This window comes from Pan paniscus, chromosome 4, assembly GCF_029289425.2.
Source record: "Pan paniscus chromosome 4, NHGRI_mPanPan1-v2.0_pri, whole genome shotgun sequence".
Lineage (NCBI taxonomy): Eukaryota > Metazoa > Chordata > Mammalia > Primates > Hominidae > Pan > Pan paniscus.
Window position 1 is genome coordinate 112,012,182 of NC_073253.2, and position 72,089 is coordinate 112,084,270.

Below are 72,089 nucleotides of genomic sequence, written 5' to 3' on the forward strand. Positions count from 1 at the left end.
TGTTCTTTTTATTTTTTTTACTATTAGAATGTTTTGGGTACTGGGCAGACATGTGTGAACTCAGATCATCTACTTGGCTATGCTAATGTTTATTTTTCTCTTCCAAATTGTCCCTCCAGCTAAAACTGTACTGGGTCCTAGACAGGGGAAAATGGCTGCTCCTGAGACCTCTCTGGAGAGCTGAATTTGCAGATGGAATCTATTAGTTGCATTTCTAAGCTTGAAAGATCATCTTCCTTTTACCTTGAAGGTAAAACTTTCCTCTCTAATAACCCAGAGTGATTTTCTTATCTGCAATTTAGATTACTGAGGCCATCTGGGGACATTTGCAAAGACTGCTGTGTTATTTTGGAAATAGGTGTCTGGCTGTACATCTGAATACTCCTTCCCCAACTTTATGGACCATATTTTCCAAGTCCAATTTTAAAACATGGAGTGGGTTAACCCCAGCATAAAGCAGAGACAGACAATCGCTAAAAAGATGCTTTCATTTAGCCACTGATTTTAGTGTGGAATTTAAAATGGAAGGTCTTTAGAAGTATTTTAGGTTGAAGAATAAAAACAGACACACCAGAGGGAGATTTTCCAACCATATACATACATAGGCGTTAAGCCCCCTATACATAAACCAAATATAAATGGAAAGACAATGAGTAAACTGCACATATAAACAGACAAAGCCCCAGGGGATGAGTCATAAAGATCTGACAGCAAGGACCATACGTCTTTAAAACTCTCAGCTTTTCTACTCAAGTAATGTGTTATTTGTCCCAGGTTTGCAGTTCACTCATTCCACTCAACATCTTCCTTGGCACTGTTCAGTTGTCTGCTGTCTACACGTTTGGGCTCTTGGCAAATGTAGATGCTCTCAATGAGAACAGCTTCTGAGTGTTATTCAGACCCCTGATGGGCCTCAGATTGTATAAAACAAGGATTTGTAGCTCTTTAGGGATGTAACTCTGTTTGAAGCAAAATATCTTCTCACTTCTTTCCAGTACTTACATGTGGGGAGCTAATCCCAGAGCAGGAAGAGAAGGTAAGCAGTTTTTTTCTTATAACACCAGCATACAAGTTTTTCCCAGAGGTTTGGGAAGTAGGTGAGCAAACATTAGAAAGCTGATGGATGGCCTCTGATCATCTACTTGAACAAATCCTGAGCTGTGTTTTTCCAATATAAAACAGTGTCAAACAAATACAAGTTAGGGCTGTTACAAACCATTTTTTTAGTGTCAAATAAAATGACATATGTGAAACTATTGTAAAACCATAAATCATTGTGCAAAATTATTATAGCTAGGGTGGAGGGAGAAACTATCCAAATTGACTTGAGAAGCCACTATTTCAGGGTGATTGAAAGTTAGAAACCACTTAGGTTCTTAGAAGATGTGTTTCCATAACACTGAGCAAATCTTCAGTCTTCACTTAACAATCTGGTCACATAATGCCTGGATTTATTCAATTTGCGTAAATATATGTTAAAATATCATTCCACCACTGTAATCTGTGGAATTGTTACCCTTTCCACCTGGTCTTGGAAGGCAGTACTACTTTGAATAGTGCTTATACCTTGAGCTCCTACTCCAGTTTCTCAGACTTTTTTGGTGTGCAAGGGTTACACTGTGACAAGTGTATTGTTGGTTTGCATGGAAGGGCTGAGAGTTTAGCAAGGGTCTGTGAACAGTAAGGCCAGTGAATGTTAGGGCAACTCCCAGTAGAGCTGGCCATTCGGTGGCCTTGCTGTGAGTGATCACCGGACAAGCCTTCTAAAGTGGTAGCTATTTACAAGAAGAAGGTGAAATATTCTGCCGTAGCAAGGACAAGCAACAGCACAATACTTTACAAAAAGGTCGGAAGGCAGGGCACTTTACCTTGCATGGAATTATTCAGGAGGCTCAATAGCTTTGCATAGCAACGGAAGGCTTATTGACAGGAGTTAAAGGCTTCCGGAAGAGGGGACTAATTCTCTGGGACAGCCACACACACAAAGTCATTTACCCCCTGCGGGAAAGTGTGAAATTATCCTGTATTGGAGGCTGGGTTAACTTGTGTGGCCCTATTGTGGCCATTTCCCCTCCTTGTACAGTAGAGAATCTATCTCCTTCTTCTTTCCATATAATTAGTGAGTTTGGTGCCCCAAATCACCAAAGCAGTTGAGGTCCCAGCATTTTCTTCATTACCATGTGGGCCTCTTACCCCCTCCGTGCATAGTTGCATAGTTAGTGGCTGTGAGAACCAGTCTCCATTCTCTGCTAGTGTGGAAGGAAATGTGGGTTCTTTTTATCCCCTCCACTCTTCCTCACCCAGGGTGGAGGAGAAGAAGTCACATTTCTCCATTGTTCCAAAAGAGAAACTCTCCTATTTAATTGGGTCAATTTTAATTTAATACAGAAAAATGACAGGAGTGTTTCCCAAATAACTTGTTTGTAACTGCTTAGGTCATTCTCACAGTATAACTTTGGACAAATTCCTGTGAACACAATAGAGGAAAAAAAAAAGAATTCCTAGCTGAGAGGTGTTGATGGAATGACCAAAAAACTCTACTGTCTGATTAGCAGATCAAGTGCTTTGGGTTGTCTGGGTAAATATTTAGAATAAAGGAAAAAATCGAGGATTTAAGACATACAGATGTGAATTTACTTGGTAGCCCTGGTGCCTTCTTAGCAGAGAAATATCAAGCAATTAATTTGCTTATCCTTGTTGAGCTCTGGTTTCCCTACTTGTAAAATGAGATGAATAATGCTAACCTAATAGAAAAAAACTAGAAACAGCCCTCATACTACGAATAGGGGAGTGGTTAAATAAATTAGAGTACATCTGCAGTATGGCGTATTACACAAACTTTTAAGATAGGTAGAGGCATATGTGCTGATGTGGAGAAACATATAAAAATATTAAGTGGATAAAAGCAAGATGTAGAACAATATGTATATCAGATTTCCTTTGGTGTAATAAGTAAAAGAATTTTACATCAGGAGATATGCATCCCCATATGTGCTTAATAACGAGGGGGATAGGAATTATAAAAAACAGTTAGAAGTTAACTTGAGGGAGAGGAATGGAAAGTTGGGCAGGAGGAGGGAAGTTAACATTTTTAATTTATATTTTTCTCTGTTATTTAGGTCTCCTAGCCAGGTCTGTATGTTACTTTTATTTTTAAAATGTCCACATAGTTTATTTGCCTAGTAAGATTATGAACCTTTTTTCTTTTTTATATTTTTATAGATTAAAAAGTAAAAACCTTTGAAATTAGTATGGGAATTAAATTAAGGAATATGTGTGAAGTGCCTAGAATAGAATGGGCATAGTCAACATTAATGCAAATAAAATGAAGAAAAATACCTAAATAGTTTTTAACCTCCAACTTCTTTTTTTGAAACTATATTTTATGCATGAATGATTATCTTTATTATCCCATTTATTATTTTTATTGCTAATTTTTAGAAACTGTTTACTACCTATCTGTTTCTCTGTCATTTTTGGCTTATGGTTATGACTGTCCCGGATGTGGTGAAAGATCACTAGATTGGTAGTAGAACCGGATTTGCCAATAATTATTGTAATTTGTGGCAAGCAGGTCATTTGATCTTTCTGAGCTTTTGTTCCCTCAACTATTTAGCAAGTCATCTGGACGATCTCTAAGGTCTCTCTAAACTCTAAATTTACATATCCATTTGCCACTGAATTTGGTGTAGCTGAAAGCAAGAGTTTGAATTAGTAGGCCGTCAGAGAGTTTGTAGCAGGACAAGCAGGACAAGCCGCAGACAAAACTCCTCAGACACCGAGTTAAAGAAGGAAGGGGTTTATTCAGCCGGGGGCATCGGCAAGACTCCTGTCTAAAGAGCCGAGCCCCCCAAATGAGCAATTCCTGTCCCTTTTAAGGGCTCACAACTCTAAGGGGGTACGCGTGAGAGGGTCGTGATCGATTGAGCAAGCAGGGGTTACGTGACTAGGGGCTGCATGTACTGGTAATTAGATCGGAACAAAAAAGGATAGGGATTTTCACAGTGCTTTTCTATACAATGTCTGTAATCTATAGATAACATAACCGATTAGGTCAGGGGTGGATCTTTAACTACCAGGCCCAGGGTGTGGCGCCAGGCTGTCTGCTTGTGGATTTCATTTCTGCCTTTTAGTTTTTACTTTTTCTTCCTTTGGAGGCAGAAATTGGGCATAAGACAATGTGAGGTGTGGTCTCCTCCCTTAAGTTCAAAGATAAAAGAGAAAAGGAATATCATAAAGAAAAGTTTGAAGTTAGGAAATAGTTATCTAAAACCAACCCAATCTGTTACAATAGACACAGACACTAAATCACTCACTGCACTTCTCAATCAGTAATTTAAAGCTATTTCTGCCCATGGATACTCTACCATTACATAAAAGACTGCTAAGATAAGCTTTACATTTTTCCTCCAAGTTGGGTTTTGTTGATAAATTATTTTCTTTTTGATGATTTGTTTTCAATCTACGAGCAAGGTAAATGCTTTGGAGTCCACAGTTATTTACTTACACAGGGGTGGAAAGGTGTTACCGTGTCTTCACCCATCTTAAGGATCATAGCCTACACTCCAATAACAAAACAAAAGACAGGTCAACAAGAGAATAGCTTAAACAATCTATTTAATCAAAGTTGTACGTGACAGGGGTGACTTCAGAAATGAAGAGCCAAAGACCCAGGGAAAACTGCCGATTTTTATGCTCAGGTTGAATGAGGAATGAACAGCTCTGTAGAAACGTGATTGGACAAATGGGTATGATCTAATTAATGGTAATAGACTGAGAGGGGAAACCCAACAATGGCCTATTTAGATTCTTCTTGGCATCTCTGTGTTGCATTCGTTTCCTTCTGGACATAAGACAGGACACCTGTCACATGAGGCTCTTCGAAGGAGAAGGGAGAAAGTCAAATAATGTCCTTTCTAGGCTTTATGGCTTGCTTTGGGGGAAGAGGAGTTCTAGTTTCTGTGACCTGCCTTGGCGAAGAGGAATTCTGGTTTCTACAAATTATTTCGAGGGGAGATAGAGGGGTGAAAGACAGGAGGATGAGAGAAGGTCAGAAAGACTTTGCTTCTGAGGCCCTTCCATTCTCCTCCAGTTCAAAATATTCAGCACACAGGGTACTGTATTTTCAAGTATTGTGTTCTGGAGCCTAACACTTTATTTCCTGTTTGTTGGAGTTGCAGGGAAAAGATTTCTTTACTCACCTATTTTTAGGTTCATAGTTGAGGTGCCTATAACTAAAGGTAGATTAACAAGAGAAAAGCATAACAAATGTATGTAATGTAAGTTTTATGTGAGGCCAGGCACGATGGATCATGCTTGTAATCTGAGCTCTTTGTGAAGCCAAGGCAGGTGGATCACTTGAGGTCAGGAGTTCGAAACCAGCCTGGCCAACATGGTGAAACCCCATCTCTATTGAAAATCCAAAAAGTTAGCGGGGAATGGTGGAGGCACCTGTAATCTCAGCTACTCGGGAGGCTGAGGCAGGAGAATTGCTTGAACCTCGGAGGGGGGCATTGTGACAGAGTGAGAATCCATTTGAAAAAAAAAAAAGGAAGTCACATCCAATCAGGCTCATGATCAGGGGGCTTCAGGTAGAACTTCTCCTTAGCCTTCCAAACTCTTCCCCCAAAGTTATTCTAGGGGTTCTATTTGAGAGAATATGATGATGATTTATTTTAAATCAAGAGTCTTGAGAAGTACACAGAAACCAGAAAATGCACCCAGAAATTAGAGATTATCAAATTATCCTGAATGTAGGGAATTCCAGTGACACTGATTCTCATTCTTCATTCCATTTTGAATGGTTCAAGATGAAGGGGAGCTACTGACTACTGAATAGAGACGAGGAAATCTCCATTTCCATGCTTGCTTCCGGGCTCTGTGACTTGCTGTTGCAGCTGACTGGCTGTAACAGTGTGAGGTCTCAGGCGCTTGGAGGGAGACGTACATCTGGGTAGAAGCTGTGCCATAAGGACAGAACTCCCACAGCCAGCCGGGTCACTCCTTCCTACCCTCTGGGAGCGTTCCCACCAACTCTTGTGATCTCAGAGGCACTGCCTGCCAGAGTAAGGACCCTCCTCAGAGACCCACAGGCATCGCAGTGCAGTCTGTGAGGCACTTGTTAGCTATGCACAGTGGGCTGTCTGTCACTGCTTGGAGCCTACCTGCTGCTGGGAGAGACGGCTCTCTAAGCACAAAGTAGCCTGTGTGAAACCTCGGGCATGGTTGATAGAATCTATTGCCAATGGTGGGTCTATACATCACAAGGGGTGAAGAAAGCCTTAGAATCCTAGGCATAGAGCAAAGAAAACCCCTTTGAGACCAACCCCACCTAATAAAATGGGGCACACCATGTGGCTGGTAAACATGCCTTCATCAGATAGCAAAGGGAAGCAAAGATTGTTGAAAACGTTGACAAAATGTTCAAGTTCAATGGCCCTGGGTCACGTCCAAGTAGAGCAAATGGTAATAGTAAGAGATTCTAATTAAGAATTCCCGTTTTTATTTGAGTCAGCTTGGTGAAAAGCGGGAGAGGTTTCTTGACATTTCTTGATTTGATTGTTCTCAGCTTATAAAACAAATTCTATTTTCCCCTACAATTGTGTTAAATTACTGTCTCCAAAGAAACATTTTGCATAAGGATGCCCTCTGGTCTCCCTTCCCCTGATGTGTCTTTTATGCAGCCTGGGAGGGTCATTTGCAGTACAGCAAGGGTTGCTTGGCCCAGGCACACAGACAGCTGGAGGGTTTAAAGAGTATAATCTGACTGTATCCTGTAAGTAGCTACTTTGATCTCTTATACCAATAATTATGCTTGTCAGAAAATAGAGGGTGGGGGGAGGAATCACTGCAAGCCAAAACGTTTGCTGAAAGATAAGATGTTATGATTTTCTGCTAATTATCTTACTGCAATTAAGAAGTTGAGACTGATGGCTCAAAGCTTCCAATACATAAAAATCAGCAGCCATTTTAGTTGAAATGCAACATCCTGCAACCTGTTTTTAATTGACTTCCCTCCTCATCACTCTTCCAAGTATGGCTTTGCCAAAGCCATCACATTCTGACTTTGAAGCGCTGTTGGAAAAGAGTAAAAACAAAGGCCAGAAGTCAAGGGCTTTCAACTACATATGTTTTAGGCCAAATTTACAAATGTCTTTTTTTTTTTTTTTTAGTTTCTCAAAAGTTTACTTTTAGTGAGCTTTTTGATCTGAAAAAACAGAAACCAAGACACCCCATATTGATCATGTTTAAAAAGAAAATGTTATTTAACAATTGGTCTAGTCACAAATGTCTGCTTTCCTAATTTTTTTCTGAAGATTGAAGTTTCACATTTCTGATAGGTACAAAATTGCAGATCAAGTTTTTCCCTTTGAAATGTGTCATATAATGCAACTGTCACATAAGGGCCAATGGCTGGTTTAGGCTGCAGAAGACATCATGGAACAAGAACTTGGTGAATCCTATGGACAAGATCTGTGGCTCAGTTATAGGGCCCATGGTCTGTGCTCAGGGAACGCATCCTTATTTATAACCATCTTAAATTATAACATTTGCATTATGAAAATAGAAGTTCAATAATTTGGTATTTAAATGAATTATTTGCCAAGTTCAGACACACATCAAGAATGTTTGCAAATTTATGAAGGAAAACAAAGTATCCCAGCCAATTTCACAAAGATTAGTTTTATAACAGATTCAGATAAATGCGAAAACCTTAAAGAAAAAGTGCTCCTTGAAAGTGCCAACAAGACATGCAAAGTGTTAGTTTTTACAGGGCTAGAATACAATACAGCCCATTTAGTGTGGTGCCCATTCATGACTCTTCAAGTCAAGGCTGTTGTGTGTTTCTATCTTGGCATGACCTTCTCATTCCGACAATGTAGAGTGTCTAAGGATCTGTATAGAACAACGGCTCACATTTGGATTGTAAAGGAGGAAAAATTTTCTTTTTCTTTTTTTCTTTTTTTTGAGATGGAATCTCTCTCTGACGCCCAGGCTGGAGTGCAGTGGCACCATCTCGGCTCACTGCCACCTCTGCCTCCCAGGTTCAAGAAATTCTCCTGCCTCAGGCTCCTGAGTAGCTAGGATTACAAGCGTGCACCACCACACCCAGCCAAATTTTTTTTGTATTTTTAGTAGAGATGGGGTTTCACTATGTTGGCCAGGCTGGTCTCGAACTCCTGACCTCAAGTGATCCACCCACCTCAGCCTCACAAAATGTTGGGATTACAGGCATGAGCCACCACGCCCAGCTTCTTCTTTTTTTTTTTTTAATTTGAGATAGAGTCTCACGCTGTTGCCCTGGCTGGAGGGCAGTGGTATGATCTTTGCTCACTGCAACCTCCGCCTCCTGGATTCAAGCCATTCTCATGCTTCAGCCACCTGAGTAGCTGAGATTACAAGTGTGTGCCATCATGCCCAGCTAGTTTTTGTATTTTTAGTAGAGACAGGGTTTCACCATGTTGCCCAGGCTGGTCCCAAACTCATGGTCTCAACTGATCTGCCCACCTCAACCTCCCAAAGTGCTGGGATTATGAGCATGAGCCACTGTGCCTGGCATATATATATACATATACATATACATATACATATACATATACATATACATATACATATATATATCTATATATATCTCATCATAGGCTGGGATTCTGTAAACTAGACTGATAAAAGAAAATTAACAGGAGAAACTGCCTGGGCATGGTGGCTCACTCTTATAATCCCAGCACTTTGGGAGGCCGAGGCAGGCAGATCACGAGGTCAGGAGTTCGAGACCAGCCTGACCAACATGGTGAAACCATGTCTTTACTAAAAATACAAAAATTAGCTGGGCATGGTGGCGCACCCCTGTAATCCCAGCTACTCAGGAGGCTGAGGCAGGAGAATTGCTTGAACCTGCCAGTTGGAGGTGAACCTGGGAGCTGGAGGTTGCAGTGAGCCGAGATCACACCATTGCACTCCAGCCTGGGTGACAGAGCTAGACTCCGTCTCAAAAAAAAATTAACAAGAGAACCTGAAGTTTATTAACAAACACATGCATCACATTTGTATATGGGAGAACTCAGTGATGATTAAGTAAAAATGTGACTAGAGGCCAGGCACAGTAGTTCATGCCTGTAATCCCAGCAATTTGGGAAGCCACGGTGGGAGAACTGCTTGAAGCTAGGAGCTCAAAACCAGGTTTGACAACAAAGAGAGACTCTGTCTCTACCAAAAAAAAAAGTGGTTAGAATTTGCACTTATATAGCATCTTTACAAAAGAAAATTATATTTGACAGCAATAACAAGACAAAGGAAAAAGATTTTGAGCTTCTAGGGAGGCAAATTGTGGGAAGGCAGCCAGGTGCGGTGGCTCATGCCTGTATTCCCAGCACTTTGGGAGGCCGAGGTGGGAGGATCACCTGAGGTCAGGGGTTCGAGCCCAGCCTGGCCAACGTAGTGAAACCCCATCTCTACTAAAAATATAAGAATTACCGGGGCATGGTGGTGGGCATCTGTAACCCCAGCTGCTCGGGAGGCTGAGGCAGGAGAATCACTTGAACCTGGGAGGCAGAGGTTGCAGTGAGCTGAGATTGCACCACTGCACTCCAGCCTAGGCAACAGAGCAAGACTCCATCTCAAAAAAAAAAAAAAAAAAAAAAAAAAAAAAAAATTGTGGGAAGGCAAATATGTGGGAAAACTAGTAGTAGATAAGAGCTTTTTAGTAAGGTTTGTCATGTAGATTTCATTGGTTCCATCTGTTTATTTATTTTTTATTTTTTTTGAGACGGAGTCTCGCTCTGTCACCCAGGCTGGAGTGCAGTGGCGCAGTCTTGGCTCACTGCAAGCTCCATCTCCGGGTTCATGCCATTCTCCTGCCTCAGCCTCCCGAGTAGCTGAGACTACAGGCGCCCGCCACCTCGCCCAGCTAATTTTTTGTATTTTTAGTAGAGACCGGGCTTCACCATATTAGCCAGGATGGTCTTGATCTCCTGACCTCATGATCCGCCTGCCTCGGCCTCCCTAAAATCTGGGATTACAGGCGTGAGCCACCGTGCCTGGCCGGTTCCATCTGTTTAGAGTTGTCACCAGTGATTAACTGATTAACTTCTATCCCTCTTAGTAGAGAGGGGAGGAAGGACACCTTTACAAATTTATAACCTACTTTTAGGCACACCAGGGTACACAGAGAGCTTTTCTTGTATCTCCTTCTTCTCAATTGCCTATGATTCAAAATAATCCTTATGCAAAAGTGGCATATTTTGAAGCAGCATATTCTGCTGTATTAGTCTGTTCTCATGCTGCTAATAAAGACCTACCCAAGACTGGGTCATTTATAAAGGAAAGAGGTTTAATTGGCTCACAGTTCCACATGGTTGGGGAGGCCTCACAATCATGGTGGAAGGTGAACGAGGAACAAAGTTACATCTTACATGGTGGCAGTCAAGAAAAGCTTGTGCAGGGGAACTCCCTTTTATAAAACCATCAGATCCCGTGAGACTTATTCACTATCATGAGAACAGCATGGGAAAGACCTGCCCCCATGATTCAATTACTTCCCATCGGGTACCTCCCATGACACGTGGGAATTATGGAAGCTACAATTCAAGATGAGATTTGGGTGGGGACAAATCTATATATAGCCAAACCATATAGAGCTTCTAGGTCGGCAAATTGTGGGAAGGCAGCTGGGTGTGGTGGCTCATGCCTGTAATACCAGCACTTTGGGAGGCCAAGATGGGAGGATCACCTGAGGTCATATATTTATGGTTACATATTTAACCAAATATATAGCCAAACCATATAATCTGCTATCCTTGATGCCCTTGCATTAAGAAACCTCCTTACCCCACTTTTTCTTTTTTGAGGCAGAGTTTTGCTCTTGTTGTCCAGGCTGGAGTGCACTGGCATAATTTCAGCTCACTGCAACCTCCGCCTCCTGGGTTTAAGTGATTCTCCTGCCTCATCCTCCCAAGTAGCTGGGATTACAGGCACCTGCCTCCATGCCCAGCTAATTTTTGTGTTTTTAGTAGGTACAAGGTTTCACCATGTTGGCCAGGCTTGTCTCGAACTCCTGACCTCAGGTGACCCACCCACCTTGGCCTCCAAAAGTGCTGGGATTACAAGTGTGAGCCACCATGCCTGGCCCTCCTCACCCCACTTTTAAGCTATTCCATTCCTGTGAGGTAAGCACTATTGCTTTCTTTTTTTCATATATATATATATATATATATATATATATATATATATATATATATGAAAAATGCTGGCGTGCTGCACCCATTAACTCGTAATTTACATTAGGTGTATCTCCTAATGCTATCCCTCTCCCCTCCCCTGACCCCAAAATAGGCCCCGGTGTGTGATGTTCCCCTTCCTGTGGCCAAGTGTTCTCATTATTCAATTCCCACCTATGAGTGAGAACATGCGGTGTTTGGTTTTTTGTCCTTGTGATAGTTTGCTGAGAATGATGGTTTCCAGTTTCATCCATGTCCCTACAAAGGATATGAACTCATCAATTTTTATGGCTGCATAGTATTCCATGGTGTATATGTGCCACATTTTCTTAATCCAGTCTATCATTGTTGGACATTTGGGTTGGTTCCAAGTCTTTGCTATTGTGAATAGTGCCGCAATAAACATAGTGTGCATGTGTCTTTATAGAAGCATGATTCATAATCCTTTGGGTATATACCCAGTAATGGGATGGGGTAAGCACTATTGCTTTCTCTATTTTATGGATGTGCATGCTGAGTTTCACAGGGATTTTGTTACGTTTAGTTAGTAGGTGAGCCAAGATGAGACTTGCACTCTTTATTCCAGGAATAACTATCATTTCTGATAGTTATAAGGGTTCTATAGAAAGTGGAGCAAGGGATTTTGTGGGGAGTGGTGGTGTGGTGGTTGGAAGGAGGATGGCTAGAAGGTGGAGATTTAGGTGGTGTGGGAGGTAGTATTTTTAGTAGAGGGCCACTGTTAAAACATTGTCTAAAAACATTCAAATTCATGTGTTTTCTTTCTTTCCTTCCTTCTTTCCCTCTCTTTCTTTCTTTCTTTTTCTTTCTTTCTTTTCTTTATTTCTTTTTCTTTCTTCCTTTCCTTTCCTTTCCTTTCCTTTCCTTTCCTTTCCTTTCCTTTCCTTCTTTCTTTCTTTTCTTTTTCTTTTTTTTGGAGTTGGAGTCTCACTCTGTTGCCCAGGCTAGAGTGCAATGGTGTGATCTCTGCTCACTGCAAGCTCCACCTCCCGGGTTCATGCCATTCTCCTGCCTCAGCCTCCGGAGTAGCTGGGACTACAGGCACACGCCACCACGCCCAGGTAATTTTTTTGTATTTTTAGTAGAGATTGGATTTCACCGCATTAGCCAGGATGGTCTCGATCTCCTGACCTTGTGATCCGCCTGCCTCGGCCTCCCAAAGTGCTGGGATTACAGGCTTGAGCCACTGTGCCCAGCCTCATGTGTTATATTTCTGCTCTGGTCATCATATAGATTCAGCCTGTGCATTTCATGGGATCTTTTGTTGGAAATATTTTTTATTTTACAGATGGAAAACAAACAAAGACCCTAAAACAAAGAGAGGTCACAGGACTTGGTCAGTGTCACACAGCTCAGCTGATTTGTGCAAAGTTGGGGCCAGGATCTAGGTTTCCTGACTTCTAGAACTGAGCTCCTTCTACCACACTACACAGAGTCTCTACCCATGAGCCAGGCATCCTTGATGTGGCAGCACGCCGGCCCTTCCTGCCTTATGCCAAAGGCCAGGGAACTCAAGCAGGGAGACAGACATCATGTTCTTGAGAGCTCTGAGCCATGTTCCCTGCCAGCACTCTTACCCTAACCATGCAAATAAGGATGAAGCTTATCACAAACTTACAGATTATTTAGGAGGAATCAAGCAGATTTTAGCCTTTGCTGTAAAAGCAGCACACGTGTGTGTGTGTGTGTGTGTATGCGTGTGTGGCAATTGGGCATGGATTTTCCAGGCCTCTAAGGACCTGTGTGTTGTGATGATTCTTTGTGGAGAATGATATACAAAAGGTTTGGCAAGGCCAGTGGTTCTCGGGCCGCATGTGCCATGCAATTCCAGACAGGTCACCTTAGACCAAAACAGTTCTTTTGTCCAGTTCCCAAAAGTTCATCTCTCGGTCTCTATGACAGAGACCTGGAAACACAAACTGGCTTCAAACAAAGCCACTCTACCATGTGTGCTAAACCCAGGCCATTCTCATAAGCTGTTGTTTCAGCTCATTTCATCATCTTTGGCTCAATCCTTGGAAAAGTACTTTCATATAATTGAAAAAGCAAAACATTGTATTTTTTCACTATATAAAGAATCACCTTCATTGCAGAAAGTTTACAAATTACTGATGTACACTAAGGAGAAATTTAAATTGCTCTAATCTGACAATAATTATTGGTAAGTTGTAAGTGTAGCCCGGTCTATTTTTTATGCCTGAAGATACTTTTTTAAAATAAAAAAAATTGGATCATACTATAAATAGCTTTGTGACTGGCTAACTTTTATTTTTTTTTCCTACTAATACAATAATATCGGAATTTTTGTTGAGTGCTTCTACATCTCAGCTACAAAAATTTTGTGAAACAGCTACTACAATTGCTAGTTTACAGCTGAAGAGACAGAGGCTCTGAGATTAGTTATTCTTCCTCTTCATTCTCTCATTAGATAATCTCATTCTGGGCCATGTCTCACAGTTAATTTATAAATTCTAGCTCAAAAGTTTACTGTCAGCCCTGACTTCCCTTCTCAGCTTTAGACTTATATATCCAACTGCCTGCCTACTTAATATCTTAATTTGGATCTCAAAAGTGCCTAGGACTCAACTCATCCAAAATTGTGCATGAGTATTTTGTACTGGGCAACACAGGAACCTGCCCTAAGCTCCGATCTTAGTCTCTTGGAATCCACGCTTGACTTTCTTGAATTTATTCTTTTTTTTTTTTTTGAGATGGAATTCTGCTCTTGTTGCCCAAGCTGGAGTGCAATGGTATGATCTCGGCTCACTGCAACCTCCACCTCCTGGGTTCAAGCGATTCTCCTGCCTCAGCCTCCCGAGTAGCTGGGATTAAATGTGCCCACCACCACGCCAGGCTAATTTTTGTATTTTTAGTAGAGACGGGGTTTCACCATGTTGACCAGTCTAGTCTTGAACTCCTGACCTGGTGATCTGCCCGACTCAGCCTCCCAAAGTGCTGAGATTACAGGCGTGAGCCACCGCACCCGGCCTTGAATTTCTTCTTTACACAGCAGCCAAAGGATCTGGTCAAAATACGAATTTGGTTACGCTACCATCAATTTATAACACTTAAGTGACATTCCTCTGCTTTTCAGGGAAAGACCAGAATCTTTAACATGGTCCACAAAGCCAGTTGTAATTGGTCTGCCTCTCTCGCCTCAGTTCACATGGTCTTCTCATGCTCTTCACCCCAACATCCCTGACATGCTTAGTTTATTTAACTAAACTGCAATAAAATTTTGCACTTGCTGTTCCTTCTGACTGGAATGCCCTTCCTGCCACCCTGTTTATTCTTTGCCTGGATGACTCCTACTTTCTTTTCAGATGTCAGTTCAGCCACCACATCTGTAGATAAGGTTTCCCTGTGCCTCTTGACCAGGGCAGTTCCCCTGTATTAGTCACTGTTTTAGCACTGTGGGGGCCAAGGCCCATGGACACCTAAAGTTTTGCTAAAAAAATCACTTACATCAGGCAGATCGATTAATGATTCTGTTACATGGAATACATTTTAGATTTCTGGCTGGCTTTGGGAAAGGATGTTCTGGTTTGCATGACCCACCTTGGGGAAGAGGGATTCTAGTTTCTGTGGCCAGCCTTGGGGGAGAATGGGACTGAGAGACAGGCGAACAGGGGAAGGTAGGATGAAAACTTTTGCTTCTGAGGCTGCTGCTGAGGCCTTCATTTGGTGGTATTGTTTTCTGAGCCCCGACAGCACTCTGCTATTCTTTTTTGTAGCACTTATCACAGATGTAAACTTATGCCTACTTGTGTGATTCTTTAATTGAAGACTATAATTTCATTTAGACTGCAAGCTCCACAAGGGTGCGAACCACAACTGTTTGTATCTACCATTATATCTTTACTGACTAGAGCATTGGTCAGCACATATTTTTTAATAAATAATATATGTTAGATGAACTAGTTGAATGACTTTCCCCAGATAAAATGGCTGAGCCAAAATGGAAGCTAATGTTCTTTCTATTATATATGATAAAATCAGGAAGGTGTAAAGCAATAAATACATGTATATGAGGTATTTACCTAAGAGTTGACCAGGCGCAGTGGCTCAAGCCTGTAATCACAGCACTTTGAAAGCCTGAGATAGAGCTCAGGAGTTTGAGACCAGACCTTGTCTCTAAAATAATAATAATAATAAAAAAATTAAGAGTATACTTTAGCATTCCTATTTCCCAGATTTTCCCAGATTTCTGTCTGAACCCACCTCTGTGAACTCCAACCCTTTCTACACACATAAAAGCAAGGATTTTCATTGCCTGCTGGGGAGAATTTGCTAATGTATCATGGTTTTGATTCATACTTCTTGCAGTAAATATATCCTTTGACTAACACCTAAGCCTTGGGTCAGACACAAGAGAAAAGATGAAAAAGAAAGCATGGTTCTAGACCGCAACATGGAGAGGTATGAGATCAGAAGCAAAGTGACAGTGAGAGCAAGGGCAAGTTTCACAGGGTTGGAGGTGGTGTGGACAAACAGTGGATAGAAACCAGAGAATATTTAAACTGTGAGGGACTCTAGAAATTATCTAATTTAAAATTCTCATTTTACAGAGAAATAAAATTCTCATTTTATAAAAATCTCATTTATATCACAGCCAAAGTCACACATTTAGTTATTGAAAGCTCCAGGACTAAACCTTATACACCTCCCTTGCAGAGGGTGAAATTCCCAAATACTTATGTTAGCGCATTGACAAGTTCTAATTGAAATGTGTACTATATAGTCCACAAATATTTAGTATGGAAAGTGTAGGAAAAGTAATTTGAAAGCTAGTAAATTCGTAACAACAACAATAATAACAGCAGCAGTAGTAGCAGCAGCATTTTGTGTTTATACAATGTTTTCTTGTTTGAAGAATATTTTTCGGTACTTCCTGTCATGCAATCCTTACAAAACCATTGAGGTAGACAGGGCAGGATTCTTCCTCATATGCTACATATATAGGAGGAAATATACACCCAAGAAGATAACTTGTCCAAAGCCAGTGGCTACTGAATGGTAGATCTCAGCCTCAGATTCAGATTCCTGGACTCCAAGTTTATTGCTGTCATCATTGCCTCCTGCTGCCTGAAGAGGCTTTGTTAAATGTAAAACCTTACACGGCAATTCTCCAAAATCTCCGTGAACTTTCCCACATAGGTGGAGGCTCACCTTCCAAGTTTAAGAGTATATTATGTGGAACCCATATGTAGTGACCCTGACCTTTCCTAGGCTCAGCCCTTCCCTTTCTCAGTATCAGGCAGGAAGCCAAATCTCATGGAGCTGTGATTTTGTGCCAAGTTTATCAGGGAGCACTGGATTAAGATTCTCATGTTGACAGCAACTTTGTCTTGTGAAGATGCACAAAGCCTGCCTTATGCATTCCCTTCACACCTGGGAAGACTGGAGTATATTTCTATTTGTAAACATATATGCCTCAATACATGTAACAAACAAACAGAAATGTAGTTTCTTTGAAAATAATCTACTGTTACCCTTCCATTTCAATCATATGGTGAGTTTTGAATATATTTTTCTTTCCAGATCCCATGAAAAGGTGTTATTCTCCCCTTCTCTTTTAACCAGCTGGGTGCCAACATTTTCTTTCCTTCTCTTGATCTGACGTAAGTTCAGTTTTGGCTTCTGTCTGCTATTCCAGCTGGTAACCTGCAGGTAGTTGGATGAAAGAAGCTTTTTCTCAACTCAGGCAATGCAACAAGTCCAAGACACATACACACATATATATACACACACACACAAACACTGTGGAGTACAATAGTTTGACGTACAGGATGCTCTGCAGAAAGAGGTCAGTTCGCTTCTACCCACAGTCCTCTGTTGGCCGGCTCAAGGCATTAAAACTAGCTGCTATCAGTGCAAATCAGCATCCTGGAAAAGGAAGGTCTAGGTCAAGAGGAAGGAATATCCCATCCTGAGGAAGATAGATTAGATTTGTTTGGTATGATTGCTTGGGGACAGCTTCAAAATTTACAATGCTCTGCAACTCTTAATTTAGCCTGCTATCAGTTTAAGATTACTAAACTGTATTTAGAAGAAAGACACATTCATTATTGTTATTAAGCAATCTAATTTTAGAATTATTACTAGACTAAAACTCAGGAATATAATAATTTTGAGCTAGAAATGTGACTAATAAAGCTGCCCATGTTTCTACATTTGCATATTAAAGTCTGTAATTAAAAGTAAATAGTGAAATGGGAAAACTTCTTTTGGGTAATATGGTAAAGGATGAATTGCTTTTAGCAAATATTGTTTTGATGAATGAGCTACTCAAATGGCAGATTGCCTTTTCAGATGTAATTATATTTCATTTAGATTAGAGACTGACTGTACAGCATGTTCTTTTTATTTAGGCTGGCTAGAGACCAGGGATCACCCCTAGTTATCACAAAGCATGTGCATGGCTGCTTTGGTACAGGTCAACTAGGGATCACCTCATACTCTGCAAATGTAGAGTCGGAGACAAATGAGATGTTGAAATTAGGTAGCCTCAGGTGACTTCAGTCTACACAAATCTGGTATATAATCATATAGTTTCTTAACATGGCAAATTCTATACCTCCCTGCTTCTTATATGCATACCTCTTTTTTTTTTTTTTTTTTATTCGCTGTTGTTTTGTTTTCTTGCCTACTTGCTTTGGCTAATACTTCCAAAACAGTGTTAATTAAGGATCATGATTGTAGTAATTTGTGTCTTATTCTTAACTTTGATGAGGAAACTCCTGATTTGCTTTTACTCATTCTGCTGGCTGAATGTTTTAAGTTTGTATACACTATTTCTGAAAGTTGCAGCACTTATTGGTAGTCCCTGAAGTGACTTTTTCAGCATTTTATGCCCTACATGGCTTAAGACCTCTGTGGTTCTCAGTCATTGTGGTCTTACCTTCACCAATGTCTAATTAGCTTCGTCTAAGACTCTAGGGCTAGTTTCTAACTTACGTCTGGAGGAACATTTGGGAGTCTGATGTGTGGATTTCTGCCTTATTTCCAAGCCTTACCTTGTACCAAGTTCTGGTAAGTTAATCTCTGTGCTATGGTGACTGTGAACAAGAGGAATTAGATTCAAATCCTGTTTATTCTACTCACCAGCTATTTGACCTTGGCAAGTTATTTAATTTCTATGTGCTTCCACAAATTAGGATCATAGCAGTACTTGTCTCATAAGGTTATTATGAGCTTTAAATTAAATTATGCATGTAAAAACCTTAGAAGAAAGCTTACCTGCTATCAGTTTAAGATTAGTAAGATACTTCCTAAAGGTTTGTGGTTATTACTACTATTGGAAAATATAGTAGTAATATTTTTATCATCGTTACTAGGGAGCTGCCAGCAGTTATTGGGCTCATTTTAGTGGGACACGCCATTACAACATATTGACCTTTGGGATGAAGAATGTTGTTCTTTTTTCTTTTTTTTTTTGAGATGGAGTCTCGCTCTGTTGCCCAGGCTGGAGTGCAGTGGTGCAATCTCAGCTCACTGCAAGCTCCACCTCCTGGGTTCACGCCATTCTCCCACCTCAGCCTCCCGAGTAGCTGGGACTACAGGCACCCGCCACCACACCCGGCTAATTTTTTTTGTATTTTTAGTAGAGACGGGGTTTCACTGTGTTAGCCAGGATGGTCTTGATCTCCTGACCTTGTGATCTGCCCAACTCGGCCTCCCAAAGTGCTGGGATTACAGGCGTGAGTGCCCGGCGAAGAGTGTTCTTAAATTATCTATTGCCTGACCTCAGGTATCAGTATTCTATCTGCTGGCTGAAACTTTCTTTAAAGACTCAGTTCAGGGTTAAATTCTACTGACAAACTTCTACTTCACTTCTTGTGAGCCTATTCCCATCTAAAACATTTAACTAGAATATTCATAGCTTTTTTTTGTACTTCTTTTTTTCTTTTACAGCACTAATGCACTTATATATTAGTGCTTTTCCAAAAGTGACACTGATTAGTGATAAGGGATATTGTCCTAGCTCTGCAAAATCACTGAAACAGAGTTCAAAAACATAAAATTATGTTAATCAATTTGTTCACTTAGCAAATATTCATTTAACTTAGTTTCTAGGATTAACACTGTGCCAAGGCATAAAATAAATATATAATAATGTAAGATTTGATCACTACCCTTGAAGAACTTATAGTTTAGTTGAATAAGACAATGACCGTGGTTGTCCAAGGCAAAGCTGTGGAAGTGAAGGTGTGGATGAACAGCTTAGTAGGGAAGTGAGATTTGAGTTGAATCATGCAACTTTTAAAGAGAGTACAACGAGTTTTGAATGAATTTTTCGAGTCCATGAAAAAGCATTAGCTCCTTTCAATTAGTGAATGTCAACATTTTCTTCATCTTTCTCTTGAACTGAAGAAAGAGAAGGGCATTCCTGTTGGGGTACCAAGACTGGCAGTAGATTCCAATTTGGTGATATTAATTATAATTAATGCAATTAACTCAATTGATTTATTCAGCTACCCTTGCTCTACTTTCATGATTTTCCTGTTTCTGCATATTACCTGCATTATTACTTACTTAATAATTTTCTTTAAATCCCTGTTTTGTGTTTAAGTAAACTTATTAATATTTTGTTATTATTATCTTAAGTAGAAACATAGTATATCTTGCTAGTAAAAAGAGATAACAACAAAGTATATACATGACTGTTTAATTTAAATTCTAAAACGTTTATCTATAAACCATTTAGAATTGTCTCACATACCGCTGGTGGGGAACCCTGACCTTGCCATTCGACTGTCCCTATGGGAAGGAGCACTGAATGGTTGATGGAAGTTTATTTTTTACTTTTTATTTTTATTTTTTTGGGACGGAGTCTCGCTCTGTCGCCCAGGCTGGAGTGCAGTGGCGCGATCTCGGCTCACTGCAAGCTCCGCCTCCCAGGTTCATGCCATTCTCCTGCTTCACCCTCCCCAGCAGCTGGGACTACAGGTGCCCACCACCACACCTGGCTAATTTTTTTTTTTTGTATTTTTAGTAGAGACGGGATTTCACCGTGTTAGCCAGGATGATCTCGATCTCCTGACCTCATGATCTGCCTGCCTCAGCCTCCCAAAGTGCTGGGATTACAGGCATGAGCCACCGCACCCGGCCAGAAGTTTATTTTTTAATACTGCTTGACATTTCCACACTCCTCTAATTCTACTTACCTACCATCACTCTATCTTTTACTTTGTCTTATTTTCTTCATAGCATGTTTCATTTCCTAACATCATATTATTTATTTATTTCCTTTGCTTCTCTGTTTTTTATGACTAGAATATAGATTCCATGTGGGCAAGGACTTTGTCTTGATTACCTCCATTCCCCAGGGCCTGACATATATTAGGCACTCAATTTCAGGAGTTCCATGGCAATATGGTGAGAAACTGCTGTGATGCAAAAATCTGGGTTGGACCAAATAACTCTGTTTGCTAACTTAATACTTTATTACCGGATTTTTTTTTCTTTCATGTCTTTTATTGTTTACTATGACTTTGGGCTTTGTTTATCCAACTGGGTTCCTGGACCTTTTTACTTCTCTGAGTCTATCGATTTTCAGAACTTTGGGCTCTACTTTCTTGCATTCATTTACTTCTCTATTTATTTATTTATTTTTTGAGATGGAGTGTCGCTCTGCTGCCAGGCTGGAATGCAGTAGTGCAATCTCGGCTCGCTGCAACCCCCGCCTCCCAGGTTCAAGCGATTCTCCTGCCTCAGCCTCCCAAGAAGCTGGGACTACAGTTGTGCACCACCACGCCCAGCTAATTTTTGTATTTTTAGTAGAGAGGGGGTTTCACCATGTTGGCCAGGATGGTCTCAATCTCTTGACCTCATGATCCGCCCACCTCGGCCTCACAAAGTGCTGGGATTACAGGCATGAGCCACTGCCCATGGCCTACTTCTTCTTTTAGAAGCCAACGACTCTCCCCAAATTTTTTCTATTTAGACTTACTTCATAAGGTACTCACTGGATTCTTCTGTTCAGTAGCCATAGCATTTGTCCAAGAAGGGTGGCTATAACAATTAAATCATCCTGGATGCTGTGCTCTAATATTTAAAAGATAAACAATGGGACAATGGCACATACATTTGTCCGTCTGTACCAAGAGTAGGCTGAGGTAAAAGCTAAGATATAACTCTCAATATTAGTTCTTAAATACTGTTTGTAGTTTTCATTCTTAAGGCAATGGATGTATAATCATTAGGAATGTCCTCTCAATTTTTGCACTTTCCTTAGGCAAATAGGTTAAGAATTTGAATAAATTTATTTTTATCATTGGTTTTCAAATGTTTTATATGATACTCATATATTATAGAATATATCAGTCTGAATCTTTTCTTTTTCTTTTTTTTGAGACAGAATCTCACTCTGTCACCCATGCTGGAGTGCAGTGGCATGATCTTGGCTCACTGTCACCTCTGCCTCCCAGGTTCAAGTGATTCTCCTGCCTCGGCCTTCTGAGTAGCTGGGATTACAGGTGCCCACCACCACGCCCAGCTAATTTTTGTATTTTTAGTAGAGACGGGGTTTCTCCATGTTAGCCAGGCTGGTCTCAAACTCCTGATCTCAGGCAATCTGCCTACCTTAGCCTCCAAAAGTGCTGGGATTACTAGTGTGAGCCACCGCATCCATCCTCAATCAGAATCATTTAAAGAGACAATATGATCTAAATCTTATATAAAGAAATGTTGCCTGGGCGCGGTGGCTCACACCTGTAATCCCAGCACTTTGGGAGGCCGAGGCAGGTGGATCACGAGGTCAGGAGATCGAGACCATCCTGGCTAATGCAGTGAAACCCCATCTCTACTAAAAATACAAAAAATTAGCCGGGTGTGGTGGCGGGCGCCTGTAGTCCCAGCTACTTGGGAGGCTGAGGCAGGAGAATGGCGTGAACCCGGGAGGTGGAGCTTGCAGTGAGCCGAAATTGCACTACTGCACTCCAGCCTGGGCGACAGAGCGAGACTGTCTCAAAAAAAAAAAAAAAAAAAAAGTTATTTGGAATATTTCTATCTAGCTTTTTACTTTTTGAAGAATTTGTCTTTTTCCTACCTCATTAGATAATGGTAAGTCAAAGGGAAGAAAGTCCGTACCTACTTCCTGTGATGAATCCAATGCTTATTCAGGCTGGTTGATCACATAAGCCATACTTCTTGGTGATAAATGACTCAGAGTCCACGATAAGGCTTACAAATTTCCAATGAAATCTTTCATGTCATGGAAGAGGAAATAAGATTGCAAGTTTGAAAGTAGATGATAATGATTAGTTTGGGATGCTATTTATAATCAGTGACATAGGAAGTTAATTAGTTGTTTTCGATGGAGTGACTAAGCTGATCCCAATAGAAAACTACTGCATACGATTTTCTAAATAAAAAATATTTTTTAAAGGGCTGAGATTTTCATGATTATGGTAAGGTTGGGAGAAAGGATGCTTAGTGTTTAAAAATGGCACAGATGTAATTACAGACCAGTCAGTCCTCTCATTTTTGCTTAGAGCAAACTTTGTATTTATCAGAATGTTTTAATTAATTTGATTTGTGTTGCTTAGTTATCGGTCTCAAAAGATTCAGCCACATTAATACAAAAAATCTTTTCCGTAAAGTTTGTTTGGCTCAGAAGTTCTCTCTAAACCACCATTATAAATATGTAGTTCCAAGGCGATAGGACACGGTCATTAAACCTACATATTATGGTCTATTGCTAGATTTAAAACCGTTTTTTATTAGCCAGGCATGATGGTGCCTGTAATCTCAGCTATTTATGAGGCTGAGGCAGGAGGATCCCTTGAGCCAGGTTGGAGGCTGGAGTGAGCTATGATTGCACCACTGCGCTCCAGCCTACCCAGGGAGACCCTGTCTCAAAAAAACAAAACAAAACAAAAAAAACCTAAAAACCTAAACAAATCCCGTTTTATAGATTTCTTGTTTCTATCTTCCTTAAAGTGTCCTCCTTTCTGAACCTTATGGGCCTTCCTGCCCTTTGTTCCCCTCCTACTTCAATGAATGTATTCTTCCTATTTCACTAGAAGCAGGAAATCAGTCACATGGATTGTGCAAATAATGGCAATTGTGTGCTTAAGGCTAGGTGTTTCTGAAATCAGGTTTTATTTTTTAATTTGAATTTTTCTTTCAGAAATAACAAGTTGTTGATAACTGACAAATTTGATCACAGACAAGGATGATTATTCTGAATTTAATTTATTTTTTATTTTTATTTATTTATTTTTTTGAGACGGAGTCTTGCTCTGTCACCCAGGCTGGAGTGCAGTGGTGCGATCTCAGCTCACTGCAACCTCTGCCTCCTGGGTCCAAGTGATTCCCCTGCCTCAGCCTCCCAAGTAGCTGGGATTAAAGGCACGTGCCACCATGCCTGGCTAATTTTTGTATTTTAGTAGAGACGGGGTTTCACGATGTTTGGCCAAGATGGTCTCAATCTTCTGAACTTGTGATCCACCCGCCTCGGCCTCCCAACGTGCTGGGATTACAGGCATGAACCACTGCGCCTGCCCCTGAATTTAAGTTATTTTAATAAAATAAGTAACATACTGTAATGGAAGAAAACTGGGCATGCATTTGTAGAAAAGGGAACTTTTCTAACTCGGTACTGATTATCAATGATATAAAATAATGCTGTATTTTCCAAATATACAAATTATTTACTCTGTAGGAATAAGTATGAAATGTGATGGTAACTGACCCAAGCTACAAAGACACTCTTTAGTGCACTGTGGAAATATTTTATTAGTGAATACCAGTGTGGTCTAGAAGAGTTGATGTAGTTTGCAAAAGGACCTAACTTGTTCCCAGCGAGTCATTTACAAACTGGCAGGACTTGGCTGATTATGGAAAGGAATAGTCCTCTTGACAAAAGTGCAAATTGTAAGTGCTGCTGATAAAGAGGCCCAAGGTCAAGAGAATCATCTGATTCTAACAGACAAACAAACTGTCAGGGCAGTAATCAGAAGCATCACCTAGACGGTACCCTGGAGTCAAGATAAAGCAATTTACATAGTACTTTGTGTACTTATTTTCTTTTATTCTTACCTATTAACAGATTTAAAATGTTTAAGTGATTTGACCAGATAACTAATAATAGTATTTAAATATCGACATCCTATAATGTGCCAGACACTATGCTGCCTGCTTTACATGCATTATCCGACTTGATTCTTACAGAAGCCCTTGAAAAGTGCTTTTATTATTGCCATTTTTAAAAGGAGGAAACTAAATCTGGGAGAGAGGTTCCAAAACATGTCCGTGGTAGCACAGCAGGGATGTGATAGAGTCAAGAGTAAAGCTTGGGTGTGCCCACTTCAGAGGCTAAGATATTGGTCCCCCAATACTGCTAAGGCACGTCTTCAAGTTTAGTTCAAGTCCACAGTTCTTTCTCTCCACTTGCCCTCCGCTCCTACATTTCCTCCAATAGATAAGTAGGTCTTCAGCATTTTGGGGTTCTGCCTTTTTTTTGAGACCGAGTCTCACTCTGTCGCCCAGGCTGGAGTGCTGTGGCGCGATCTCAGCTCAAGGCAACCTCCGCCTCCTGAGTTCAAGCAGTTCTCCTGCCTCAGCCTCCCAAGTATTACAGGTGTGTGCCACTATGCCCGGTTAATTTTTGTGTTTTTAATAGAGATGGGGTTTCCCCACGTTGGCCAGGCTGGTCTCGAACTCCTGACCTCAAGTGATCCACCCACCTCGCCCTCCCAAAGTGCAGGGATTACAGGCGTGAGCCACTGCACCTGGCCTGGGGTTCTGCCATTTTTAAAAATTGTGTGTTTGTGTGTGTTCTGTAATAGACTTCATTATTTAGCACCATTTTATTTGTACAGAAAATTGAGCAGAAGGTGCAATTTTCATATACATTTCCCCCTTCTCCCCACCCTCAGTTTCCCCTATTATTAACATCTTGCATTAGTGTGGTACACCTGTTACAATGGATGAGCCAATACTATACATTATTATTAGCTGAAGTCCATAGTTTACATTAGGGCTCACTAATGTTCTAAACACACAGGAGTTTTGCCAAGTACTTAATGTCTCAGATCCACTATTACAAAATTATACAAAACAGTTTTACTGTCCTAAAAATCCCTTTTACTCCACCTATTATCTCTCCCTCTCTCCTCCCAAGGCCCTGGCAACCACTGATCTTTTTACCATCTCTGTAGTTTTGCCTTCTCCAGAATGTTATATTATTAGAATCATACAGGATGTAGCCTTTTCAGACTGGCTTCTTTCACTTAGCAACATGCATCACTTCATGTCTTTTTTGGCTTGCTAGCTCATTAAAAAAAAATAGATGAATGATATTCCTTTGTATGGATGTACTACAGCTTTTTAAAAAAGTCTCTTCATCTACTGAAGGACACTTTGGTTGCCTTAAAAACTGGCAATTATGAATAAAACTAGTATAAACCTTTGTATGTGGGTTTTTGTATGGACATAAGTTTTCAACTACTTTGATTAAATACCCAGGAGCATAATATCTGTATCGTATAGTAAGAATATGTTTAGGTTTGTGAGAAATTGTACCATTTGCATTCCCACCAGCAATGAATGAGAATTCATATTACTCCACATCCTCACCAGATCTTGGTGTCAGTGTATAGTGGTATCTCATTGTTGTTTTAATTTGCAGTTTCTTAATGATACATGAAGTTGAGCATCTTTTCATATGTGTGTCATTTGTATATCACCATTGGTGAGGTGTCTATTTAGATCTTTTTGCCCATTTGTGTTGTTCATTTTCATATGTGTGTCATTTGTATATCACCATTGGTGAGGTGTCTATTTAGATCTTTTTGCCCATTTGTGTTGTTCATTTTCTTATTGTTTAGGTTTTTCTTGTTTTTGTTTTTGAGACGGAGTCTTGCTCTTGTCTCCCAGCCTGGAGTGCAATGGCACAATCTTGGTTCACTGCAACCTTTGCCTCCCGGGTTCAAGTGATTCTCCTGCCTCAGCCTCCCGAGTAGCTGGGATTACAGGCACCCGCCACCACACCCAGCAAATTTTTTGTATTTTTAGTAGAGACGAGGTTTCACCATGTTGGTCAGGTTGGTCTTGAACTCCTGACCTCGTGATCCACACCCCTTGGCCTCCCAAAGTGCTGGGATTACAGGCATGAGCCACCACAACTGGCCTCCTATTGTATAGTTTTAAGGATTTTTTGCATATTTTGAGTAACAGTGCTTATATGTCTTTTGCAAATATTTTCTTCTAGATTTCTGTGTTTTTTAATAGTCAGTGATTCAACTTACCTGTGTTCTAAATTCTGAGAAAGTAAAAGGACTAATTCAGGAGGTCATAACAATGGAAGCATCAGTTGTTAATTCATCATTTTAAGAGAAATGAACAGCCAATATAGATAGCAAAATAATGTTATTTCTAGCACGATGTTTTTCAAAGTAAATTTCACAAAACATTAGTTCTGTGAAGATTTGAAAGATACCTGGTGTAAAATAAGTTTGTGAAGAGTCAGATTAAAAATAACTGAACCGGCTTCTTTGCTGTGGGTCTTCTTAGAGCCTTCATGCTGATGTTCATTGTGATGGGGGAGGGTGAGAGTACACCTCTTTTTCCAAAGTTGTTTAACTACAGAACTCTTATTTAAGGTGTGTCAAAGAGCAATGAACATCTGTTTGGACAAGGCACCTTGAATCTTGTGAGTCCTATCAATAGGCTCCTGAAAAGTAAGATGGCAAAGGTAAAGTGAGTTTATAGGGTCTTGCTCTGAACCCCTCTTTTCCTCCACCCTTCTTGCCCTATACTATTTTTATTCAGCAACTTTTTTTTGAAAGTTTATTATGCAGAAGGCTTGGCATTACGTCCTTTAAGTGATACAACAATGAAAAATGCTCAGTTTTGCTGTTTCTAGAGATAACCAGATCCAAACTTTTCTTATACTAGGATTATACCAATTACAATAACATATAAGCAGGATTTGACAAATAAGATTAATCATTCATTTAGTCACCAGTTATTTATTGATTAGCTCCCACATGCCAGGCTCTGTATGGGCATTGGAGATAGAACGGTGACCAAGATGTCCATTTTAACCTCATAGAGTTTACAGTCTAGGGAAGGCTAAGAGACAATAAACAAGAAAACAAATAAGCAAGATAATCTCATACAGTGTTAGCAGTGAAGAAGGAGGAAGAGGAGAAGACAGATAAACAGGGTGACAGAGATGGCAGTGCTTGGCAATTTTTTTCTATTAAAGCCAAATAGTAAATATTTTAGGCTTTACAAGCCATAGAGTCTCTGTCACAACTATTCAACCCATAGTTGCAACATGAATGCAGCCACAGACAGTGTGTAAACAAAAGGGTATGGCTGTGCTCTAATAAAACTTTATTTACACAAATAGTCCAGGGACAGATTTCACTTGCTGGCTCTAGTTTGCTGACTATGGGGATAGATAATGATTTGATGGGAGTTGGGATTACTTTAGATTGAGTTTCAAGAAAAACTCTTTAAGAGCAAGTACAGGCTGGGTGCGGCGGCTCATGCCTGTAATCCCAGCACTTTGGGAGGCCGAGGCGGGCAGATCACGTGAGATCGGGAGTTCGAGACCAGCCTGACCAACATGGAGAAACCCCGTCTCTACTAAAAATACAAAATTAGCTGGGTGTGGTTGCACATGCTTGTAATCCCAGCTACTAGGGAGGCTGAGGCAGGAGAATCGCTTGAATCTGGGAGGCGGAGGTTGCAGTGAGCGGAGATCACGCCATTGCACTCTAGCCTGGGCAACAAAAGCGAAGCTCCATCTCAAAAAAAAAAAAAAAAAAAAAAAGCAGGTACCATTTGAGCTGAGATCATAATTATAAGAAGGAAGCAGCCATAGAAATGTTCTGGAGGATGAATTCTATTAGAGAAACTATTAGGTTGGTGCAAACATGATTGTAGTTTTTGAGCGTCTTTTCATATGCTTGTCATTTTGTATATCACCTTTGGTGAGGTGTCTGTTCAGATCTTTTGCCCATTTGTGTTGTTCATTTTCTTATTGTTAATTTTAAGGGGTTTTTTTCGCATATTTTGAGAAACTTTACAGTGCTTTACAGATACGTCTTTTGCAAATATTTTCTCCTAGAGTTCTGTGTTTTTTAATAGTCAGTGATTCAACTTACCTGTGTTCTAAATTCTGTGAAAATAAAAGGACTAATTCACGAGGTCATAACAAATGGAAGCACCAGTTATTGAGTCATCATTTCGAGAGTAATGAACGCCAATATAGATAGCAAAATGTTATTTCTTTTTTTTTTTTTTTTTTTGAGACGGAGTCTTGCTCCGCCAGGCTGGAGTGCAGTGGCAAGATCTTGACTCACTGCGAGCTCCGCCTCCCAGGTTCACGTCATTTTCCTTCCTCAGCCTCCCAAGCAGCTGGGACTACAGGCGCCTGCCACCATGCCTGGCTAATTTTTTGTATTTTTAGTGGAGATGGGGTTTCACCGTGTTAGCCAGAATGGTCTCGATCTCCTGACCTCGTGATCCACCTACCTCGGCCTCCCAAAGTGCTGGGATTACAGGCGTGAGCCACCGCGCCCGGCCCCAGTAATGTTATTTCTACATTACTTTTAAAACCAATGGCATTACTTTTAAATGGCAAACAGCCCAATTACGTTTGCCCCAACCTGATAGCAACTGCAAAAATCTTGTGAGAAGAACAAGCTTGACCTGGTCAAATATCAGCAAGAAAGCCTTGAACCTAGATCACAGTGAGCAAGGTGGCATCTGCAAAATGAGAATGTGAAGAAATAGGCAGGGCCCAACACACGCTAATTTGGATTTTAGTCTAACTTCAATATGAAGCCGTTGCAGGTTTTTATGAAAGGGGCTAAGAAACCTGAATGCCATTTTGAAAAGATGACTGCCTGTTAGGTAAAGAAGGGAAGGAAGAATGGAAGCAGTTAGGACACTGTCGTAATGAACCAGAATAGAGGAACTATGAGCATGGGCTAGGGCTGTTGTTGTGAACATGGAAAGTTGTGAATAGATTCGGAATAGGAAGTGGAAGCAAAACCAATGGGAGAATGAAAATTAGATGTGAACAGTGAAGGAAACGTTGAATCAAAGATGACTCTGAGGGACTTGAACAACTGGGTAGATGGAGATGTTATTTAGAGAGATGGCAAATCTTAGGGTGGAGCTTATCTTGGGAGTGAAAAATCAAGAGCTCTATTTTGGAGGGATGTTGAGTTTGAGAGATCTTTTAGACATCTGAGTGGAGATACCATGCAATCAGTCATTTGGTTATATAAGTTTGGAGTTCATTAGAAGGTAAAGTTCAAGAATCAGCTGTAAGGGCCAGGCGCCGTGGCTCACATCTGTAATCCTAGCACTTTGGGAGGCCGAGGTGGGCAGATCACCTGAGGCCAGGAGTTCAAGACCAGCCTGGTCAACATGGTGAAAGCCGTCTCTATTAAAAATACAAAAATTAGCCAGGCATGGTGATGCATGCCTCTAATCCCAGCTGCTCGGAAGGCTGAGGCAGGAGAATCTCTTGAGCCCGGGAGGCGGACATTGCAGTGAGCCGAAATTGTGCCATTGCACTCCAGCCTGGGTAATAAGAGCGAAACTGCTTCTCACAAAAAAAAAAAAGAAAAGAAAAGAAAGAAAGAAAGAAAGAAAGGAAAGAAAGGAAAAGAATCATCTGTTAGGAAAGACACAAGACTGAAAGAGACCAGTTGAGGAGGGAATTTCTTTATTATAACACTTACCATATTCTGGTATAGTTATCTCTTTCTTTACTGATTTACGTTGTAGCTTGTGAGTACCTGAGGGGCAGAATAAGGATCTTACTCAGTTTGTTCTTCCTGTACCTAGTACAGTGTCTACCAGTTAGGAAGTTTTAAATAAATATCTGTTGAATTTTTTAAGACTATTGACTCCATATTCTTAGCTCTCTTTTACTCCTGTGGCCTCATTATTTATTTCCATTTGACAAATAAAATGGATAAAAACTACAACATGAGAAAAAAGACCCCTAGTTAAAGGCACTTGAACATTTACCTTTTAGCCTTGGCTGAACACAGAGGCTGGAATGGAACATGCACAGTTAGCCAGAGTGTCATAGTCACCTTAATGATCCACACAGCTAGTGGTATAATTTATTAGACTGCTGGGAACATTATTGATCATGGAGATGACCAAAATAATTGGAGCAGCCAAACTGTGGTTCTGTGCCCATTTGAAAAGTGATCTTGTAATTTGGTGATTTTTCTTTATTTGTTTCCAAATTGCAGTGTTGGAAAAGGTCTTAGAGATTATCTGGCACAATATTATTATTTTATAGTTCAGAGAAGTTAAGTGCCTTGATCCAGGACACATGGCTAGTGGTGGAAACACTGGTCCCAAGGCTCCTAATCCCTTATCCTTTCAACAACACTCCAGTGTGGGAGAATAATGTGAGCAGGAAATAGCTTCTGTTTTTATATATCATTATATGTCACTGAATTTTTTTTTCTGTAGCAGCAAAGTAACCTAGCTCAGGCTGCTTGATCCTGTGTATGAATAGCTTTATAAATAAAGTTCTGTACACGTGTGGATCCCTTTGTAGGAAAGATGTGAGAGTAGCACTCAAACTTCTTTCCATATGATCAGTTGTTGGCTGTCCACTGTTTCAGAGATTCCTAGGGTAAGAGTGTGTGTGTGAGTGTGGGTGTGTATGTATGTATTATTGTTGTCATTGTGTTATATTTATTTATTTATTTATTTTGAGATGGAGTTTCACTCTCCTTGCCCAGGCTGCGGTGCAATGGCACAATCTCGGCTCACTGCAAACTCCGCCTCCCGGGTGCAAGAGATTCCCCTGCCTCAGCCTCCCAAGTAGCTGGGATTACAGGCATGCGCCACCATGCCTGGTTAATTTTGTATTTCAGTAGAGACAGGGTTTCTCTATGTTGGTCAGGCTGGTCTCAAACTCCTGACCTCAGGTGATCTGCCCACCTCGACCTCCCAAAGTGCTGGGATTATAGGCGTGAGCCACCGCACCTGGCCATTGTGTTATATTTAAATTTTATGAATATTATATATCTTTCCTGAGAGTTAGGGCTCTTGTCTGGGGAATTTGTGGTCTGAAAATCTATTTTCTTGGAGAGTAGTTGATATAATCAAGGAAAATAGAGCTAGAAATCTCAATTACAAATTATTTTTTTGTGTGACAGAGTTTTACCCAGGCTGGAGTGGAATGGCATGATCTCTGCTCACCTCTGCCTCCCAGGTTCAAGCGATTCTTGTGCTTCATTCTCCTAGTAGCTGGGACTACTGGCATGCGCCACCACACCCAGCTAATTTTTGTATTTCTAGTAGAGACAGGGTTTTACCATGTTGGCCAGGCTGGTTTCGAACTCCTGGCCTCAAGTGATCCACCTGCCTCGGCCTCCCAAAATGGTGGGATTACAGGCGTGAGCCACCACGCCCAGCTTCAGCTACCAATTCTAAATTATGAACCATATGTTGGGTTAGCAAAAACAGAGTAGATGGAATTATTCAACAACCTTTTATTTCTTCACCTTTTTTTTTTAAGAGTTGGGGTCTTGCTGTATTGGCCAGGCTGGAGCGCAGTGGCTATTCACCAATGTGATTATATGCACAGCCTTAAAATTCTGGGATGAAGAGATCTTTTTGTTTCAGCCTTCCCAGTAACTGGGACTACTGGTGTGCCCACTGTACTCAGATCTCATTTTCCTTTTTGATGATTAAAGGTAATATATATGAATCTTAACCCACTGAAAAAATTTAATTTAAAAACTTAAAGGTGGCTTTGGCAAAATAGAAGGAAAACTGACAGTATTTGAATGGAACTTTCAGCTAGTAAGCTGATCCATCTTATCTACATCCCTTACCTCAAAGCTCTTAGGTATAGACCTAAGTGTGCAAAGGGCGGCCAGAGAGCTGGCTTATACCATCAAAGTGGTTGAACCTGGATCCAACCAGGGAAAGATCTGTTCTAATTCAGATCCTGTTCTCAAGATGCAATAGAAATGGTGTCTGATGACAGTGGTTGGACCAACATCCAGTGTCCAGCTGGACACCTTTTCTACCAAATCAGGTCTGCAGGAAACAGACACTTGGACAAGAGGTAGGATTTTGTTGTTGTATGTTCTTAGGCTTCCCAGAAACAATGGCATTTTCTGAAAAGCTTAGTAACACTTTTGGAAGTTCCAATAATTATTTCAGACTCTGTAGACTCTGCTAACAATATTGCAGACTTTGGAAATGTCCCAGAAGCTATATGTTAAGCAGAAACCCTCTTTGCACCTTATGATTCATATTAACTATTCCCCTTTCTGAATTCTACAGGCACTTCTCTATCCCCTTCTACTCATCCTCCTCCCATGGGCTGCATGTCCATTATTTTCTTCTCATTTCATCCTGCAAATTTGAATTTCAAAATTCTCCTACTTTCATGATTAATTCCCCCTAAAATAGTTAAATCCATATTTACCTTATAATGCAGCAATTCCACTTTTCAGTATTTACTCAATAGAAATGAACACATGTATCTACAAAAAGACTTGTACAAGAATGTTCACAGTAGCTTTGCTCATAATAGCAAGTTTGAAAACTGCAAATAACCGAGATGTCCATCAACATAATCTGGATAAACAGGCTATGGTATATTCATACAATGGAATACTACTCAACAATAAAAGGAAACCAACAGCTGGTCTTGAGAAGACATGGATATATTGTGCTGCATGAAAGATGTCAGAAGCAAGTTGCCTGTAGAATATATGTATTTATATAGAATTGAAGGACATAGGCAATGCTAATCTGTGGTGACAAATATCAGTAGTACAGTGATGGCCTTTGGCCAGGAGGGGCCATGGAGATTGACTGGAAAGGGCTGGAGGAAGCTGTATGGGATGATGGAAATGTTTTGTGACTTGACAGCAGTGTGTGCTATATGAGTGTTTGCATTCGGGAAAACATCAAACTGTAACATTTAAGATCTGTGCATTTCACTGCATGTAAATTAAAACTCAATTTAAAATAAAAACATGAAAGGAAACACATTCTTTTTCTAGCCCTCACTTTTGCTTATTTCCTATCACTTAGGCATTTTGCATTTATAATACAATCACCTCCCTTCAAACTTACCGTCAGAAAGACAATGTAGTATCTGTCCATTATACATCTTTGTGTTTATTTAGATCAATGGTTTACATCTCCCAGTTTTCAAGTCTAGCAGTAGGCTTAAAGTACTGTGTTTGTTTTCAGTTTAAAGTATTCTAGACATTAGACAGAAGACAAGAAGTCTATTTCAAGGGATTGCCGAGCTCCTTCTAGTGCTTCTAATATCACGGCCAGTGATTTAGTCACCTATGAAAGTTATTTGTGATACGTATGTGTTTACTTATTTATTTGAGAGAGTGTCTTGCTCTGTTGCCCAGGCTGGAGTGCAATGGCATGATCATAGCTCACTACAGCCTCAAACTCCTGGGCTCAAGAGATCCTCCCACCTCAACCTCCTGAGTAGGTGGGACTACAGGCGTGCACCACCACGCTCGGCTAATTTTTAAATTTTTAATAGAGACGCCGTCTCACTATGTTGCTGAGGCTAGTCTCAAGCTCTTAGGCTCAAGCCGTCCTCCTGCCTCAGCCTTCCAAAGTGCTGGGATTACAAGTATGAGCCATTGCGCCCAGCTTGTAGTTATTTTTTTTGAGACGGCTTTCTGCCTTTCTTTTCCATCTTCTCTCACTCACTTCTACATGCAGGATTGTGTAGGTGTGTATGTAAACACATATAATCTTTTTTAAAAATTCATCTCAGAAATATCTGAGTCTCTTTCTCTCATGGAATTTTCTTTTTCTTTTTCTTTCCTTTTTTTTTTTTTTTTTTGAGATGCAGTCTTGCTCTGTCACCCAGGCTGGAGTGCAGTGTGGTGATCTTGGCTCACTGCAAGTTCCACCTCCCAGGTTCACGTCATTCTCCTGCCTCAGCCTCCCGAGTAGCTGGGACTACAGGTGCCCACCGCCACGCCCGGCTAATTTTTTTTTTGTATTTTTAGTAGAGACGGGGTTTCACCGTTTTAGGCAGGATGGTCTCGAACTCCTGACCTTGTGATCCGCACACCTATGCCTCCCAAAGTGCTGGGATTACAGGTGTGAGCCACCACGCCCAGTGGAATTTTCAAGCTAATTTAATATTTCCCTTGACATGTCTCTCTCCCCCACTAAACTTGGGGCTCTCTTACAGGTGGTAAGTATCTAATTCATTTCGCTTTCCTAGTGCCCAGCACAGACTGTGCACAAATACAGACTGCAATAATGATCATTGAATAAATTAACAATTGACCCTTTTTTTTCTTATGTGTCTGATGAAGGGAAAAAGAACTACACTGAGAGGCAAAAACTTTTGACTAAGTGGTGTTTGCAGTTATAACTGTCCCCTCAAATCCACCACTCTTCTGCGTACTCCCATCTTTACTTCCTTCTATCACTATTTTATAGCAACACCAGGGTAGTATAAGTGTTCCTACAACTTCATACTATAGAAGTCTTTGGGAAAAAAATGACATTATAATGACATTACAAAATGAAAGCAATTTGTGCCAAAAAAGGGATTACAGAGTTTTGCACCTTGAACTTTTCTTTATTGAAGTCAATGTTTTTTTCAACAGGCTTCCCAAAACAAAATATGTTCAGATTGGACTGACCTTAACATGCAGTATTTAAAACAGCAACATGTCTGACAGATCCGAGAAATGAAATATGTCCATTTCTTTTGGCAAGGAGCAGAAGGCAACGTAAAGCAGCTGCAAGAATTAATTCATGGAGATAGTTGACATTTTTGAGCTGACTGCCTCTTAGAGAAAATGATGTCATTCTCCAGCAGCCTAATGACAGTCATCAGCCTCAGAGGACACATGCTAATAAGGTTCATTGCTCACCTAGTTTTCTTCCTTTTTGTCTAGCCAGAGTGTCCTTGGATGCCCATAATTTGGCATTGTGCTACTAGAATCATTTTTAAGAGAGACTAGAGTATGAAACTTAGGAAATAGTGCTTTTTTTTTCCTAATCAGAAAATTGAATTAATGTTTCTAACTTCTTCCAGTAACTCAAAGTCATGTTCCCAGTTTATTCATAAGTATCCAAATTCTTTTTTTTTTTTTTGAGACAGAATTTCACTCTTTTTGCCCAGGCTGGAGTGCAATGACGCGATATCGGCTCACCACAACCTCCGCCTCCCAGGTTCAAGCAATTCTCCTGCCTCAGCCTCCTGAGTAGCTGGGATTACAGGCATATACCACCACCCCGGCTAATTTTGTATTTTTAGTAGAGACGGGGTTTCTCTATGTTGGCTGGTCTTGAACTCCCGACCTCAGGTGATCCACCCGCCTTGGCCTCCCAAAATGCTGGGATTACAGGCATGAGCCACCGCGCCCAGCATAGGTATCCAAATTCTAATTGAACTTTCTAAGGTGTTGGATCCATTGTTTAAATTGTGAAAGACCATTGCTTCAAGATGCTGAGGCAGCTCCGATGACGAAAAACTATGATGCAGTAAAAATCTAAAATTTCGTTCTCAACCACAAAGAACATTGAGTCTGAAATGTCTAGAATACTCAGTATAGGTATCCTGGAGTTGACTTTACTCCTGGACGAAATTATGACTTTCAAAGGAGTTTTAAGTTAAATTTTCATCTTTATCCAAATATGCAAAAGGGAACAAGCAATATCAGCTTAAAGGAAAGAAAGATCAATATCAGCTCACCCACACCTTTAGACCATGGCTTTTGATGCTACTCTCAGAACTCATCTCAAGAAGCAAAACACCTGTTACATTTCCCAAGCCTTTCTGTTTTTGTCTCTCCCCTAATAGACCATCACCAGCAAAGAATTTTCTGAGCAAATGTGTACTGGAGACCTTCTGAGGAATCCACTAGAGCCTGCACATCCCCTTTTCCTAGCAAGGTCAACTGGAAAACAGGTAAAATGTGTGGGCTAACAAACAAATAAAGGAGGGGAGCCATGGATTTTGGAAGAAATTGATATGTTGCAAGCATAGAAGACCTGTAATTCAGAATGGTATTTATGGCTGAGGAGTTTCACCTTGTCCTAGCTTTGGCCACCTACTCTTGATGGAAATGAGCTTCTGGAAAAAGAAACTCATACTACACCTAAATGAATGCTTGATTATTAGATGGTTAGACCCACCTGATAGTAGAAAAACAATTTTCTTTCTTTCTTTCTTTCTTTCTTTTTTTTTTTTTTTTTTGAGATGGAGTCTAGCTCTGTTGCCCAGGCTAGAGTACAGTGGCATAATCTTGGCTGACTGCAACCTCTGCCTCGCGGGTTCAAGCTTTTCTCCTGTCTCAGCCTCCCATGTAGCTAGGATTACAGGCACCCAACACTATGCCAATTTTTTCATTTTAGTAAAGACAGAGTTTCACGGTGTTGGCCAGGCTGCTCTTGAACTTCTGACTTGGTGATCCGCCTGCCTTGGCCTCCCAAAATGCTGGGATTACAAGTGTGAGCCACCGCGCTCAGCAGAAAAACAATTTTCTTAGCAGCTCAAGTGCTCTAATTGGTCCAAGGGTTTTCTACACCAGAGGGCAGAGCAGTCAGGTTACCAAATCAAGAATCAATGGTGTTTTGTTGATATTATAATGAAAAAGTAGATCCAAGTTGAATCTGCAGAAGGACTGATTTTAAAAAATTAATAAATTAGATCATCTATAACCTTGGGATAAAATGTCTGATGTCCTGATGTATGTGGAATTAATTCAGTTAACGCTTATTTAGCACTGACTCTGTAAAAGTTCTCTTCAAGGCTCTGGGCAAGGGACAAAATAAGAGACACTGCTCTTACCTTCAAGGTCATTCAATCCAAATGGTATATTAGCCTGTGTACACAAATTACTTTCATTTTGTAAGGCACAAGTCACGTACACTTAACCTTCACAATAGTCCTGCTAGTTGGGTATTATTATTATTTATATACTTTTGCCTTTGTGTAAGCCTTTTCTTTTGTCCATGGCTGTTTGTTGTTTATAAAATGAGTATGTTAGATTAATACAAATAATAGCTAACATTTATTAATTACTTACTATTTGCCAACTGTTTTGAAAGTATTAGCTAATTTAAGCCTTATAACAACCCTATTATATCTATCTTTCAGAAATTCAGCAAGGTTAAGTGACTTGCCCAAAATCAGAGCTGAAACTCTAGTTCTCTTCCTCCAAATCCAGTGTTCTTTCCAAGATAACGTGCAACTTTCCTTTGGAATGATCAGCAGAATGTCAAATAAGGAAAGGACATGTAGAGTTCATGGGAGGAGACATTACTTCTGGCTGCAGAATTATGGAGGCTTTATGGGAGACGCCGTATATTTTATCTGTGCGCCTTGATCACGTGTCTGACCATGGACAGAGAAACCAGCCTAATGAGCCTTCTTTACAGGTGACCCTCTGGCCCTTGGTGAACATCTTGTTTTTATTCTTTCTTAATTCCAACACTTATTCTTGACAACTTTACAAATGAACAAATCTTATTTACTAAATTGTTGATGTAGTTTTTGTCTAACACAGGGCTGATTTTACCCTTGAGAGAGGGACACAAGGCTTCATTTAGGGGAGGATTAGGTTTGATGTTTATTGACTGCATGAGGCAGATTGGTTTTAGAGACATGGGTTACAGTCTTGGCTTTTCCTGTTACTGCTTTTGGGTCTTTAGATGAACATTTTGCTTTCTCTAGACTCCTTCTTTATATATAAAACAACTACACCTTTGGACCTATAATAACTGTTGGTGGTCTCCTATGGGACAAGGATATGAGGGTGCTTTGTGAATGGCTACCCAAATGTAAAATATTATTATTATTATTATCATTCAGTATTATAAAATATTGATAAAAATATTGTCTAGATTTTTCAGACATCTTAGAAGGCTTCTTTTTCTTCAGGGAAAAAGAGAACCCTAAATATCAATTATAATCAGAATTTCACAGCAAGTAAAAATACCTGTGTGTTAATGAAATTAATCCTTAATGAAGCAGATGACAATGACTATTTGATATCTGAACCTTAATTTTTTAAACCAGGCATCAAAACACTTAGAAGTGGGTAGGCAGGGTGAGTACAGAAGAGGAGTGGTAGAATTCCCTTTACTGTAGGTTAGTTGGAAAGAGAGAATCAAGATTCATATGACTCTCAGGCAAAAAGAGTGGGAAGAGACAGACTGAAATCTCCATGTTCACAGGTAAGAACAGACATTTCTTGGCCCGAATGATAAAGCAATGTTCAACTCTTCTAGTCAAATCGCCCATACTGTGGAATTCCAAGGAAACAGTCTTCACTCCTGTTAAGTGATATTCCTGGCCATTGTCAATGTGCAAGTCCCACAACAAGGCAGAGACATTCATGCTCTTCATTAACATTCCCCTAAGGTCTCAGTTTGCATCTCTCTATCCATCTCCTAGCTCTGAAAGGAAGTTTCCTGGGAAACCTTTTCTATGAATGGAATGGATGAGGTTTGTCCCATGAGGGAAGAATTGAAAAAAAAAAAAAAAAAAAACACACACACACACAGACACACACAACAACAACACAGTATAACAAAAAAACTTCTTTCCCACTGCAGCCAGGAGCAGATTACGCCTATCTTTTTTCAAGGACAGGTGGAAATTCTGACCATGTGGTATTCAGTCATACTAGGAATGTTGCTCTCTCAATTTAACCGGAGAGCTTCCTTTCTTACTGATTAAAAAAGTCAAAAGGGGTTTAAAATTGCTTAGGTAAAAAGAACTATGGTTGAGTCTTCTCAGCCACAGATAAGCATTGGCTCTTTCTGATCTGCTCTATTGTCAGCTATGTAATGACTCAGTTTCTGCATTGTTCTCCTTGTTCAGAACAGAAGGGAGAGTAAACCTTATCCACAGGCTCCTGTTACAAGTAGACCTTCCCCTTCCATCAGAGGTGGGCTTTGTGCGACACAGTCAGGACATTCACAAATTAAAAGATGAAGAACGGCCAACATTTTCACCAGCTATTGATATTCCCTATCCCAGTAAACCTTGGGTTTTCGTCTGAGTATTTTTTTCCAACTTAAAGAGAGAGAGAGAAAGAGAGAATATGTAGGCTAACCAGCTCTATTGCTAACAAAAGAAATACTTAAGAGAGGAAAACAACCAGGGATGAAAATCAGGCTTTTATTTGAATCTTCTTGCTTCTTTTCAGCAGCAGCTTCCTGGCTAACTTAAGCATCCTATTCCTGAGCTGGTTGAAATATGCCTTTTTTAAAAAAACAGCTTTATTGAGATATAATTTACATACCATAAAATTCATCTGTTTAAAGTATGGCACTCAATGGACCCAGTGGTTTTTAGTATATTTATAGATTTGTTCAACCATTACCATAATCAATTTTAGAACATTTTCATCACTCCAAAAGGAAGCCCAGTACCCATTTGCTGACACTCCCCATTCTCCCCACTCCACCACCAGCCCTAAGCAGCCACGAATCTACCTTCTGTCTCTAGAGATTTGTCTGTTGGATCTTTCATACAGAAGCATGCAATAATGTGATTTTTTTGTTTGTTTGTTTTGTTTTTCTCATGTTTTTTATTTCTTTATTTTTTTAATTATACTTTAAGTTTTAGGGTACATGTGCACACGTGCAGGTTAGTTATGTATGTATACATGTGCCATGTTGGTGTGCTGCACCCATTAACTCGTCATTTAACATTAGGTATATCTCCTAATGCTATCCCTCCCCCCTCCCCCCACCACACAACAGGCCCCGGTGTGTGATGTTCCCCTTCCTGTGTCCATGTGTTCTCATTGTTCAATTCCCACCTATGAGTGAGAACATGCAGTGTTTGGTTTTTTGTCCTTTAGATAGTTTGCTAAGAATGACAGTTTCCAGCTTAAATGTGATCTTTTATGACTGGTTTCTTTCACACAGAATAATGTTTTCAAGGTTCATCCAGGTTGTAGCAGCACTTCATTTCTTTGTATTGCCAAATACTATTCCATTGTGTGAATATAACACATTTTATGTACCCTTTTATCTTTTGATTGACATTTGGGTTGTTCCCACTTTTTGACTCTTATGAATAATGACGTTGTGAATATTCGTGTATAAACTTTTGTGTGGACATATATTTTCATTTCTCTTTGGTATTGACCTGATAGTGGGATTGCGGGGTTGTATGTTTAACACTATGTTAAATATTTTTAGGAAGCCCCAAGCTGTTTTCCAAAGTGGTTGTACCATTTTACATTCTCACCAGCAATGTACCAGGGTAAGACCTATTTGCAATTTTCTCCTGCTTATAGAATTCTAAAGCTATGTAAAAGGTTAGAAATGTAACAGGTGGGTCATTTTGATACTTATTTAGAAAGCCTACTTTTTCTTTCCAAACTACAAACATTTCTGTTGTCTAATGAGCAGATGCTACCAGCTAATGAAGCAGGAATACTAATTTCTTATTTGATTCATAATAATATTCAATAATTACAGAGGAATCTTTACTTATCTAGCTTTCTGTGTATATGTGTTTTACGGTACTAATTTTTCTTTGTTTTCTTTTAAAAATTCACCTTCCTTACTGCTTTGTTATTTAATGATTTGTTCTCTGATTATAGACCATTAATGCCTGTTTTAAAAAAAAGTCCACATGTGCATTTCAACACATCTTTTATTTTATACTGATTCAAAGCAATTCAATTCTTCATTCCTAAAAACATTTAGGCTGAGGCATAAAATAGCCAATTTAAACGAAGTAACATTTAGTCTTTGAAATTGCCGTATATGTATTCTTCATTTATGCCTACCTGAAAATGTCAAGTATGAAATGAATTTTAGTGACTCAATTGTTATTCTATAGGCAAATCCTTATCTTATAAACATACTAGATAACTTTATAAGATAAATCTGTTTCTAAGACAAAATTTGTCCATAATTCTGAATTTCTTTCTTTCTTTATTTACTTAATGCAAAGGATGTTTCATGAACCTTCTAATTCTTTCCTACTGTGGATGTTAGTTGGCATTTTGTATTGAATTTCAACATTTGAGAATAAGTCATGGGTCCAGCTAATCTGCATAGACCAATTTGGAGCAGCATCCTTAATGAGTGGTGAACTTTCTCTGTTCTCCAGACAATATCACCTCTGCCACTTGAAACCAAGGCTTCTAATGACATGAACTGAAGGAAAAGTCTTGATTTCAGATTTTTGTTTGGCCAATTTCATCTCCATTTGCCGACCCTGGATTATGCAGATAGTATACTGCTTTTAGTAATCTAGGCCCTTGTGCCAGACCTTGACTGTCATACTGCATTATAACTGATGGTTCAAATGCTTCTTTTACATAAGGAGTATTTTCTTCCCAGAGATACCTCTAAGATATTCATGGCTAACTAAAAATACTGCTGAATCCTGTTCTCAAGTAGAGTTTCAAGGTCAACATGAAAATTGTTATCACTCTCTTATGTGGCATAAAAAAATCTGTTTTATCTTTGTAACAATGCTTTCATTAAAAAAAAAAAAAAAGCTTTGCAATTCCTCTGCTACACTAGTGTTTTCTCAGATACCAACAGGCTATGCCTTGATGGCAAGAAGAACAAGTTATGATTATTTATATGCCAGTGTGCACTTGTTTCCATCTAGAGTTATAAACAATTAGTTTATGATAATCAATTGTGACAGCAAAAAGGATTTCTACTCCACTAGCTTATATTTCTAATAACAGAGAAACAGAAGTAATTTTGATAATGTCTTATGTGTCCAGTGAAGTAATTTCCCTGTTACTGGCTTTTAGCAAGAATTTATAATTAAATCAGAGAGAAAAAAACACTGGCAGCCAACATTGTGTCACATTTATTTCAAGTGTAATGTCAAAAATTTCATGGATGGTCACTTGGACATTGAAAGAGCAAAAAGATTAGAGAGCAGAATGGGATCATGAGAGGTTCTGTTCATTTTCCTGCCTTCCCAAAGTAAGAAGGGCAAATCAAGTATAAATAAAACTATTGCCTTAATGAGGCTCTTGAGTTTCTGCCTAAACCAACAATGGGAATAATGGAAATCCGCCCCCAAAGTAATTCTTTTATATCGTTATTTAAAAGAAGTTGTCTACACACACACACACACACACACACACACACACACTCACTCATTAAGAATTTGAAAAAAATATTTATCTACCTCCTTCTTTCCTATGTCTGTATATGCATTTTTCTTTTGAAAAAGGCTGTAGATGAAAAAGAAAAACATTAACAGCGTAACAAGATTAAAACTATGTTTTATGGCAAATGGTTTAAAACTTCAGGAAACCACCTTTAAAGGCTGCAAGCGAATGCTTGCTTTTTACTCAGACCTGTGGTGATCTCCCCATCGCCTGGAAATATGGAGCTGTACTGTAGAGTGTGTATACACTAGTGTGCACTCCTGTACTCATTATAATGTGGCCTGGGGCTTGGAGCTAAACATTTCTCTAGAACATAATGAGCTGTGTACTGTAATGAAGGTGTTTGAAATTGATTTGACTGTTATTTAGTATAAAAACTCCCAGATCAAAGACTCTGGCAAGGCTACAGACACTCAGGCACTCCCAGACAAAGGACACTGTATGATGGCGGGAGGCAAGTGGAGAGGTGTGGTGGCTTATGCAGAGCCAAGGAATTTATCAAGCCGTTATCTGATTGTTTTTATTTCAAGTCACTATACATCACTCACAAACTGCCATCTGGCAGTAGATGATTTTGAGGATTATTTTGAAGAATATTACAAAACCCGATTTAATTTCCCTCTCGATTCCTAGTATTTCTGTATTGCTCCTTCATCACAGTCATGGACACCCTCCCAAGCTAATTTGTAAAATGAATTTTACTGAATGCCATTTAATCTTATTGCCATAGTTACAAACCAAGAAATCGAAAATTGCTAGGCTGAGCTGAAAATAGCTGACTTGGTACAAGGAAGAGGACTAATTCTTATGCAAAGCTGTATGCTCACATGTAATCTCTGATTCAAAGAACAATAGAAAGTTTGATCCTTGAAAACCTGACCTTCTGATGCCTTTTCACTCTCCAACCCAGAACCACCATAGGTTTGAATGAAATGTGTAAAAACTTAAGATAAGGTTTGCTTTGCAACCTGCTGTTTTAGCTTCTGTGTTACTGTTGCAATGAGGTCACAGCCTTGATATTTTCACAGGCAATACTGGGGATTTTATAACTGTGTGGAAATTATAAAAGCAAGAACTCATGTAATGGCTGAAATTTAAGAAAGGTTTAAATAATTCCTGAGCATTATTATTTATAATTGACAAATCTAACTATCTAATCATTCTATAATTCTATTATCATAAAGCATACCCATCATCTGGGTGAACATATGTATTCCATGAGAGACGAATAGGATAGGTTATTTGAAAAGAAATTAAGGTGCTGAACATCCAAAGGCCTGTCTTTATAGGTATATATGTACCTAGATTTTACATACCTATATATGTATGTATCTCTCTTAGGGAGAGAGATAAAGAGAATGCAGTGATAAGATGTAATTAGAATAAATATATTTTAAGGAGAGTTGTTTAACCCATATAAGCAATCATTTTAAGATTTTTGCCAAAGTCAATGCCCCTTTAATCTAATATTTAATGTATTGAAAACTCTTTCTATGTGCTAATAATTTGTCATCATCAAGTTTGCATTATTCTTGGTCCTTAAAAACAATCAAATCAATTTCTTTGGACAGTTATTTCATTTCTTTGGTCCTTCATTGTCTTACCTGTACAAAGAGAGGATTAGAACTTTGAGATCTTTAACAGGCAGAAAAGTATGATTTAATTATTCTTTAATTTTCACTTATTCAACTTGCAATTTATCTGATTTCATTTAGATTATTATGGCTTTGGCATATTTGAATATAATTTTAACATATTTGATTGACAATTCAAAAACAAACAGAGCCACTTAAATATTCAGAGTAAGTAAAATATATGCCATGTATGTAACAACTCAGCACAAAGAGCCCCTCTGTACTCACAGGGCAGGAAGTCAATCGGCTGAGGCTGTATGGCTGCTGCTGTATAGTGCCCACCAGCTGCTGCTCAGCTTCTAGACATTTGCTTTTGTATGCAAAAATCTCAGGAGGACTTTGGGAGTTCTAGGAAACTGCTTGTTGAATGTGGGAGGAAAAGAGCATACCGTGGTATTCTCATTCTAAAACCACCCCACAGAGGGGCTGTGTGTACAGACTGGCCTCAAATGAGTAGGATAGGAGATTCTAAGTGTTGTGCAAAGTATGTTTTAAGGATTTTCTTTTATTTTTTAAAATAAATGAGAAATGCTGGGTTAACTAAGGAAAACAAGCTTCCTTATTGCAGGACTTCTCTAGGCCTTTAAAATGCCAGCCTTGCAGGGTGCGGTGGCTCATGCCTGTAATCCCAGCACTTTGGGAGGCCGAGGTGGGCGGATCACCTGAGGTTGGGAGTTCAAGACCAGCCTGACCAACATGGAGAAACCCCGTCTCTACTAAAAATACAAAATTAGCCGGACATGGTCGCTCATGCCTGTAATCCCAGCTACTTGGGAGGCTGAGGCAAGAGAATCGCTTGAACCTGGGAGGCAGAGGTTGCGTTGAGCCGAGATCATGCCATTGCACTTCAGCCTGGGCAACAAGAGCAAAACTCCGTCTCAAAATAAATAAATAAATAAATAAAATGCTGGCCTCCAAAAATGTAAGTCCCCAAAAGTGGGATGGAAGACAACATTGTTCACTTTTCTTTTTTTCTGTGTTTTTTTTTTTTTTCTTTTTTAGACAGGGTCTTGCTCTGGGCTGGAGGGCAGTGGTGCAATAGTAGCTCACTGCAGCCTCAAACTCCTGGGAGCAATCATTCCTGGCATCTCAGCCTCCTGAGTAGCCGGGACTACAGGTGTGCACCACTACACCTCAACAACTTTTGTATATTTTGTAGACGGGGTTTTGCCATGTTGCCCAGGCTGGTCTCGAATTCCTGAGCTCAAGCCATCTGCCAACCTTGGCCTACTAAATTGTTGGAATTACAGGCATGAGCCACAGCACCTGGCCTGTTTATGTCTCTTGATAACACGACCTTTCCTCTTCTGATCCTCCAGTCTTTTGTGGAATAAGTATGTCATTAAATGCAATTAGGCAGGGTGGAAAATAGGTTTCATTTTGAGTGCCACATTTGGTCAGTTGGTAGAGACTACCTGCAGGCATTTTATAAAGGACTTTGAGTGGTGGTTCTGATTAGAAGGAAAGGGAAGGTCTGATCATTATTGGTATACCATGGCTTTGCCATCCCCGCCCTTGTTTTCCACCTGTCCTGAGTCTTTCAATCATTACTCGATTATCTTCCACGTACTACCTTATCAGGAAATCTCAGAGATAAAATTACAATTTGCCTGAATCTCAGTTTACTTTTGATTTCACATAAGTTGGAAGTTCAAACACTTGCAACCAAACATGCAAAAACTGGGAATACACCACAATGCACATTTTCTAGGTCTAACATTTTACTCACAGAAGTTCAGTTCGATAAACCATACACACACACAAGAGCATGTTCATCCTTTTATTATGAGAGAGGAATTATGTTTTGGGTTATCTTTTTCTAAAACACCTGTTAGATAAAACCTTATTAGCTATTTACTTGCAGCAAATAACATGTATTATGTACTATGTAAACTATAAAACATTTATTAAACTTCACTGAAAATGCAGTTACCACTACTTGCATTCTTATGAATATACAATATTACATTGTATTCAGACCAGTTGAGCTGCAGGCAAATATAACCACCTGTGATCCAACAAAGTTCTGATTATGGTCTACGGCCATACCACCCTGAATGCGCCCGATCTCGTCTGATTATGTTAAGATCAGACATACTGAGTTATTGTTTAAGCCATTTTCTACAATTCAGCATCAAAAATGTGGTAGTCAGGGCCTGTTAGAGGCAATGTAGACACATTTTAAATGTAAATGACCTACAGTCAGTGACAAATGATAAAAACTGAAGGTTACATTAATCCCAAAATATCTATGAAAAGAACAGAATAGTCCTGTTGTAGTGGCTCATATCTGTAATCCCAGCACTTTGGGAGGCCAAAGTGGGAAGATTGCTTGAGCCCAGGAGTTTGAGACCAGCCTGGGCAACATGATGAGACCCCCATCTCTACAAAAAATACAAAAATTAGCCAGGCATGGTGGCGCGTGCCTATGGTCCCAATTACTTGGGAGACTGCATAGGAAGGATGGCTTGACCCCAAGAGGTTGAGGCTGCAGTGAGTCATCTTCGTGCCACTGAACTCTAACCTGGGCAACAGAGTAAAATGCTTTCCAATAAACAAACAAATAAATAAATAAATGGCATTTACACATACACTAAAAAAAAAAAAAAAAAAAAGCAGAATATGGTAAGAGCAGACAATTTGAACCAGACTTGGAAGAGCAGACTTGCATGGGACCCAGAGTCTTATAGTCTTCAGAGTAAATCCATACATGATTTTTGCCTGTTAGTAAATCCATATTGGGCAAAGGCAGAGACATTGTCACTGTTCTAGGATGTTTAGCACAACTAAAAATATAAAGGAGATGCTTGCTTCTCCCTATGAGGTTTTTTTTTGTTGTTGTTGTTTTTGTTTGTTTTTTTTAAAACCCAGAAGTGTTTTTATGGTTTATGGAAATCAGTTACCAAAATATTGCTAATTTAATTTATTTGATTAACATATTATTATTGGAAGAGTTAAGTAATATGGAAACTTTAATACTTTCAGAAGACCAATTTGTTTAGAACTAATGGGAGTCTATGTTACTTATGTTGGAATTCATGTGTTTCGATTTCATACATTAGACTGGAGCTTCTCATAAATAAAAACATGTTATATTTTTCTATCTCTAATGATCAACTATCTAGCTATTTATCTATTTTCTACCATAGTGGAGCTGATCTACTTCTTCGGCAAAAGAAAAATTGCTTAAGATAAAAGCAAACACTATGCATGCAACACTCAAAATATAAATCAATATTTGAAGGAGAAAAATACATTATACTTAACAAGGTTACCAGCATTTAAGAATATGGAATATGGCCGGGCATGGTGGCTCATGCCTGTAATACCAGCACTTTGGGAGGCCGAGGCGGGCGGATCATGAGGTCAGGCGATCAAGACCATCGTGGCTAACATGGTGAAACCCCGTCTCTGCTAAAAATACAAAAAGTTAGCGTCGTGGCGGGCGCCTGTAGTCCCAGCTACTTGGGAGGCTGAGGCAGGAGAATGGGGTGAACCCAGGAGGCAGAGCTTGCAGTGAGCCAATATCGCGCCACTGCACTCCAGCCTGGGCGACAGAGCGAGACTCCGTCTCAAAAAAAAAAAAAAAAAAAGAATATGGAATATAAGAAGTCAATCAAAATCATGATTGTGAGCCGGGTGCAGTGGCTCACACCTGTAATCCCAGATCTTTGGAAGGCTGAGGCAGGAGGATCTCTTGAGGCCAGGAGTTTGAGACCAGCCTGGGCAACATAGTGAGACCCCCATCTCTACAAAAAATAAAATAAACTATTTGGACGTAGTGTCACTTGCCTGTAGTCTCAGGTACTAGGACTGGAGTGGGAGGATTGCTTGAACCCAGGAGTTCGGGGTTATAATGAGCTATATGTTTCTGTCACTGCACTCCAGTTTTGGTGACAGAGTGAGATCCTGTCTCAAAAAAAACCAAACCAAACAACAACAACAACATAGCTGTGAAAGAATGTGTGAATAAATATGGCTAAATCAGGCCTTCTCTTTTCAGCCTTTTTGTTTGTTTGTTTGTTTTTGTTTTCTTGATAGAAATTAAGGCAGAGATAGAGCTCAGATATATGATTTTGAGAATCACCATCCAAATGTTTTTGGAAGATGTACTTATATCTCTTAGGCCTGGCTCATAGTAATTATTAATGAAATAGTTTTTGAGCAGTGAATGATTAGAAGAAGGTAGATGGAAGGGAGATACATATTAAGGATCTTTGCAGTCTTTTCTGAACCGTTAACTTCAGGGCCTTTAGCTCAGCTCTGAACATTTATTAGGTATATAATAGATCTCACCGTATTTTGGAAAAAGGCAAACTTCATAATGAGGTAAAAAGCTGATTTTAATGAATTCAGTTATTTAATCTTTATCAAAGCCTTTACTACTGCATTTTTCTTCCTTTTAGAGCAAACCTTGAAATGGTGCAATTTTACAAACAATTTATATGATGCTATGGCATGGAATTTCCTAAAATATTCCCCATTAAGGAATGTTGAAAGAGTTATTTCTCATAAAAAAATCAATATAACTATATGGAACATTTTTTAAAAGATGACTAATGAACAAAACCAAATCTTTACCTCTTACTAAGTAATAAAAATGTTAAAAATATATGATGTGTTACCAAATGCTAGATCCAGACATGCCCCGTATTGATATTTTGGCATGTTTTGATATAAAATGGCTAAAAATTTTTAAAACATCTCTAAATGGCTCAATCTAATGAACAAGTGATTTAAAGTGAGGCCGGGAAAAATAATGCCCCAAGAGGAAGATGACAGTGGAAGAAAATAATATTTGATTTTTGTCCCTTAACATGAGGCCACCTGAGAATGGCAAAACCCCTGGAGTCAGTCATTTGGGAAAAGCAATGACCATTCCTATTAGCCTTCACTAAGGCTTCTCCTAGCAAACTACCATCCCACCACCCTACCTACCCTTCCCCAGAAGCCAAGCAGATTCCAACATCATGTTTTCTGTATTGTTTGCAGAGCCGTGAGCTAATTAAACCTCTTTTTTAAAAAAGTAAATTACTCAGTCTCTGGTATTTCTTTCTTTCTTTTCTTTTCTTTCTTTCTTTCTTTCTTTTTTTCTTTTTTTGAGATGGAGTGTCACTCTGTTGCCCAGGATGAAGTGCAATGGCGCTATCTCAGCTCACCACAACCTCCACCTCCCGCGTTCAAGTGATTCTCCTGCCTCAGCCCCCCAAGTAGCTGGTGTCAGGCCTCTGAGCCCAACATAAGCCATCATATCCCCTGTGACCGGCATGTATACATCCAGATGGCCTGTTCCTGCCTTAACTGATGACATTACACCACAAAAGAAGTGAAAATGGCCTGTTCCTGCCTTAACTGATGACATTACCTTGGGAAATTCCTTCTCCTGGCTCATCCTGGCTCAAAAAGCTCCCCCACTGAGCACCTTGTGACCCCCACGCCTGCCCGCCAGAGAACAACCCCCTTTGACTGTAATTTTCCTTTACCTACCCAAATCAGATAAAACAGCCCCACCCCTATCTCCCTTCACTGACTCCCTTTTCGGACTCAGCCCGCCTGCACCCAGGTGAAATAAACAGCCTCGTTGCTCACACAAAGCCTGTTTGATGGTCTCTTCACACGGACGCGAGTGAAAGCTGGGATTACAGGCGCCTGCCACTGCGCCTGGCTAATTTGCTATTTTTAGTAGACATGGAGGTTTTGCCGTGTTAGCCAGGCTCGTCTTGAACTCCTGACCTCAGATGATTCACCTGCCTTGGCCTCCCAAACAGTTGGGATTACAGGCGTGAGCGACCGCACCTGGCTTGGTATTTCTTTATAGCAATGCTAGAACAGACTAACATAAAAACCTTGACTTAGTGGCTGCAACTCTTTGATATTTCCAACTATACTATATTTTGCTAGGCTAACCTTGGTTTCAGAATACCTATTGTGGCAATGGTCTTCATGGTATGTTTGAATTGATTATTTTCTCAATTGACCATTTTAGGCCATAATAATGACTAGTTACAAAGGCAATCAATGGAATGTGCATAGTGCGTTTGATTTAGTAGGATTAGAGTAATTGTATTTGTGACATTTCAAACACTCAGTTGAATTAAACATGTGGCAATTCCATCTGTTGGAACTAGGATATGTGATATATAGGTGCTATGACCAAAATACCTAAATTGACAAACTAGAAATAGATTTCCTTATACAGGTCAGACATAGTCACTGATAAGCAGATCATGTTAGTAGAAAAAGTTTCACATCAATAACATTAAAATGTAAGGTATTTTGGAGATAGAATATGTTTGTTGAAGAGTGAAAGAAAGTAAGAAAAATGCAAAATTTCTTTGGAATTTTGGTAATTTAGAACCTTAAACATGAAGCATTTCATCAATCATTAATCTTAAAGTTTTTTTTTTTGGTAGATGTTACTGGGAACTTTAAAAAGTAATAATGGAGTCTTTAATAAACAAGAAACTGGAAATTCAAACACTGAAAATATTCACACTTAGGGAAATAGGATGAAATACAGCTTTTATATCATATCAGTGGCAGGAAAAATAATCATTCATTACACTACCTGGTTGTTTTATTATGTAAAAATAGTGATAACATCTTTCAAATAATTTGACTTCCCACTGGTCCTCTGAAGGAATCTCTGTCAGTAGGACAAAGATCAACACTTGGTCACAAGTTAAAACAAATGTCTGTGAACATCTTTATAGGTGTCACCTTATGAATTAAAATTTGACCATATCATTATTGTTGGGGGCTTCAGTTAGTTCATTGTATCTTGGAACAATATAATATGGATCTGCCAGAAGTCAGAGAATTAACATTTTCTATTTGGTTTTGGTGGCACATCTTTATGTTGTAGACATAATTACTTCCACTTTTTACACAGATTCCTTATTGTTGCCAGTTGTAAAGTTTTTTGGTCATATATTTTGATTGCATGTATAATTAGGAGCATGCCCATTTGGGAATAAGCTTCATTAAGACAGCATTCCGCAAGATGCGGGCTGTTGAACCTAAGTTTGCCAGACTAGGAGTCAACATTATTAATAATTTTTAGGGACGGTCCATTGTGTCCAGATATCTATAGTTAGCAACTCCAACGTGGGATCTTTTATTTGAAGGTATATAAAAATGTAAAAATAACTGGTTGAAAAATTATCAAACTTCTCTTTTGAAATAATAATTGATAACATTCACTGAGTGCTTAATGCATGGTAAGCTTTATAAACACTACTTCATCAAAACTTTAGTTTACCTGAGATAGGTAGTGTTTTCAATTTTGTTAAAAATAATTTTGAAAAAGATTAAATCATGACTATTTTACAGATATAAAAATAAACACTTGCTTAAGACTTTATTTATTAATCAAAGAGAGAACTAGACAGATGTTACAGCTGATTCAAAAACAGTCCAAAGGACAAACCCACTTGTAGATCAGAAATATTAAAATGAATGTACAAATGAAAGCAAAATATTTCTTTGAATAATGTGGTAAAGGAAGTCAATCAAACTTCTACTTAACTGGAAAAAAATGCGTATGTCTACCGACAAGAAATATTTTGTATTGCTTTCAATTATTTACAACTTACAGAGTTGTAAGATGGTTCCCATGGAATCAAAATTAGATAATCTGGGGTGATATCCTCTAGAAAATGCATAGTTATTCACTTAAACATAATTTCCGTAATTTCCCCCATACCCTCACTTTATAATGATGAAATCAAGGTTCAGAGAGGACAGATTTTTTGAATGGGGATATTAACTAGTAGAAAAGTTCACTGCCTTATGGAAAGGAATGGATACCAGAGTTAGATAATAGAAGTAGGATATGTGAAATGAGTGAATGAAGTCACCAAAGGTATACGTATCTCCAAGGCTTTGTGAAGAAACTCACAAAACAAAGGATGGAGAGGATTCCAACATGTTCACGTGTTTAAAACTTTACTCTAACAATGGGAATCCCTCTACAGTGCATGCCATTCTAATGAGAAAAAATATGCACAATCTGTACAAACGGTATTAGAGCCACATTGTATTCCCCTTAGTGTCACCTCATAGGAAAGCCTGGGGAAGAATTTGAAAGGGGTTTGTGATGCAAAGAATGAACTATCAAAGGATTACCTTGAGCCTGTAGGCTAGAGAGATTATTGGTATGGTGCAGGTTTCTACTTGCTCATCTGACTTTAAGGTAAGTCCAGTTAGATAACAAACTATATGGTAACACCTTGTTATGTCATCACTGCCTGGAAGGAAGCTGGATAGGAGTATGACAGAGGCTCATTTTTCTGGTGTCCTGGTAGGTTGTGTCAAGCATGAGCAGTTGCTTAGATGGCTTTCTCTCATCCCTGCCACTTACCAGAATCTAGAGAGGTTGAGCCTACTCAGAGTGGGTAGTGAGAATAAAATAGAAAATTAGAATAAATAACATGCTGGTGGATATGTAGCTAAAAAGTGACAGAGCCCATATTCAAAATCAAATTCACCTGATTCCAGATCCAGATGCCTAACTTCTTCACTACATGGTTTATCATGTTTTGTTTGAAAAGCTGGATGCAAGAGGTACATGGGGACTTCCTCACTGTCTCCAGTGTCTCTTCATTGAGTCATTTGGTGGGATTGGCGTTGACTCTGATTGGTGGCAGTGTCTGCTGTGTGCTATGACTCTAGGAGAGGAAGCCTCCACACACCTTTAGCAGCAAAGTGACTTGTAGAGTGTAAACTGAAAGCAGATTCCACTGTATCAGGCCTGGAAACATGCAGGATGGTATCATCAGACGCTGTCATCAGTTTCTTGTTTCCTACTACTTACTCACTTCATCTTTAGCATCCTATGGGAAGTGCACAGGATCAAATATAAGCAAGAGCTATGAGTCGAAAGTCTTGGATATTGTCCCAGACCTTAAACATCGTTAGCTTTTCTATATGTCCATTTTTCTTATTAATAAAACAAGGATAACAGCATTTGATCTATATAGCATCTGTGCAATTATTTCCATGAGAGAATGTAAAATGGGAAAAATATTTTATATATAAAAACTGATGCAGATCAGGCCAGGCGCGGTGGCTCACGCCTGCAATCCCAGCACTTTGGGAGGCCGAGGCGGGTGGATCACTTGAGGTCAGGAGTTCGAGGCCAGCCTGGCCAACATAGAAAACCCCATCTCTACTAAAATTACAAAAATTAGCTGGGTATGGTGGTGGGTGCCTGTAATCCCAGCTACTCAGGAGGCTGAGGCAGGAGAATCACTTGAACCTGGAAGGCAGAGGTTACAGTGAGCTGATATTGCGCCACTGCACTCCAGCCTGGGAGACAGAGCAAGACTCCATCTCAAAAAAATAAAAATAAAAAGAAGTAATGCAGATCAACCTCATTTCTGCTCAATCCCAGAAATGTGGATTTAGACAATGTCTCTAACAAGCAGAGAAGTAGAATAATTTGGATATTAGATTATTTAGAATCACTCTTCAAAGAGCTCCTATGTCCACATGTGTTAACTGTACATTGTTTCTGATTATTTCTATTGCAAATGACAAAAAACCAATTCAAATGGATTCAAGCAAAAAGGACCTTTTTTGTGTGTGTTGGAGGGGGTGGATATCTGAAAAATCTAACTGTAGATGTGGCTTCAGGTGTGACTGAATCTGGTGGTTTAAATGTCACTATCAGGACCTGGTTGTCTCCTCCCCTGCCCCACTTTCTTTCTCTCTTGATTTCTAGACTTTGCTTTCCTTTTCATTTGTTTCATTCTCAAGCGGGTTTCTCAGACCACATAGCAAAATGGCTGCTACTCACTTTGGACTTATGTTGGAGAGATAATGCCTTTCTATTACTCCTCTGAAATCTCTGTGATTCATATAGTTGGCTCTACTTGGCTACTCAGGCTGTTTTTGTTTCCTGACCCAACCTTGGGGCCATGGTTGAAGTCAGCCTCATGAATGCCATGTGAATTGAGACAGTGGAAGAGTAGACCCACAAAGTACAGGGTACTTTTACCAGAAGAAGAAGAAATGTTGGTATTGCAGAAGTGAAAACCTTTTGGAGGTATTTGTGATGGAAAAATGATTAAATTATTCTTATTAACTAGCTATGAGATCAAAACTGTAAAATATGAAAAGTGCATCAGTTAAAATGCCATTCTGGGCATGGTGGCTCATACCTGTAATACCAGTGCTTTGGGAGGCTGAGGCAGGAGGATTGCTTGAGGCCAGGAGTTTGAGACCAGCATGAGCACTTTAGTGAGATCCTATCTCTACAAAATGATAAAAATCTTAGCCCAGCATGGTGGCACATGCTTGTAGTTCCAGATACTCAGGAGGCTGAGGTGGGAGGATCACTTGAGCCTAGGAGATGGAGGTTGAAGTGAGCCAAGATTGCACCACTGCTCTCCAGCCTGGGAAACACAATGAGACCCTGTCTCTAAGAAAAACTTATAAAATGTCATTCTTATTTTGCTATGGAGACATTAGGGATTTTGGGGTCTTAGAGAACAAAGTACTTGAAATTAGAATAACAATTCTATCAGAAATACTTCGAGTGGTTATTAAATAAATATTTATTTGTTGAATTCTTTTTTTTTTTTTTTTTTGAGACTAAGTCTCGCTCTGTTTCCCAGGCTGAAGTGCGGTAGCATGATCTCGGCTCACCGCAACCTCCACCCGTTTGGTTCAAGTGATTATCCTTCCTCAGCCTCCTGAATAGCTGGGACTACAGGGGTGTGCCACCATGCCCAGCTGATTTTTGTGTTTTTAGTAGAGACACGGTTTCACCATGTTGACCAGGCTGGTCTCAACTCCTGACCTTAAGTGATCCACCCGCCTCGGCCTCCCAACGTGCCGGGATTACAGGAGTGAGCCACCGTGCCTGGCCAATATTTATTTAGTTGAATTTTTAAAATTTATTTTTCTAATAGAATAAGGGAGAGCATTAGAAGTAGTTTTCATAAGACACAATAAATATAAACCTGTCATTTACCTGTCTAGCCCTGATATTCTGAAATCTGGAACTTGGGTTTAGAACAAAATGGATTCAATTAATCCTTTTTTTTTTTTTTTTTTTTTTAGAGAGAGAGATTTGTATGATGCTGGCTGGTTTATTCATTCATTCAATAATTATTTATGGACATTAATGTACAAAGCACCCTAATCTTTAAAAAATTCAGTCCTGGTTTTGCTGTATTAGTGTGTGTTTTTCTGATCTTAAAAAATTATATGAATGATATAAATGGTCAATTCACAAAAGATAAAATTCAACAGATATATGAAAAGCTGCTTAACCTCAATAGTAATAGGGAGATATAAATTAAAATAAGATTCCTTTTTTGAATCATCAGATTGCCAAAAAAAAAAAAAACTTTGATAATATCAGTGGGAGGCAATGGTGAATATGAATTTTATAGTCATCATAGAGGGAAATTTTACAATCTGTTAAAACTTAAAATATACACAAGAACTTACATAAAAGAATGCTTATTATGGTATTGTTTATAATAGAGGAAAAATTATAAATAACATAAGATTATAGCAAGGGAAGAATGGTCAAATGGGCTACCAAAAAATGCATACTTAGGAATGTCACACAGTTACGAAAAACAATGTGTGTGTGTGTTTGTGATATTAGGAACAATAAAATATCCCCTAATCCAAACATGGATACATAGATTATATTACATTTTTATACAAATATATTTCTAAATACATAAAAAAACTTAACCTATAATAATGTTTTTCCTCCTTTAGGATGTGGGGAATGAGCCTGGCTAATGGGATGTTTATCTGCATTGTTTGAAAGGGTTTACAAGAACGTTCTCACTACTTGTTTAATTAAAAATTCAATTACTTTTTAAATTTGAAACATGCATATGAGTGTAATACATATTGAATTCCTACAACAACCAATATTTACTCTATCTATATAAAGAGCCTTACATTTTGATATAATGTTATCCTTTTCATAAATGTATTTAATTAAATATAATTTTTATATTCTTGGAAGACTACTTGAAAAACAAAGACCTGTGTCAAATAGGTTTGAAAAAATTCATGCTCTCCAATGCAGTAACTATATGTAACTATTTAATTTAATTTTACATTAATTAAAATTATATAAAATTAAACATTCTTTGGTTGCAGTAGCCACATTTTAAGTGCTTAATAGCCACATGTGACTAGGGTCTTCCACATTGGACAACATAGATATAGAACATTTTTTATCATCACAAAAAGGTAATCACTGTTAGATAGAGCTGATCTAAATCATTTTATCTTTCAGGTTCTCTTGCCTATCTTTTGAAAATATAAAATGTATTAATTATAACCAATGAAAGACAAAAAAAATCAAACATTTATATCTGTCATCATGTAGCGTTTCTACAGTTAACTGGTGCCAAATAAATTTTTTCCTGAGCCCTTGAATAATTTACTGTTTGGAAACATTCAGATTTCCCGTGTTTGAGTAAAACTTTTCCTTGAAGTTTTCCAAGACTTGTATATGAGAGAACTCTGAAGTGTGGGATGTGAGGGATGAGGCATAATATTAGAGTCCACTTCGCACTAGGATAGAGTTAGCTAATTTTGTTAAAAATTTATAAATCAGGGAAACAGTCAGACCCCTGTGCAAGGGATTTGCCACCTTTGCTCTTATGGCTGAAACCAGGGAGCCTGCGAATTTTCAGTGAGTTGATTCACTGCATGCTTTCCCACAGGAGCTGTGGGGTTTGTGGATTTTTATTAAGCATTTTCTAGGAGATTCTGTCTTTTCTGGGTTGTAATTCTCATGGGTTCAGAGTGCAAATGCCTAGGTTAATACCTCCAGCTCCAAGAGGGTCTGCAGGATAATGGTGTAACTGTGACAAATACGGTCATGCCAAAAAACAGAAGCCACTTCACATTCAGGGAGGAAGAGAATTAACACCGAGAAGAGGCTTACACAACCATTGCAAGGATACGAGAGGGAAACGGGTATAGATTAGAAAGATTGCTTTTGGGAAATCTCAGGAAAGCTACCATCAGAAATCCTTGGTATCTTCAGACTCTGAAAGTTGCTGAGAAACCCCCATGTCACCCCTCTGCGCATGTCACATACCTGCCAGAATCTGCTGCTGCTGGAGAAATATGGCTGCTTCTTTTCTTTCTCATCCCTCCAAATTGTACATGACTGCTTGACACTGATGAAATCTAGCTAGAGCCCTGCTGTCATGGAAGCCTGGGAAATGTAGTTTCCAATTTTTCTGCTCTTGAGGGACAGGCAAGAGCTATGGATGCAAGAAAGACACAGAGTGGCACAAACCTTAACCCTGTCCAGCAGGCACTGTCCTACCCTCTGTCCTAGAGCATTGCCGCCGCATGTCCATGTGTGTGAAAGTGGGAGTGAGGCAGTTTCTTCCGACCTTTGCATTGGAACATGTGCATTTCTAAGATCTATTCAGTAACTTGGAATAATTAAGATGAGCCTTTAGATAACTGACCCTCAAACTTGTTGCCTGTAAGTGTCACTGAGAAGTGATCTAAAAACAGATTCTTGAGCCCCCTTCATAACTACTGCACCAGAATAGTGGTTGGAGGTTGGCCTGGGGAGCGGTAGTCCTGGGAATCACCAGCTGCCTGCAGTGCTGATGAGGTACCACCTCTCAGACCAGTGTTAGAAAGAAGAATGGATTTTCCCCCTGGGTTTCTGGAAGGTCAAGCCAATTTTGTCCTAAATTTATACATTTAGGTTTTAGAATGAAAAAGCCATAGTCAGATGCTGGTAAATGGTCATATTTTTGGGGATTGCAATGACTGCGATTCATGATGTCAAATCATTAACCTGATCATAGTCCCTGAGACTATGAAGAAACTCCAGAAGTGAAATGTGGATAAAACCCCGAGTGTTGGCAGAGTTTCATTTTGTAAGGAGAAGAGAAATGAAATATGTTGAAACTGTATATATATTAATGAATATATTTTTTCTCCATTGTTAAAAGGTCCACTGTAGATATATATTTACTGTATTTACTGCTGCCTGTGCAAATAAAAGACACACAAAGCACATACTGGGCTGATTACACTATTTTTTATTATGAAAATATAATTTAAGCTAAGGCCAATTCTAAGACGCAACTGACATCTGTGAAGGGTATTCAGGGAACTTCGGAGCAAGAAGGTACTAGTTGCAATGCTATGATGGGCACATTAAAAATCCTTTTGTTTGTGTGATTAATTGGATGTTCTCTGGAAGCATGAAATATGAACTGATTTCTAGTTTTTGTAAGGACGCTGGTTAATTTGTAAGGTGCTTAGAATATATGATTTTCAGTATATCATTTTTTCCCTTATAAGTAAATGGGGAGGAGGAGTGACTTGGTAAAGAAAACAAGAGACTGGCTTTGTATATATTATACATACTGTTTTGCAGCCTAAGTAAGTTTGCAGAGTAAATGTATGCTGGGTGGGATATCTTGTACTCTCACCTTTGCCAAAGTTTATTAAGAAATGAATTTGTGCCAGAAGAATAAAATCATGTAAAAGTTACTCAGTCAGGTAAATTCTGAAAGCAGACTTGCTGGAGCAATAAACTTGATGAATGATGCTGTTTACAATTCAAGAAATTTCCTTTTATGAATCTGTATTAAAAATGGAAAATCTGTGAATTTTAAAATACATAGAAACTTGCTGATTTTTAGCATAGGCTTTGAGCTATTGGACTTTGAGGGTTTAAAAATATTCATTTCCGGCTGGGCACGGTGGTTCACGCCTGTAATCCCAGCACTTTGGGAGGCTGAGCCACGTGGATCACCTGAGGTAAGGAGTTCGAGAGCAGCCTGAGCAACATGGTGAAACCCTGTCTCTACTAAAAATACAAAAATTAGCCAGGCATAGTGGCGGGCACCTGTAATCCCAGCTTGGGAGGCTGACGCATGAGAATTGCTTGAACCTGGGAAGCAGAAGTTGCAGTGAGCCAAGATGGCGCCACTGCACTCCAGCCTGGTTGACAAAGCAAGACTCTGTCTCAAAAAATAATGATAATAAATAAAAAATTAAAATACTCATTTCCTCTGGTGTCAAATGTAAGAAAATTCTTTGTTGTTGTTGTTGTTGTTTTTGTTTGTTTGTTTTTGTTGTTTGAAACAGGTCTTGCTCTTTTGTCCACGCTGGAGTGCAGTGGCATAATCTTAGCTCACTGCAACCTCTGCCTCCCAGATTCAAGCAATTCTTCTGCCTCAGCCTCCTGAGTAGCTGAGACTACAGGTGCCTGCCACCACGCCTGGCTAATTTTTTGTATTTTTAGTAGAGGCTTGGTTTCACCATGTTGGCCAGACTGGTCTCGAACTCCTGACCTCGTGAACTGCCCACTTTGGCCTCCCAAAGTGCTGAGATTACAGGCGTAAGCCACTGCACCCGGTCAATATAAGAAAATTCTAGATGGTGATATAAACATGGGTACATGAAGGGAAAGAGTCTGAACTCTTGACACCAGGAAGAAACTGTGAGCAGTTAAGTGAAATCTAAGAGGATGAAAAGTACTGGAAGATTAAACTGGCAAATTTATCTGATTCCACTTTCAGATTTCCACATTCAAATCTGCCAAATATCGTATTTTTACTTTCAGGTCTTACTGCCTATTAGAGCGAAGGAAGAGGAAATCTTTGGCTAACTGGTCAGAGAAAACAACTGGATTAAACAAGATACTCTTCATGACTGTGGTTGCAAAAATGCAACACAACTTTTAAAAATCTTAGTACTAATTTTTAAAAATAGCTTTTAATTTGGGGGAGACTCGATAACAGAACCCGAAAATCTGATAAATTGTATGAACATTTTATTCAGAAAAATAAACATATATTACCAGAAAATTTCATATATGATTCAAGAAGTCCACAGAAGTTCCATGTTGTAAGTAATTAGAAAATAAGAATTCTGAATTGTTAAAATAAAATTTAATGTTCAACATCGTTCATCCAGGAAGTGGAATTTTCCCCCTGTTAATCATAGAAAGAAATGCTCTCAAATTTAGGTGGAAATAAAATATTTGTTGTTGGAAATGTATATACTTCTGCTGTTTTTAAAATTCCAGGCTTCATCCATATTCAAAATGCAAAATATTATTAAAATAATCAGAGCTTTGACTTTGGAAAAGTCTGAAATTGCATCTTGGCAACACTGGATCTACTCCCGTCACTCCCCAAGTGGTGGTCCTTAAGTGTTAGTGTGCTTGAGAATTAACTACAGAGATTGTCTAAAATTACCAGTTTCTAGGATGAGCCCACCAATCTGTGTTTTAACAACAGCTCCAGAAAATTCTCTGTTCTTCTGACCATATTTTGAATATTGATATGAAACTACTGATGAACCTCTTGGTTCATGGTTTTTTCGTATACTACTCTCTATCTTTTAATTTGCCTCTAGCACTCTATTTATTTCTTTTCTATTTAAACGTGTCTCCAAATCTCTGAGAGTGTAATTTTTCTGTTTTCTTATGCTTTCTTTTCTTTCTTCCTTTTTTTTTTTTTTTGAGACGGAGTCTCGCTCTGTTGCCCAGGCTGGAGTACAGTGGTGCGATCTTGGCTCACTGCAACCTCTGCCTCCCAGGTTCACGCCATTCTCCTGCCTCAGCCTCCCAGGTAGCTGGAACTACAGGCACCCACCACCACGCCCGGCTAATTTTTTGTATTTTTAGTGGAGACGGGGTTTCACCGTGTTAGCCAGGATGGTCTCGATCTCCTGACCTCGTGATCCACCTGCTTCAGCCTCCCAAAGTGCTGGGATTACAGGGTGTGTCCTGTAATAAGAGGCACCTGGCCTCTTATGCTTTATTTCCTATTTCTAGTAATATAATCCTTCTTCCATTGTGTTATTTTCTCTTTCTCCCCTCCCTCTTCTTCCTTTTAAAAGTTCAATGAACTTTTTAAAATTTAAAACACAAATGGGTGAAGAATTTTACATTTCTCTTTCTTTAAAAGTGACAAAAGTTAGGTTACTTTTTCACTGAGGCATTCATTTATTTTTTGTTTTTCTACTCTCTTATTTATATATCCCTAGTTCAGGGATTACTGAAAAAGGAAAACAAAGAGGAGTTCAAGATGCCTGTAGATCAGGAAAAAGACAAGGTTATAGTCTTTTATAATTTGCTCCAGAGGAAGCTGTGAACATCTACTGAAAACTGACAGATTTCACTCCTTTTTCTTATCAGAGAAAAATAAAAGCAAAGTAGATTTGTTTCTTTAGGAAGATTTGTAATTTTTATTCTGGGAAATCAGAATGCAGTCTTGCAAAATAATAATAATAATAATAATAATAATAATAATAATAATAGTCAGTTGACTCTACTCTGCCTGCAAAAAATTAAAATATAAATTACCTGGCTCTGTATTTGGCATATAACAGACTTCTAATAAATATTGGATGAAAAACTTCTGGTAAATTATTATTTCTGGTGTTTTTAAATGTATGCCAAACATTAGCCATGCCTGGCTAATTTTTATATGTTTTGTAGAGACAGGTTTAACCGTGTTGCCCAGGCAGGTCTCATACTCCTGGGTTTAAGTGATCTTCCCACCTTGGCCTCCCAAAGTGCTGGGAGAACAGGCAAGAGCCACCACGCCCAAGATAGTTCTTTTTTGTTAAACTAGTTAAACACAATAACGTCATTAAAGCAAGCACTCGTTAAAGGCTAGTTTTCCTTTCATTTATTGTAAAAGTTTATAAGATCATGATCAGGCTTAAAAGGAATTAGTAACACTATGGCTTCCTCATTATACAGGTATGGAAACTGAGGCACAAACACGATTTGAATGGCATGTCCAGTGTTATTCTTCTAGAAGAAGAGTCAAACTGAAGCCCAAGCACTCCACCTACCACGTTTCATGACACAAATAGCTAAGGTCTATGTGTGTCATATGTGTGTGTGGTGGTGATGGTTGTGGGAGAAGACAGTGACTTGCATTTTTAAAACTATTTGGAATTTTGTTTACATGCCTGCCCACATGCATTTCAAGCTTTTGAACACAGATGGAATGCTTCGTTTGGGATTAATTGCCTCTCTATTTTTCTTGGTGAGATTAGCTAGTGGTTTGAGCCTATTATCTTGCAGGGAAATACTCCATGGGAATATGTTTAGTATTTTCTGAATATAAATGGAATCAGTTATGAGCTTTAGAATTTCTGATGACTTAATAAAAATAGGCACCATACATTGAGTAATTTCAGTAATCAGGATCAGGATCAGAATAATCAAGAAGTTTCTTTTGTCACTATTTCAAGGTTTCCAAACATTGGAGGCAAATTCCGTAAGAGAGAATTCTGTTTACCGTGAAACCAAAGAATATAAACAAGTTGAGAAGCACACATTCTTTAGGATTAAAGATGCTCAGCTTTCTTGCAGTTTGAAAGTGCTAGGCCTGAAAATATTTCTGGCTATATAGAACTTCAACATTTGTTTTATTACTTTATTCTCTAGAGTAAAATTGAGGAACAATGGTGACACCCTAATGATAGGGCAACATGGTTCTGCTTTAGTAAGTCTGAGAGCTGCAGCTGTGAAAAGGGTCCTGACTCCATTCAGGTAATGTCCAATTTATTTCAGAAATGCTTTCCTCAGTGACCTCTTCAACTTGCCTTGACCTTTAAAATTGTATTCTTTTGTTGAATTACATTGAATTCCAAAAATATTTATTGAACATTTATTAAAGGGACAGTGTCATTAATGATTGGGGATTGGCTAATGTTTTATAGCAATGAATAATATGCGTTCTCCACCTTCAAAATATGAACAACCCGAAAGTTCCCTTAATTATGTCAATTATAGTTGCTGATTCAAATTTTTTTATGAAAGTGGTCCTCAACCTTGGGTGCATATTAGAACTACCTGGGGAGCTTTAAAAACTTTATGTCCCAGGCTGTGCCTCAGACAAATTAAATCAGGGGGTGATATCCAAGCATCTTTTTTTTTTTTTTTTTAGATGCAGTCTCATTCTATTGCCAGGCTGGAGTGCAGTGGCGTGATCTGCAACCTCCGCCTCCCGGGTTCAAGCGATTCTCCCGCCTCAGCCTCCCGAGTAGCTGGGACTACAGGCACCCACCATCATGCCCGGCTAATTTTTGTATTTTTAGTAGATATGGGGTTTCACCATGTTGGCCGGGATGGTCTTGATCTCTTAACCTCGTGATCCGCCCACCTCAGCCTCCTAAAGTGCTGAGATTACAGACGTGAGCCACTGCGCCCAGCCGCAAGCATCAACTTGTAATGCTGTCCATGTGATTTCAATGGGAGCCAATTAGTAAGCTTTGAATTGGTTACAGCTGTGTCCAGTTAAGCCTTGTTAACTCCTCGAGCACTTGGGCAAGACCAAAGCAGGTAAAGCCTGCAGTCTTCACCTCTTGCCACAAGTGGACTCCACCAATGAGCTGCGGAAAGAACATTTTCTACGTACCATGCCATGAAAAAAGTTGGGGAGCACTGAAGTGCCTGATTTCAATCTTATACTAATACTGTAAGGTAAGTATTTGTTTTTCATATTTTATAGATGAAGTATTTGAAGCTTTGAGAATTGATAATTGGCTTTACTCAAATCACACATAATTCAAAGAGCTGATATTTGAACCATGCTTTTCTTACATTGCAATTTTCATACTATAAAGTAGAATGTGAAAAGTACTATAGAATAGAACAAATAAAATATGGGAACTCGGAGATATAGACATTTATCTTGGTCTAGTGTGATTAGGGAAGACTTCCTGGAGAATTTGTCACTTGAGCTGAACCTTTAAGAATATGTGAATTTCAAGAGGTAAAAATGTGATGTTATTCTAGGTTTGTATATTAAATAGTGATCTTTTCTGGCTGTAAGATAAAGTATTAGACCTTATCTTATGAAAATTCAGGATTCTTCCAGTGTTAGGTACCTGAATGGAAGGTCACAGCTCTTCTGCTAGGAAGTTTATTTATTCTGGTTGCACAGTAGAGTCATCTGGGAAGCACACTGATGCCAGAGTGCTACCCTAAATCATTAAATCAGGGTATTGGAATAGAGCCCACGGGGGTAGTGTGGAAGGAAGCAGCAGGAAATAAACTGGTTTGGGTTAGACTGCAACGAACATAGAATGTAAAGCTCACGAGATGTTATTATTCAGGTAATGGTGAGCCAGGGAAGGGTTTTAAGTAAGGCAGCGGTAAAGATCAAGTATTCCCAATGGGAATGGTTTGAAATCCAGGAGCACATCAGGATTCCCTGGGAAGGCTTTTCTTTTATGTCCTCTTTCTCTGGTTCTGGGACTATGCCAGAATCTTGGGGTAGCCTAGATAGTTTCAGAAACTCTATTTAAAGCCAGCGCCTTCTCTGCCCTATCCCAATTTTAATATATCTAATCAGGGGACATAGGATATAAAGTTGGGGAATCATCTACAACATATTGTCTTAGTCTGTTTGGTCTTCTATGACAAACTATCATAAACTGAGTAGCTTACAAATAATAAAAATTGATTTCTCATGGTTCTAAAAGCCTGGAAGGCCAAGATCAAATATTCATTGCCTGGTGAGGGTCCTCTTCCAGGTTTGTAGACTGTTATCGCTGTAAACTCACATGGTAGAAGTGGCAAGTGAGCTTTCCCACCCATGAGGGCTCCACTCCCTTGACCTAATCACCTACAATGATTCCACGTCCTAAAGCATTACACTGGAGGTTAGGATTTAAACATATGAATTTTTAGAAACACAAACATTCAGTCTATACAAACCACCCTCACTTCGAAGATCAATTTCAAATTTGGGGATCCCCAAGACCACCTTTGATTTTGTTAGAAAGACTCACAGAACTGTTGTACTTATAGTTATGGTTTGTTTATTACAGTTAAAGGATATAGATCGTCATCAGCCAAAGTGGGAGATACATGAGACTGAGTCCAGGAGAGTTTCAAACGCAGAGCTTTCAGTTGCTCTTTCCCAGTGGAACTCTTTGGCTTCATTAGGGTGGGGCTAATAACTGTTAATTTTGTTTCTCTGTTTATCTTCTTGCTGCTTGACCCTGGATATGGCGCAGTCACAAGAAATGCAGAGCAGAGTAAACAAAGCCCCAGTTTTATTATTGCAAAGATCCAAAAGGGCAGTGAAACAAACTATTGGAGAAATCTCAGAGAGGGATGAGCTTGGAAAAGTGACCCCATAGTATTATTGGTGAACTCCTGGAATCATGGCCAAGCCACACATGCATATATCTCACCCTAAACAGGAAACTGTAGATTTTGATAACTGGATTATAAGGTAGACCTCTGGCCAGATCCCAGACTGGCCACTGGGTAATAGATATGTGAGACAGATCCAAACAAAACAAGCACTTTTAACGTTTCCCATATAATTTAAGTAAGACTTAGCAACTCATAATATAATAGTCAAAATGTACTGGATACAATTCAAAATTACTTGGCATAGAGACAGCTAGGAAAATTTTAATTCACATGGAAAAAGACAATCAACAGATGCCAATGCCAAGATAACACAGATGTTGGAATTATCTAACACAGACTTTGAAGCAGCTATTATAAAAGTGTTCCAACAAGTAACGGCAAATAGCCTCAAAAAGAATGAAAATGTAGAAAGCCTAAGCAATTAAATAGAAGACAGAAATAAGAACCAAATAAAGATTTTAGAACTAAAAATACATTAACCAAAATTGAAAACTTACCTGATGGCACAATAGCAGAATAGAGATGACAGAGAAAGTGAACCTGAAGATAGATACAATTCTTCAATCTGAACAGATAAAAATATTATTAAACACAGGAAAAGAGCAAAGTCTCAGAGAACTGTAGTTGAAAAAATCATACTACCCAATTTTAAGACTTATTCTAGAGATTCAGCATAAAGACAATGTAGTATTTATGAAGGAATAGGCCAATTAAACAGAATAGAGAATTTAGAAATAGACACACACACATGAACATTGCTTATTTGTCCTTGACAAAGATGTGAAGGAAAATCATTGGAAAAAGCATGGTCTCTTGGTGTGGGACATCCATATGAAAGAAAGACCTTAGATCTAAAACTCATATATAATTCAAAAATTAACTCAAAATAGATAATACATCTAATAAGTGTAAAACATAAATCAATATAACTTTTGAAAGAAGTTATGAGAAATCTCTATGTCCTGGGCTTAGGCAAAGCGCTCTTATACATGATACCAAACACAGATCCATTTTAAAAACTGACAAATTAGGATTCATAAAAATTAAAAACCGTTGCTCTGAGAAAAAGTGTTAAAAGAATAAAAAGACAAGCTACAGACTGGGAGAAAATATTTGCAAATTACATATCCAATAAATGGCTTTTGTCAAGAATATATAAAGAACTCTCAAAACTCAACAGTAAGAAAACAAGGCCAGGTGCAGTGGCTCATGCCTGTAATCCCAGCACTTTGGGAGGCTGAGGTGGGTGGATGGCTTGAGCATAGGAGTTCAAGACCAGCCTGAGCAATGTGGTGAAACCCTTTCTGTACAAAAAATTGCAGGGTGTGGTGGTGTGCACCTGTAGTCCTAGCTACTCAGGAGGCTGAGGTGGGAGGATCACATGAGCCCAGGAGCTCAAGGCTGCACTGAGCCCTGATTGCACCATTGCACTCCTTCCTGGGTGACAGACTAAGACCCTTTCTAAAACAAAACAAAACAAATAAACAAACAAACAAAATTAAAAGTGGGCCCAAGAATTGAACAGACATTTTGTGAAAGAAAAAGATGTGGATGGTAAATAAGCATATGAAAAGATATTTAACATCACTGGCCATCAGGGAGGGAAATGCATATTAAATCATGGCATATCTGTTACAAAGACTAAAATAAAATGAATAAAACCCGACAATATCAAGTGCACTGAGGTTGTGGAGAAACTGGAATACAAAATGGTACAGGTACTCTGGAAAACTGTTTAGTAATTCCTTATTAAGTTAAACTTACAATATGACCCAGCAATCCCACTCTTGGGTAACTGCCCAAGTTAACCGAAAACTTATGTTTACTCAAATACATGTACATGAATATTTATGGAGGTATTGTTTGTAATCAGCAATAACTGGAAACAACCCAAATGTTCTTCAATGAGTGAATGGATAAATAAATCGTGATACATTTATATATAGCTCTAAAATGAAAAGGAAAAGAAAATGAACGCACACAACAACGTGGGTGAATTTCAGAGGCATTGTGCTTAGTGAAAAAAAGCCAATCTTAAAGGCTACATACTGAGTAATTTCATTTATGTTACATTCTCAAAAAGTAAACGGCCGGGTGCAGTGGCTCACATCTGTAATCCCAGCACTTTGAGAGGCTAAGGTGGGCAGTTCACGAGATCAGGAGTTTGAGGCCAGCCTGGCCAACATGGTAAAACCCCATCTCTACTAAAAACACAAAAATTAGCTGGTCATGGTGGTGGGCACCTGTAATCCCAGCTATGTGGGAGGCTGAGGCAGGAGAATCATTTGAATCTGGGAGGTGGAGATTGCAGTGAGCCGAGATCACACCATTGCATTCCAGTCTGGGCAACAAGAGCACAAAGCAAAATTCCATCTTAAAAAACAAAAAAAGAAAGGAAGAAAGGAAGAAAGGAAGGAAGGAAGGAAGGAAGGAAGGAAGGAAGGAAGGAAGGAAGGAAGAAAGAAAGAAAGAAAGAAAGAAAGAAAGAAAGAAAGAAAGAAAGAAAGAAAGAAAGAAAGAAAGAAGGAAGGAAGGAAGGAAGGAAGGAAAGAAAGAAAGAAAGAAAGAAAACAGTACAGTGAGACAGAACATATCAGTGGTTGCTAGGGATTAGAGGCTGCCCCAGCCTCCTGAGTAGCTGGGATTACAGGCACCCGCCACCACGCCCACTACAGTTAGACAGAACGTATCAGTGTTAGAGGTGGGAGGATGTAACTATGTAAGGAAAATATGGAGAGGTTTTTGGGGTTTTGGGATTTTTCTGTATCCTGTAGTCTTTACTTACTTTCAGCAGTCAGGTTAAGTCAGCTTCTGATAATTCCATAATCAGAGCTTATTATAATAGTGGTAAAACAGAGATTTTATTTTCTTATCTTCTAAAAATTAAATAAAATAGAGACTCAGGGGCCCCAAGAAAAATAACCTTTATTGAGTGAATACTGTCAATGATAGCTTTGAACAGTGGCAGCAAACTATAGTCCTCAAGCCAAATCTTGCATACCACCTCTTTTTGTATGGCCAATGAGCTAAAAATGGCCTTTATGCGTTCAAAAAGTAGACAAAAATCAAAACAAAAACGTTCTATGACACATGGTAAGTATATGACATTCAAATTTCAGTGTCCGTAGATAAAGGTTTACTGGAACATAGCTGTGTTCATTTAGTTTTGTATTATCTATGGCTACTTTTAAGCTATTATGGCAGAGTTGAATAGTTGTGACAGAGACTATATGGCCCACAAAGCCTATACTTCTACTATCTGGTCCTTTATGAAAAAGTTCACCAGCCGGGTGTGGTGGCTCATGCCTGTAATCCCAGCACTTCGGGAGGCCGAGGCAGGAGGATCACCTGAGGTCGGGAGTTCGAGACCAGCCTGACCAATATGGAGAAACCCTGTCTCTACTAAAAATACAAAATTAGCCAGGCATGGTTGTGCATGCCTGTAATCCCAGCTACTTGAGAGGCTGAGGCAGGAGAAGCGCTTGAACCCGGGAGGCAGAGGTTGCAGTGAGCCGGGATCCTGCCATTGCACTCCAGCCTGGGCAACAAGAGTGAACTCGGTCTCAAAAAAAAAAAAAAAGAAAAGAAAAAGAAAAAGTTTGCCAAACCCTGTTTTAATATTCCTTAGATAACTTGCTTATTTTTATTTATTTAATAATATCAGAACACTAAGTAGATTAAGATTTACCTATGCTTTGGCTGGGTGCAGTGGTGCACACCTATAATCCCAGCACTTTTCGTGGATCACCTGATGTCAGGAGTTTGAGACCGGTCTGACCAACATGGTGAAATTCCGTCTCTACTAAATACAAAAAATTACCCGGGGATGGTGGCGCATGCTGTAATCTCAGCTGCTTAGAGGGCTGAGGCAGGACAATCGCTTGACCCCAGGAGGCGGAGGTATCAGTGAGCCGAGATCATGCCATTGCACTACAGCCTGGGCAACAGGAGAGGAGCGAAACTCCGTCTCAGAAAAAAAAAAAAAAAAAAGATTTACCTATGCTTTGACTCCATCAATAACTTTTGACAGATTTTTTTGAAAAATATTTTTTCTTTATAAACGAGTTTTACTTTAACTTCGATAGTATTTCAGAAAGTGTCTTTCCTTCAACCCTGTTTAAGATATTGAATCTGGCCGGGCGCGGTGGCTCACGCCTGTAATCACAGCACTTTGGGAGGCCGAGGCGGGCGGATCACTAGGTCAAGAGATCGAGACCATCCTGGCTAACAGGGTGAAACCCCGTCTCTACTAAAAATACAAAAAATTAGCCCGGCGAGGTGGCGGGGTGCCTGTAGTCCCCAGCTACTCCGGAGACTGAGGCAGGAGAATGGCGTGAACCCCGGGGGGCGGAGCCTGCAGTGAGCCGAGATCGCGCCACTGCACTCCAGCCTGGGCGACAGCGAGACTCTGTCTCAAAAAAAAAAAAAAAGAAAAGAAGAAAAAAAGATATTGAATCTGATATTCAATCAAGGAAAGGAAGTTAAAAAGTGTCCTCTCGGTGACACCAAAAAAAATGGAGAATCTATGACCATTTTCATGATCTGTGGACTGCTTGGGAATCTGTGTATTGAGGGTTAATTATAGCATTTCATTCCTGGGTGATGGGTTGTGAAACCAAAAGTTATCAGAGATAAACACTGAAGATTGTGATTTACTTGTTCATGAGCGTACCATAAAATCCTCAGTTAAATAACATTTTATGACTTTGGCCTGCAAGTTTTAAAATATAGCCTTTTGATTACTTCATAGTTGTAAAGGCTGACTTTCTTTTTTGCTATGTGGCAGTGAGTAATTTATAACGTCTGTTAAGTGAACGGTGTTTACCAAGTGCTATCAAACAAGATAAAGATATATTTCACTGTGTCTTTATAGCAATGTAGATAGCTAGAGAAAATATATTCACTACCTATGATTTCACTAGGTGACATTAGATTCCATGAAGTGCAAATCTGAAACCATTTTATTAGTGTCCTACCTCTATTTATTTCTGGCTTAGTGTGTATTCTAAGGCCATTTTGGACCTCTTCTTTGAAAGAAAAAAAAAAAGCGATGCCTCAAAGCGCGGTTTCCTTTAAGTGCAGCTTAAATGACTGTATTTCATGCATTGCAAAACGTGTTTGCCAATCACATGTGACATATTGAATCATGCCATGGCTAATGTTTACAATGTAAAGGATTATATAAAATAATAACTTGAATAATAACATATATTCATTGGTTTATAATGAAATGTAATAGTAGATAGGGAATGTATTGCAAAATATAAAAATATCAATTATCATTTATAGTTTCCTAAACATGCTTGTACACATCTCACTTGATTACAACAGCACAATATGAAATATACAAGGCAGGTATAATCATCTTAATCTTGGCCGGGCACTGTGGCTTACGTCTGTAATCCCAGCACTTTGGGAGGCCAAGGCGGGTGGATCATGAGGTCAGGAGTTCAAGACCAGCCTGGACAACATGGTGAAACCCTGTCTCTATTAAAAATACAAAAAACAATTAGCCGGGCATGGTGGTGGGTGCCTTTAATCCCAGCTACTCGTGAGGCTGAGGCAGGAGAATGGCTTGATCCCAGGAGGTGGAGGTTGTGCTGATAGTGCCACTGTACTCCAGCCTGGGCAACAGAGTAAGACTCCATCTCAAAAAAAAATCTTAATCTTACAAAGGAGGGAATGAGGTTCCAACAGACTCAGAAGCTTCCCCAATGACAGTTTATAAGTGGTGGGTTGAGGATTAGAACATGTCCTCTAATTCCCAATTCAGAGATAGTTCTGCTACATTATGTGTGCTACCTTATTCCTTATTAAGAAAAAGATTCTTTTGTCCTATAAATGGTAATCTTCTTTCTAATCCAACACCTGACTTCTATATATTAAAAGTCAGAAGTGTAATTATTTTACCTAAGTGTTGCTATTCTCTTCATCCCTATTCTACTAGATCTCTAGATCTCAGCTACATAATGGAGTTGACGTATATATAATTTCATGTGTCAATTCGATAGAGGTATTAAAAGTGTTCTATGGAGAGTGAATACATGCATCCACCATTGTGGTATTAGAACAAATTGCTTTGGGAGGTTTTGTTCATGCTGTGTGGTTAGAACTGTTTCTATATTGATCTTTTTTTCAGCAGCACTACACCTCATACAGCCTAAACACCACTAAAGTTTCGTTTAACACCAGAGGCAGATAGGTTTTCACAACTGACTCATCTAATTAACCTCATAGAATATTGAAGTGGCGAAATCTAATTTATCACCCCAGATCTGCAAATATAAGATAAATTGGTGACATTTATAACCTCAGATATATATTACTTTAACATTTGTTTTAAAACATACCAGTTGCACTGTTGGTGCATAAAACCAACCATTATCTCCCTCTACTATTTCCATGAGGCCAAATTTCTTTCTTTCTTTTTTTTTTTTTTTTTTTGAGACAGTCTCGCTGTGTCACCCAGGCTGGAATGCAGTGGTGTGATCTTGGCTCACTGCAAGCTTCACCTCCTGGGTTCAAGCGATTCTCCTGCCTTGGCCTCCCGAGTAGCTGGGATTACAGGCATGCACCACCACACCCTGCTAATTTTTGTATTTTTAGTAGAGGTGGGGTTTCATCATGTTGGTCAGGCTGGTCTTGAACTCCTGACTCTGTGATCTGCCCACCTTGGCCTCCCAAAGTGCTAGGATTATAGGCATAAGCCAACACGCCCAGCCCCATGAGGCCAAATTTCTGATCCTGGGCATGTTCATCAGTGCCTATGGCTGTCAGTGCTCACGGATGAGGTATGTGTGTTACGGAGAATCTTTATACTCAGAATTCTCTAAAACTCTGCTTTCCAAATTCTCTCTCTGTTGGCTTTTGTATTTGTGTTTTTTTCTCATTCTTCTGTCATCTATCTTTCTTTGCTCTGTGGCAG

At 39.3% G+C, this 72,089-nt stretch overlaps 1 long non-coding RNA gene across 1 annotated transcript; it reads right to left on the reverse strand.

Annotated features, from left to right (window-relative positions):
- Positions 1-25,667: 25,667 nt before the first annotated feature.
- On the reverse strand, positions 25,668-57,261 carry LOC117980357 (uncharacterized). Its single transcript, XR_004671631.2, has 3 exons — positions 57,089-57,261; positions 29,948-30,004; positions 25,668-26,913 (listed from the first exon to the last, which is right to left on the reverse strand). It is a non-coding gene; the product is annotated as an uncharacterized LOC117980357 (long non-coding RNA).
- Between the last annotated feature and the right edge of the window lie 14,828 nt (positions 57,262-72,089).